The following is a 72,089-nucleotide window of genomic DNA, read 5'->3' on the forward strand; positions in this document are numbered from 1 at the left end:
TATTGGCTATCTTCTTGTCTGCAATTTAATTAAAATATAAAACTCCCTGATCACTTAGCATAGTGTCTGGCAGTTGGGTGGTACTATGTAAATATTTGCTGCATTAATATAGCTATAAAATAAAGTGTTTCCCATAAATGATAATAATACTAATTTTCAAGCTGTATGCTACGTCCTTACAGAAGCTCTGCTGGGGTGGGGAGTACCAGTGTGCTGAGCCAGTGTCCAGTCTCCATCAGGCCAGCCCTGGCTCCTGCTGCTGCTTCAGCCAAAGCAGCTCTGGATTGTAGAGTGCTGTCAAAATATTTAATTTGAAAATGATTTTGATTTTAAAATAATGTGTGATCCACTGCCCTAACTGAAATTCTCTTCAACTCTAAATTGTATTACCCTTCTAGAATAATCTGACTGCTTATTCTCCCTCATTTTGCAAGGGTAATACAAGTACATTCTAGCTACAAAATATGCCAAATACATTGTTTTAGCGGTTTTCACTTATTATGCTTCACAGATAAAGTGTATTTTTTTTTCACAAATTTTAAAACATGACTTGTGTCAAGCAATTTTATTGGCTTCATTTTTCTAACATGAGCTCACTACATGTCTCTGTGAAAACATTTTGGTAATTTCCTCAATATTTCAAACTTTTTCATTATTATGACATCTGTTCTGGTGATCTGTGATACACTGATCTTTATTGTTAGCCTGTGATCGTTTGGAGGGTACATTGAACCTCACCCATATGAGATGGTGAACTTCATCAATAAATGTGTGTGTTCTCCAAAAACAATGATTCAAAAGAACACCTGTACCCCTGTGTTTATTGCAGCACTATTTACAATAGGCAAAACCTGGAAACAACCCAAATGCCCAAAAATAGATAACTAGATACAGAAGATGTGGTACATATACACAACAGAATATTATTCAGCAATCAAAAAAGATAAACTCATGCCATTCTCAGCAACGTGGATAGAACTAGAAGGAATTATGCTCAGTGAAATAAGCCAGAAGGAAAAAGAAAAATATTGGATGATTTCACTTATAGCAGGAATATAGGGGAACCAAATAAGACATCAGTGTGAAAAATAATAACAGTACAAAACACAACAAAGTAAAAACAGACAATTATAAACCAGAGACATCCTGCAGGGGAGCAGACAAGAGAAGGATCAGAGTGGGGGAGGAGCCCAGGGGACTGAGGTGATGGTGCATGGGTGCACTGGGGAAGGAAACTCTATGGGGACTACACCTGAGGGGGTGGGGGAAGCAAATATTGTTTAAAAATGAACAATGATGTAAAAAATAAAAAACTGCAAAAAAAAAGTGTGTGTTCTCACTTATCATTGACTGGCCGTTCTTCCATGTCACCCCCTCTCCCTATCCTCCTGTTTCCTGAGATACACAATATTGAAATTAGGCCAAGATATAATCCTGTAATGACCTCTAGGTGTTCAAGGGAAAGGAGGATATGTACATATTTTTTCTTTTTTTGCATGTTTCTTGTTTTAAGTCAAAAGCTAGAAACGAATAAACTTAGTGTGCAAAGCAGGTCAAAAACCAAAGTAGGCCTAAAGCTAGGCTTTTTGAGCCAAACAGTCAAGTTATAAATGCAAAGGAAAAGTTCTTGAAGGAAATTAAAAGTGCTACTCGAATGAACACAAAAATGATAAGAAAGAGAAATAGCCTTATGACTGATAAGAAGAAAGTTTTGGTAGTCTGGATAGATTAACCAGCCAAAGCCTAATCAGAGCAAGGTCCTGACACTCTTCAAGTCTATGAAGGCTGAGAGGTAAGGCAGCCACAGAACAAACGTCTGAATCTAGCAATGGTTGGTTCATGAGGTTTAAGTAAAGAGGTCAGGGCCTCCCTTGTATTGTGGGGGTTAAAGACAGTGCTAGCAAGCAATTGCCAGCCACTGCAGCCTGCAGCATGAGTTAGATCCCTGGCCAGGGAGCAAGCCACATGGCACAGCAGACCTCTCCTGACGCCCGCAGCTCCCCTAGCAGTGTATTTCAGTCAGTCTCCCTGTTCTGTTCCCCACTTTCTCTGATGAATCCTCTCACCCTGTCGCACCTCTGATTTATACCCCAATTTGTGTATGCATAAATAAATAAATCTTAAAAAAAAAAAGAAGTAATCTCCACAGGAAAAAGAGTAAGTACTGATGTAGAAGCTACAGCAAATTACCCAGGAGATCTTACTAGGATAAAGGTGGTTACACTAAACAACAGATTTTGAATGTAGTTGAAACATTATTGGAAGGTAATGCCATGGAGGGCTTTTCATGGCTACAGAGAAGTCAGTGCCTGTCTTCAAGGCCAGGATTCACATCATCAGGATATCTTCATTGTTAGTGAAACCATAACAATAGGGTATTTTACATAACCTAGTTCACAGTGATTTATTGACACTAAACCCTTTAAACTATCTCATTCCTGGGTTAAATCATTTACACCAGAGTTGTTTGCTACAGTAAGATGAGCTAAGTATCATTAATGAACCGTTTTGTGTTTTTTAAATCCTTTTCTCAAACTAGAAACCTAATCATAGGTTGTCCTCCATTCAGAACGCTGCAAAAATTCTCAGTTTGCCACAATAGCAACTCTTCACTTCATCCTTAGATATCTCACGACTTGGCATTCTCTTCTTTCCATCTTAGTTCTCTCTTGGTTCTCCTAGTTTTAGCTAACATTTTAATACTCGTAGAATTTTAGAAATAGAAAGGACTTAAATACAATCTCATCAAACATGGTGTTTAATAGATGAAAAAGCTGAGTCCCGGTAAGGTTAACTGATGGACACATGGTAGACACGTAACCTTTTGCTCACTGAGAAAATTTTCCAAGATTATGCTCCTACATTGGAGGATCAATGAAAGCACTTATGAGTATGTATCCATTGTTCAAATTCAAATTCATACTAATAAATAACATCTATGGAGTAGTTACTATGTGCCAGGCATATATAGGAACAAATTTTATTCTCTCAGTGGTCTTATGGAAAAGGACACTATTATCACCATTTCATTGTTGATGAAACTGGGGCACAGATCACAGGTACACAATTAGTAAGAGGCAGCACAGGGATTTGAACCCTGGAGGTGTATGTGCAACTGTCCTGTAATTTTAGTTCTGTATAGTGAGCTGCAGCTCTCAGAGCAACTTCTTTTATTTTATTTTTTTTTTAGCTATTTTATTTATTTTCAAAATAATAAATTTTATTTTTATATTCCCCATACAATTGCAACCCCCCCCATTTTGACCCCAATCCCTCCCCTCCCACCCCCCACCCCAAAAAAGTGTCTCTGGTTCATAGTTTTTTGTTGATTTTGATTTTCACTTTCTTATAGTTATTCATTTTCCTGGTCCCTTATTTAAGTTTTTTAGATTCCTGCTATGAGTGAGACCATCTGGTATTTTTCTTTTTCTTTCTGGCTTATTTCGCTGAGCATGATCCCTTCCAGCGCCATCCATGTTGCTGCAAATTGCATGTTTATCTTTTTTGAATGCTGAGTAATATTCCATGGTGTATATAGACCACACCTTCTTGATCCAGTCATCTATTTTTGGGCATTTGGGCTGTTTCCAAAGCTTAGCTATTGTAAACAGTGCTGCTATAAACATAGGGATGCAGGTGTTCTTTGGAATTGATGTTTCTGTGTCCTTTGGGTAAATACCTAGGAGTGGAATTGCTGGATCATATGGAAGCTCTATGTTTAGTAGGTCCAGAAATCTCCACACAGCTCTCCATAGTGGTTGGACCAGTTTGCACTCCCACCAGCAGTACAGGAGAGTTCCTTTTTCTCCACACCCTCGCCAACATTTGTTGTTGCTAGTTTTTTAAATATGTGCCATTCTCACTGGTGTAAGATGGTATCTCATGGTAGTTTTGATTTGCATTTCCCTGATTACAAGTGATGTTGAACATTTTTTCATATGCCTGTTGGCCATTTGCATTTCCTCTTCAGAGAAGTTTCTTTTTAGCTCTTCTGCCCATTTTTTGACTGGATTATTTTCTTTGTTGTTGTTGAGTCTATCAGCTCTTTGCAGATTTTTGTGATCAGTCCTTTATCATTAGTGTTGTGTGCAAAAATGTTCTCCCAGTAGGTGGGGTTTCTCTTTGTTTTTGTTATTGTCTCTTTTGCTGTGCAGAAGCTCTTTCATTTGATGTAGTCCCAGCTGTTTATCTTTGCCTTCACTATCACTGCTTTGGGTGATGTGTCTGTAAAGATGTCTTTGATGTGAATATCACGTAGTGTTTCGCCTATATTTCCTTCTATGTATTTTATGGTTTCAGGTCTTATGTCTAGTTATTTAATCCATTTTGAGTTGATTTTTGTGTATGGTGTGAGGTAGTGGTCAAGCTTCATTCTTTTGCATGTAGCGACCCAGTTTTCCCAGCACCATTTATTGAACAAACTTTCTTTGCAGAGCAACTTCTTTTATATTGTGTCCTCCATTATGAATTTCCTTTGTTCAATTTAATGCCATATTTTTAAAAAAGATTTATTTATAAATCTTTATATATCATATATATATATATATATATATATATATGTATAAGATCCCCTTACCTGGGATCAAACTCAGGCCTTAGCTGTAATAGTGCTGAGATTTAACCCCTAGGCCATCAGGGAGGCCCCATAACTTCCATCTTCCACCACACACAACCATTACTTGTAGACCACCTTAATTACTACTCCTCCATGAAATTCCTTTAAATAAATCACAGAAATCTGTTATTGCCTATTGTTATCCTTGATAACACCTTGCGTGTCTCTGTGTTGTGACACTGCTATCTTCTCTCTTGATTTGCGATTAATTTTCACATTTGTCTAAAAGGAGATATCCTTTTATTTGATAATAAGAATCTAAATATGGCAGCAGAGAAAAAAATCACTTTTGTTAAGTTCAAGTCACGTTCACAAAGGCCCTGCTATGTGCCAGGCACTATGCTAGGAGGTCAGAATACAAGGATGATGACACATGGTCTCTGTTCCTGAGGAGTTATTAATCTCATAAATATAACTTTATGTTCCTTGCACTTCCCTACATTTATTTGTATTCAGTATGGATTGGTGGAGTTTTAATTGAAAATTGGCTTACGCAAAAGAAGAAAAAATAAAAAGGATGCAAATGAGAACAGATTGTTTTACAAAAAGATACCATCCTCTAAGGCAGGAGATATTTGTTCTTAGCTGGGGGGCTAGATTAGCAGTGCAGGAGAGGGAGCCATGGTGAGCTCAGGACACCCCTTGGCAAATGCACCTGCAGTCTGGGCACCTGCAGCTTGGGCATCACTGTCACACAAACAAAAACACAGAGGTCTCCTGCAAAATGAATGCATAATGGCTCTCTAATTGACAAACTTAAGTCAGAGGATTTATGCAGTGACCTGTGTGGACCAAAGACTCGTATTTCAGAGCATGAGGCTCCCATACCAAGACAGGCAGCAGGGGCTTGAGTGATGAATGTGTCTGATCATTTCACACTCTGAGACTTGGCCTTGCTCTTCACTGTCACCCCAGGATGAATGACTATGGAAACAGCCTTTTGAGATAATTATGAAAGACCAATTCTGTCATATCCACCCAGAAATCACCAATTTTTGATACCTGGTGTTGGATAGGATTGGGAAGTGGAGGAATGAAAAGGTTGCCTCTGTGGTTATGGTTTGACCTTGCCGGGTATTTTGTTTTAAAGCCTGGATGTTGTAAATCCTTAGTAGAATCTATGCCAGATAAGTCAGGGAGAATTTTATATTCCCAATTATTTGATTACAGTAGCAACATTTTACTAATGACTCCAACCTAGTCTAGGATCATTCCAAAACAGGCGAAGAATGCTCTTAAAATTGCTGAAAACCAAAAACATAGGGTAGGTTATGGCCAACTGTAGGGTAAATAAAAAGTATCAGGCTTTTCTGCCCTCCCACCATTAGGATGGATGATGGAGCCCCGCGGTCCTGAATGCTTGCCTGATGGCGGGCACCTGGAGTGTGGTGTGGGCATGCGTAAGTGGGTACACCTGGGCTGAGAGACTGAGCTTATAAGGGCAGTGTCATGGGGACGCCAGCAGAACCACAAGAGCAGAGAACAGAGCAAGCAGTAGAAGGAGAGCAGAGAAGCAGAGAGACTACCAGAGAACTCTGGAGAGCCCAGACTTGCTGGGGGCTGGGAGGCCTGCCAGCCTCCCGGCCCCCCCAGCACCCCTGCCTTCTGTGTATCTGGTAAATCCCAATAAAATCCTGAAAAGCCACTGAGGGCTCCAGGACTCCTTACCCCATCTGCTCGGATCATAAAAAACCTGCACTGTCCTTTCCTGCCGTCAAACCAACTTAGGTCCAAACCTTCTAGATGTTTGGACCTTGAAAGAATAATGGGAAGAAGATGGGGAAAGAAGTAGGGGAGGCAAAGTGGGGACAGGGGTAAAGACAGAAAGGTGGGGCTGATAATTCCCTTTTGTGAGTCTTCTTCCTACTAGAGGGCTCTCCCACATCTCAAAAACCATACAATAAAGATTATACCCTCTCTCTTTTGTATATGCAATTGCTCCTTCTTAATTAGATCCTTCCCACTGTCTTTTAAACATACTCCTTCACTAACTCATTTCCAGATCCATGTTGGGTAGTTGATGCAAAACTTTGGGAGAAACTCCAGAGAGGGAGGCGTGCTGACTGCCATGGAGAGAGAGGGGGTGGACAAGCAGGGTGGTGTAGGGAACATCTACTTGGTTCTGACAAGATTATTCATGTAATCACACCCTGCAGAGAATGTGGAATTTGGGTGATATATTTTAGAAGCACATTAACCATCACACACTCAAGGGGACGGGGAGGATCCAAACAGCAATCTTGAGATGAGCTAATCCAGTTGTGACTTCAGTTATCGCACCTGAAAGTTTTGTTTCAAAGCAACTAATAATTAGGAACTCACCAGGATTATTTGCTAAGAAAGATATAAGATGGAATAACTGTTGAACCCTTTTAAGGTTTATTGATGGTGTTTTTATGAAGAAATTGACAAAAGTGTTACTTTTCACACAATCCTAAGTCAGTTCCCTTCTTGTCACCTTTGGATGTGGGTCTGTGACCTCAGTCTAGTGCCATCAGGGTTTTCATAGACCACCATCCCAGGCTGAGTAGGTTCATTATTGGGTCTAGTGATTTGAAAGAGAATTTTGGAGCCCTTGGCATCATTCTCACAGGTTTTACTGGTAAGCAGGGGAAACAAGCCAGCAGGGAGACAGCAACTTGAGCCCCCTATGAATCTCTATACGCTCTTTCCTCTGGTATTCTCTTGTTCTCTTCCTGTCCTAGCTATCACTTGTCCTTGCAGCCATTCTGCCTTAGCTGTCTCTGAATAATGCTGCCCTTAGAGCCCTGACCTCTAGGCTCAGGTGTGCACACGTGCACATGCGCACACACCCACGCTCAGGTGTCCATAGTCAGGCACGTGTGCCCACACCCACATGCCTTCTGCATTAACAAGATCAAGGCCGCTGGTGATAGCCACAGAAGCCAATGGAGTAAAAGCCTGATCATCTGCATTTACCCTACAGCCTCTGAGCTGATTTGCTTTTCATTCACTCAAAATCCTGCATGTGTAGTTATCTGACCTGGAAAATTCCTGAGCTTCTCAGGACAACTAAGTCAACATGGCAGCTTTTTCATTAGCATCAGGCCCTCAGTTCACCCCTTGCTCCTCATGATTGGGTTCATCTCCTCTAGCCCATGTGCTTTCTAGCTTTTCTTCAGAGACCTGGCATCTCATAAAATCTTCACTTCTCTAGAGAGGTTGTTTTGCAGGTGCTCCACCCTGAATTTACTATGAACATGTACTCTGGTTACCTGCACACTGCAGTTATGTTTGCAGATGTTTTACATGCTGAAGGAATATGAGAAAGTATCTAGTCCCATAATTTTCAGAGTTTTAGCTCTGCTGCTGTAATAAAAGTCTGTAGATTGAGCAACTTAAATAGGAAACACATATTTTCACAATTCTAGAGACTGAGGAGTCTAAGACCAAGAGGTCTTGGTCTCAACAAGAGGTCTCAGCAGGCAAATGCAGAGTCTGCTGACATCTCTCTTTCTGGTTTGAAGATGGTATAAGGGAGAGGGCGAAACTGCATTCATATATTGGGGGAGGACCCTGGTAGGAACCTCTCCATTTGGGCCTATTTTTAATGACACTAATATCATTAGTATCACTCATCATCATGCATGGCTATTGTGTTTCTTATAGCAAAAATAAGAGGAAATGAAATAGTTATTATGTCTATTCTTTATCAAAAGTGAGAAAATGCAAGAGAGACTGAGAGCTGGGCCTCCCCGGTGGCGCAGCGGTTGAGCGCTGGGTTGCGAAGCTGCCCGCGGCCTCTGCGGCGCCGGTTCGATCCCTGGCTGCTCCCCGGCCACCGGAGGAGGGTCCCACATGGCGCGCAGACCTCTCCTGCCGCCCGCTGCTCCCCTCAGCAGTGTACTTCGGTCCTTCTGCCTGCTCTGCTCCCCGCTCTGGCTCTGGTGAATTCTCTCACCTCCCGCGCTTCTGACTGTACCCAGTGCTTGTATAAACAAACAAACAAATAAATAAATAAAAACATGCCTCTATTAAAAAAAAAAAAAAGAGAGAGAGAGAGAGAGAGACTGAGAGCTTCAAGTATTTCCAGCAAAATTGGATACAGTACATATTTTGTTGAAAGTAAAGAATATTCTCACATGTTTTTACACAAGCTGAAACTGACTTTTCAAAAAATAAAACTTAAGGCACAATTATGAAGCAAACCACCAAAAGAGCTTACACCCTCCTCAGCTTTACATAGTCAAAACAGCTGCTTAGTCCTGCTCACCTTTGTGTCTGCCATCCCTACCCCGTCTCTATTCTACCTCAACTCCTAGAATATCCACTTCCACTGATGTTGCATTTCCTTTCCTCACATACCAGGCATATATTCAAATAATGGGAGGAACCGGCTGATGCCATTTGACACTGACAAGCAAATCGTGAGCATGCAATAGTTTTTTTTTTTTCTGCTCCTAGAAATGCTTTGATTTTGTGGAAGGAATACTCACTCTTTGGGAAATGGATTACTAAGCTCTTATTTCTTATACTTTGCAAGAGCTTTAAAAAATCTGTTTGCTCAAAACCAAACAATTATAAGCCAGAGCCATCCTGCAGGGCAGGAGGAGGGAGAGGGATCAGAGGGAGGGAGGGAGGAGCACAGGGGACTGAGGTGATGGTGCACGGGTGCATTGGTGAAGGAAATTCTATGGGGACTTCGCCTTGGGGGAGAGGGAAACAATGAACAATGATGTAAAAAATATGTAAATAAAAATATAAAAAATGATCTGTTTGCTAGTGTATCTACTGTGGGATAAGTGATAGAGGAGAATCCCTTATAACCCTGGGGACTGAGGTTGAATTGGCTGAACTGGCCAACTGTTGTTCCAGCTCTTAAACTCAGAAGGAAGTCAGAATATTTGTGTTTGTTCATTTCCTTTCCCAAACATGAGCTGTTGCTTGCTGCAGTGCAACAGGCTATGAATCTAAAATAGGGTAAGACAGTTCCGTGGCTTACATTTCAGATGTTCAATTTTGACAGTGGCCGGGAGGATCTGAAGCCACAAAATGGAGAACAGCAGGCACATGGGGGAAAGCAAGTGCCCATAGAACTTCCAGACTTTCCTTACCTGATGGAATCAGAGATTCAGAAAATAACAATCTCTCTAGAGCAAATCAAATCTCTTTTCAAGGTAAATAATAGAGCTGTTTGTTATACTATATGCAAATGCTGTCAGTACCAGTTTCAAGTGAAAAGAATGTGGCATGTGGTGAACAACATATCATCTTTCTTTGTGGAAACTGATTTGTAGCGAAGGTGCAATTCCAACTTTAGTAAAACTGATCCCTTGTTCTGGGGGTGGGAGAGGAGAAAGCTTTCCTACTGCTGATGTCAGGGGCTTTTGTAACAGTCTCTGTGCCCTATCTCCTTTAGCTGAGAACAGTTGCCACAGGTATAAAGGGAAAAAACAACAGCCAGAGAAGAAATGTTTGTAGCTTGACTGACATTACCATGGAGTGATTTTTCTTACAGCATTTTTGAAGCCTGTGGGTAATAGGAGCATCATCTCAGAGCAAGATAATTATGCAACACTTATATATCCCTTAATGACTTACTGACTTACACACTTTTACCTCATTTAATCTTCCAACATGTTAATGTATACGGAAGCTTTAAGAGATAAACATTAACCCAAGAGCCTCGAGCTGTGACAGAGCTGAGACTCAGACCCCACCCTCTCTACTTTCCTTATTTCCCTCCCTCCTTCCTATTGCAGAACATTTAACATGAGATCTATCCTTACAAATTTTCAAGTATACAGTATAATACTGCTGACCATAGGTACAATGTTGTACAGCAGCTCTCATGGCTTATTCATTTTCTCATTCATTTCATCAGACTCAGTAACAGGTTGGTGATGTCTGTCTCAATCCAAAGCCTTTACCCTGACATAGTCTGCCTTTTAAATATTAACTTTAGAGAATCAAACTGCAGCAAAGTAATGTTTTACCCCCTATACAATCTAGTGTTGTAGAAATGAAAGCTAGTAGAGTCATTTGGGGTCAAAAGTCACCCATGGTGAAGCAACCCTAAAACATCAGACTAGAAAGACTCCCTTTAACAGAAAGCTTTGAGCCCATTTGTCAGGACTGGCCTATCATTTCCATGAAACAGATCAGTCTTACACATACAGCTGGACAATGTGTGTCTCTTTGTCCTAATTAGTTACTTGCCGATTACAAGAAAGAAGACAAGAAAAAGCAACATCATATCTGTGAATTTCATACAGGTTGCTAGTAGATTGTTTGGCATTACTTTGATTTCTTCAAAGCTGTCTTCATACTTTAATGGGTTGAAAATTGCATAGAAATTCAACATAATATTAAAAGTGGATGAAAACTTGTGACAGGAACCAAAGAGACAAAGTTCCTGTTAAGCTGCTGTTATAGGGCAGCCCCGATATTGAACGGGTTGCCTGGCTGTGGATCCTCACCCGCGAGCTTAAAAGGGACTTATGAATACTCCACTACAGGCACACACAAAAGGTTAATAAAAGGTTTATTTACAAGGGAAAAGGAAATAAGGAAAATGTACAACTCAGGGAGAAAATAGGGAAATAAAGTCTTTAATGCGTCCTACCCGATCCGCCAACCTAGAAACCCAAAGGCACTCTTAGAGCTGGCCGGATGGCTGTGAGCTGGCGGAGAGCCAAAATGGGGGAACCCCTCCAAAGCCCACATGTCTGGCTTTATACCAACCTGGCTGCTTAACCCCACCCTCAGGTCCCAGCCACCTTCCCTTTGGTGGGGATGAGATTTGGAGTTCCCAGTGTCTTTGGCTTTGGCCTGGGGTGGGGGTGGAGTCCACAAAGCCTGTATGGAATTAGCTTTAGGACATCCTTTTCCCCCTAACACTAACAGGAACCAAGAAGACATTTTCAAACTAATCATGTAGATCTTACATGGCTTCAAGCTCATTCTTCAGCAACAAGAAAATTTTTGAGACTTAGGGTAAAATAAGTTCTTTATTCATATGTTGCAATCTTAATACTACATATGCATATTTTTGCTTAAATAACTTTTATGTTCCCCTGCAAGAAGATCAAATTGAACCGTCCATACAGATAATACAAGCAAGTTATTTCCCAGAAGAAAATCTATCTGATGAAATACAAATAAGCTGACATTTTTTAAAGTAACAACTTCAGTAATCGTAAACTCTAGGTATGAAAACACTGCTGTGCATAAAATATCTGGATCCTTCTTATATACAGGGGTAGTGTGAAAATGGAAAAAAGAATAATCTTTCTTTTGTTAGGACACAGCAACATGCTTAAGGGATGACATGGTATGTGCATGCACCATGCAGAAAAGAAAGGAGACTTGCTTTTTGAGAAAATTCATTTCTGATTTTCTGGCAAGTCTTAAATTGAAATATTAACTCCACAGCCACACTATGTTTCAGACAACCTACCAAATGGCACACCCAAGTTTTGGATTTAAAAAAACCCCAGTTATCTATGACTTTTCTATCTTTATGGTGTCACAGATGGCAAGATTTTCATCTTGGAATGAAATATTAGCTGTGTAGTATTCCATTGTGTCTGTATACCACATTTTTTAAATTCACTCTACCTATATTGAACACTTAAGTTGTTTCTATAACTTGGCTATGTAAATAGTACCTCAATGAATATAGATGTGCGTGTCTCCCTTTGAATTAGTATTTTTATATTTTTCCAATAGATATTGAGGAGTGGAGTTGCTGGATCATATGAAGAGCTATCTTTAATATTTCTAGAAACCTTCATACTGATTTTCATAGGGGCTGAATTTGTTTATTATCTTAATGCTTAATATTTTCCTTAAAAATTGAGGCAGTCATAACATCTGAGAGAAAACATCATCTCTTTAGTAATACTCCCCAAAACTCTTATTTCTTTATGTATACAGTAATGATTAAAATACACTACATATTTTCTAGGATATTTATAGATAAATGAATAAACATATATGTAAAATCTAAAATATTATAAATGTGTATTCTTGTAGTCAATGACATTTATTTTTCTTACTTTGTCGGTCTTATATGAGAGAAATTACTTTCATATCTTTATGCTACAGCTTCCTAACAGGCTCATTATGGTTCATAAATGTATTTGAAATTAGATATCTATAAGGTCAAACCCTTTTTGCAAGTATTAGGGAAGAGGTTGACTTATATTATGTTTTTATTCCTGTCACATTCACCACAAGAAGAAAAACAATTGTTCCAGTATTTTCTTTCCCTGAAAGCTGCTTATTCCAGGTTTTGTCTCAGCTAAAAGGCAATTTCTACTGTAACGTCATACCAACACAGCATAAATAGGTGTCAGTATTAATCAAGGTGTTCAGTGCATTCAAAGACTGCCTTCATTCCCAAATTTGCTCTTTACAATGGTCCACGGCCCCCCAGTTTTAAAGAATGACACGGGTAATTGGAAATGATTGTTTCTATTATTTATTTTCCCACATCTTGGAATAATTGATGTGTACAGGAAGAATTTCTCTGAGATGATTGAAAACTAGCCAGAAAAGTGATGTCTTATGGGATTTTTTTTTTTTTTTTTTTTTGCCTATCATTTCATTTTAATGCCACCAGGTAGCCTCATTCTGCTTTGTTCTCTTAAAAAAGAACACTGCTTGAATCATAGTATCTTGCTGAAGAGCACATGGCATTTTAACATAACAGGAATGTCTATCTTTAAATCTCTAGAATTAATTCCATCCACCCTGAGGAAAGACATATGGAAAAGGTTGGACCCACACTCTGAAGCACACAGATAAGATTACAAAACTGTTCTCAGTCCCCAGTCACTGCTGGTTTTTTATGTGCAATTGCTTATTCATTCATTTTCAATCTGAGATCACATATTCCTATATACAATTCCTCTAAAACCTTGAAATCCTATTCTGGGGAGAAAATTAGAGCTATCAGATGTGTTTGATGAACAGAACAGCTTCTTTTTATTTCCTGTGTGGTTGATCATTTAGGAGGTGTGATTTGTCATTACCTGTGACTGGTCCACACATGCAGGTGGAATAATTTTTTTGAACAATTATTATGTGTCTAGCATCATGTTCTCACTTATTTTATCTCAGTTTTGATGACAAATTTACAAGATGAACATTTTTAGTCATTTTAAATTGACGCACTTGAGGTTTAGAAAGATTTGTCCAAACAAACGGTACTGAAGTTATTCATTTGTGCAAACAACTAAAAAGGGTCAGAATTTCAACCCAGATCTTTCAAATTTGTGGTGTCTGCCCTGTTGCCTTTCTTCTGTCTGATCCCTAAAATTGTGAATAATGGCAGGCATTATGAATGATATGTATAATAACGACGACGATGAATCTCAAAGGCATTGTGCTAATGCAAAAGAATCCAGACTCAAAAAAAAAAATACATACTGAATGAATCATGCACATGAAATTCAAATACAGGAAAACCAATCTATGTAATAGAATACACACAATGACTGACAGTTGAAGGAAGGCAAGCAGTGCAGTGTAGGGAATTAACTGGAAAGAAGAGGAGAGAATTTTCTCTGGGGGATGAAATGTTCTGCATCTGTTACCTAGATACACGAAATTGTCAAAATTCATTACACTGAACACAAATAAAACTTTTAATGTCAACAGCCTCTGTGAATACAAACTGCTGATGGCTACTATTTCAGATTCAGGAAAAATGTGAACTGCTAGGCATAATCCTCAAGGATTCATAGTTTCATCTAGTCTCTGTTTAAATAATAATTATAATAATGATAATAAAACTGTATTGAAGACTTTCTAAGCACCAGTGGACTTAAATGCTTCACTGCCTTTGCTCACAGCATCCACACAGCAACCTGATGAAACAGGGAGCATTCCAATCTTTACCCTCTGACAGATGAGCTCTCCAAGGCTTAGAGAAGTGAGGGCATCCTCCAACTAGGTATTATGGTGGAAACTAGATAAAGAGAATCTGACTCTTAATTCATATTCAGTGTACTACTTAATATTGTGTTGTATGACAGAATTAATGAGAAAAATATTGAAGGGGATAAACAAAACGGATGAATGGTCAGCATTGACTTTTGTTTCTACCCTTGGATTTTCCAGCGGCTCTGTGCTGAGTATGGATTACTTCCTAAGTCATAAAATGCATCTGAAAATGGAAGTTAATAGACTAAAAGTTGAGGATTGAAGCTCAAATTATTTTGGAAGTATAACAAATGAAATCTGGTTTAGGCAATGTGAATATTCTAGTTCAGTGTTAGGGAATTAAAAACTACATTTTAACTTCAGAAAGCTCAGTATAAAAACACATAGCTCAAAATTGTTATTTTCTGCCTTGAAGAAAAATAGCCAATGGCATCCCTATCTTGTAAAAATTAGAATTAGAGGATTAAGCCATAGTATGATGACTCTATTTCTTAAACCTTTTTCCTGGGATGATGGGGGAGGTGTCCTTTACTTGAAACCTCACTGAAGCTGTTTAACAGGTGTCATGACAGCACACAGTGTTCTAAGGATGACCCTACTTAACTGGGAAATTAATCTAAAATAAAAGGTTTTTAGTTTATTTTAATGGCTTTAGAATAAATGCTAAGAAGTTGCTTCCAAATTTTTCCAGGCTCAGAAATTAGGCAAGGGAGAAAGTCAAGGAGCAGATAAGACAGTTGCCCCTGACATGATGTTGTTAAAATAAGGTATTTTCTATAAGTAAAATTTGTAAATTACCAAATGTTATATATTTTAAGACAAAATGACAACCACTAGGCTTCTTGTTTTTCCCTTCTTTTCCACCCACTCACTGAACTGAAGCATCACTGTCAAGTCAATCCAATCCATTCAAGTTTAATAACCATGCATGTAGCACTACACAGGAAATACAGAGGGAGAATATACAGACCCCACATTTCTGATTCCCATCATTCTAGTTATTTTCAATTCTCATCCAATTTATTCTATGTTGTTCTTCCTCTGTGTCAAAGTTCGTTGAGAAAACCACAGATAGTCTTTGTTTACTTACCTTTACTACCTGTCTAGACCTCTGAGTCTTCTGGGCAGGTTCCCTTTTGCTGGAACACTTCCTCCAAACATGATTTCAAAGAGTCTTTGTGTTAATCCTCCTAAGGCTATTGTATGCTGTATCTTTATTTCCACATAAGCAAAAAATGAACTGGATGAAAATGTTCCAAGTTCAAATTTATTTTTTTCCTTCAACATATTGAAAATATTACCCTGGTCTCAGCTCATATCATTGCTGAAAATTCTAACCTCAATTTGAGTTTTTTGTTTCTTTGTGTTAGGAATCTTCTCATTGATTTTGATGGCTTTAATCTTACTATTAGTTTCACAATGTGTGGAGGTTTCTCCACTATTCTGTTGACACATCCTAAATAAAACCTTTCAAACTGTGATCTTCTTTCTTTATAGGAAATCCTCAATCATTATCTCTTCAAATATTTTACCCCTCCATTGTCTTCTATCCTTCCTGTTTCTTAACATTCTTTTTATACGTTGCCTCTTTTTTTTTTTTTTTTAAGATTTATTTATTTATTTATACAAGCACTGGGTACAGTCAGAAGCACAGGAGGGTGAGAGAATTCACCAGAGCCAGAGGAGAGAGCAGAGCAGGCAGACTGACGAAGTACACTGCTGAGGGGAGTAGAGGGCGGCAGGAGAGGTCTGTGCACCATGTGGGACCCTCCTCCGGTGGCCGGGGAGCAGCCAGGGATCGAACCGGCGCTGCAGAGGCTGCAGCTGCAGAGGCTGCGTGCAGCTTCGCAATCCAGCGCTCAACCGCTGCGCCACCGGGGAGGCCCTATACTTTGCCTCTTTTACACATACTTGATATTTTCTGATATTACACTTTTCTCCAGTTTGCTTGTTCATTCTTTGGCTATATCCATTCTGATATTCAATCCATCTACTGAGTTTCTTATTGAAGTGATAACTTGCAATTACCTCTTCATGATAACCTTTGTGGCTGCTTCGAATTACCAATCTCCTCCTGAAGAAAATTTCATTGATTTGTTTTAGATTAATTAATGGTGCTAAACCTGTATTGGTTCTTCGGCTAAATTTTGGACATTGGTTACATTTCTCTGTAAGCTCATACTATCAGAGTTGTCATCTCCCTTAGGTGGACACCAGGATCTGTTGCAATTCTACACCCCATGGACTCTGGCTTCACTTGGAAGTCACCCATCCTTGGCTCCAGCTCTGGGCTCTAATTCAGGTTTTCTCCAGGTGGGAATTGGACTGAATGGAGCACAGGTAAAGACTTTTCTCTTCCTCTCCATTGCCTATGCTTCCTGGTCCTCCTCCAGTCTGGCCTGTTCTTCCCACACACACCAAACCTGTTCAGATGTACCCAGCAGGTTCTGACAGTCTTTAAGTTAATTGTTAGGTCCATCGATTTCACTTTTTTTCTGGAACATTTTCAGATTGGGTTCTGGGAGGGAGCCACTAACTATATTTGCTTTCAATCTTATAAATCTCATCTTTTGTTTGCGTTTTACAATTTGAAATTGCAAAAGTTTTCATTTTATAAATTTTATTTATTTGAAGATTTTTTTTATGCATTCAAGAACTGGGGTACAGGCCAGAGGTGTGTGTGTTGCGGGGGGGAGGGGGTGAGAGGATTCACCACAGACAGATCAGGGAACAGAACAGGCAGATTGACTGAAATACACTGCTGAGAGGAGCAGCGAGCAAGTCAGGAGAGGTTGCTGCACCATGTGGGTTGCTCCCTGGCCACCTGGGGGATTGAACTCGTGCTGCAGTGGTGGTGGACAGCTTCATAGGTTGCATCTTAACCTCTCGAGCCACCAGGGAGGCCCCAATTTTATAAATTTTAAAGCTAAATCACAATCACCTGCTCATCTTACTCTTTCCTTCTTTTCCAGGAAATTTCTGCTATCCTGGAGTCAGTGGATCATTATCATGTAGGTACTTTTGTACTTTTTGTACTTTTGCTTCATATGTATACTTCAATTAACAGTGCTTGGTATTATTTTGTTTTTAAATTTTACATGAAAATTATCCTGTACAATTATGAAATAAACTATATTTTTTAACACAATGGATGATATTAATTTTGCTCCTCTCAAAAAGTAAAAGAACTCAAGGAATCTTTAAACCAAAGATACAGCACTTACCAGAAGAAAAAGTACAAAACCACAACCAAAGAAAAAGAAAAATGCAGATATAAGACCATAAGAGTTAGAATAGTTGAGATGTTGGAGAACGATGCATAGCTGAGGTGGCTAAAAGGTCAATAAGTCATTTTTAATTTTGGAAGACGATGAGCATCTGTGGGGGAATCACATTTCAATTGACAAACGATTGCTGGTGTGTTATCTGCTTGAATGCAAAGTAGATCAACCCACTTTCCATTGAGGCCTGTAGCCAGAAGACTTAGAAGCCCTGCAGTTTTGTGAGATCTGGGCTCTGGGAACTACAGCTTGCAAGGCCTGGAATAGGAACCAGAAACAAAACAAGACAGAACATATGTAGGTATGATCGTACGTGCTTTGTTTTGAGAATTAATTTAAGACACCCTGTGTCCTTATAGTAATATATCTGCAGCATAACTTTGCTGTCCACACACCGTGAAATGATTTTAAAATTTGTAGCCATGATTTTAAATAGGAAGAGACATTACGTTCTTGCTTATTGGGGAAAAAAACTGGAATCTAAGCTCACTAGAATTTTTAAGTGATTAATGAAACAACTGATAAAATTTCAGCCTTCTAGTAGATACTTGACACTTTTGCTTTTGGTTTTAAGAAAACAAAACATCTGGTTTAGAACAGTGTATAAATAATATTATCTTGTGACAAAACATTGATTTCTAATTTCATAGCTATGCTTTTTCTTTTCACTGAGAGAATTATATATATATTGTGGAAAGCTATATTTTCTTCAAGGCCCTTTACCTCATTGTATGTTCATATTAGGGGTAAATTCAAGTAGGCACCTTTGTTCATGCTTTACCCATCCTTCCACCAAGGAATTCTGAGACTGCTTATTCGGCCAGGCTTTGGGCCCAATTCTCATCAGGCTCCACCAAGCCTTGAAGACCTTGACCCTGGACTTTGCCCTTAGTGCATAAGAATCTGGCTAGGTAGATTTATAGGAAAATCCCTCACCCTCTGTATCTAATCAGATTTCTCCTCACCCCACTCCTCTTACCCTGCGATCTTGTCACCCTGGCCAGACATCAGCAAGAATCCCCCCAGCCCCAATATGTCTTCTTACTATTTTTCTACCCATTAATCCAGCCCTATTCCTTTGCTGTAAATTTCCATTTGTTCTTTTTTTTTTTTTTGATAACTGAAAATTGTTTTATTTTTTTTTAAATAATAAATTTTATTTTTATATTCCCCATACAATTGCAGCCCCCCCATTCTGACCCCAATCCCTCCCCTCCCGCCCCCGCCCCCCTAAAAGTGTCTTGGAAGATAAGCTCCATTGCTCCCCGCCTCAAAACCCAATTGCAGTAGTCCCCCTGAATATGGCCTGCCTTGCTGTCTGTAACAAGCGTCATGAACATAATTTTTCTTTAACAGGTGCTGGGAACACTTGGTAGAAGGAAAGAGTGAATCCTGGCATTTGTGTTCCTTATAGCCTAGACAATACATAACCACCTAATGCATCAACGACCATTTTGCCTAGTAACCTTAAGTAAAATCCCAGTGCTAAAAACAACAAACAAAAATCCCACAAAGGAGGATATCTAACTTAGGTAAGTGTGAGGAAGACCGTGTTTGAGGAAGAGCCATGCTTGCTGAGGTCACACAGTTGAGAAGGAATTATCTAGCAACTCAGGGGAAAAAATTAAACAAAACTTCAATATTACTTCTGGGTGCCAGACTGTGGTCCTTAGCCACCTCTCTGACCTTCTGGACACTCTGATTTTTTTTTTTTTTTTAATCTTTTTATTTATTTATTTTTTTTTATAGAGGCATGTTTTATTTATTTATTTATTTTGTTTGTTTGTTTGTTTTGTTTATACATGCACTGGGTACAGTCAGAAGCGCGGGAGGGTGAGAGAATTCACCAGAGCCAGAGCGGGGAGCAGAGCAGGCAGAAGGACCGAAGTACACTGCTGAGGGGAGCAGCGGGCGGCAGGAGAGGTCTGCGCGCCATGTGGGATCCTCTGCCGGTGGCCGGGAAGCAGCCGGGGATCGAACCGGCGCCGCAGAGGCCGTGGGCAGCTTCGCAACCCAGCGCTCAACCACTGCGCCACCGGGGAGGCCCTGGACACTCTGATTTTTAACTGCACTGGTCTCCAAGACCACCCCTGCCTCAAGGCCCTTGCATGTACAACCCCATCAGTAGAACACTTTCCCCTCACACATCCACATGGTGGCCTCTTACCTTCTTTGGATTTTTGCCCAAAAGTCTTCATTTTCAGTGAGGTCTCCCTAATCGTAAATGGCACACGCAACCTCCCTCTCTCATTTCTAGTTGCCCCACCCTCTTTCCAACTTTTTTTCTCACTGCAGCACCATTGCACATAATTTTTTTTTGTTTGTCTACTCACTCCAAAATACAAGCTCCATAAAAGTCTTTGATTTTAGTATTCTTTGTCTCCAGTTCTTAGAACAAAACTCCCACAAAATGAACCTTCATAAATACTTTCAGAGTAAATGAATAATCTTTCAAGGAACAGGGCACTGAGGTAGTAGCTTTAAAAAGCTTTAAAAAGCTTAAAATTTCAAGCTGGCTGGAAATAAGTAGTGCTATGCACGAGACTGCTGCACAGGATGGAAGGACATGCTCAGTATCCTTGAAAAGGAAAAACACAAATCACAGATTTGACAGCAATAGATACTAACCTGCTGATTACTGAAAGAAGATAGCATGAGGTCCTTAGAAGTGCTAAGCATTAGAACATTGAGTCAGATCTAAATGAAAGATGAGGCCATAAAAAATCTATTTCTTGAGTATTTCAATTATTGAAACCCACCAGAGGTGTACATCATTTAAAGGGGTGATGGTTTAAAATCATCTCTATTTACCATAGGAAAGTATTTTATACATACACATGCAGATGTGTGCATGGAAACACATCACAAGTGTATGAAAGTGACAAGGTACATCAGATTTACTTTGCAAATATGGTTTTGTTGGCATTGCTAGTAAAATGAATTGTTTTTTCTCCAACACAGCCCACTAATGATGTCTGCTGTATGTCTCAATGTGGTGAGATGTGTTGGATGATTGACAGTAAGCTGTGTCAGTCATGTTGAATATGGCCTCTCTCTGTTTCTTTATCTCCTCAGAGCCCCTTATTCCTAAGCTGGACATCTGAGGGGTGTAGAGAGGGGCCCTTCAAGGTAGATGTGCATGTCTTACTACTTTTTAGGCTCCTACCTCAGGTCTGGCCTCTTGCTATGAATTGGACTGAATAGCATGGAAGCATTAGCTCCTGTGACTCTTTTGGGTCAAGGAAGGTCTAGACAAATGTCCAACCAGCTCTTTCCTCTTTCCTCAGTCCCAATTAGTCTAGTTGGCCCTGTGCTCTTCCTCACCAAGGACAGTGATCATTGAGAACCTCAGGGAGCCTGTGAGAGGCACCTGCCAAGGCCAGCCCTTCAGACTTCCACCGTCTTGGTCTCACCAGACGGCTCAGAGAATAAAGGGAGGGCCAAAACAGAGGACATGCAGGGTTCCACATGAGCCATTCGCCTCCTCAGAGGAAAGAGCACACGGAGGACACAGCCAGGAGTTGGAAGAGATTTGTAATCTCCTTTGCCCTCCACCAACAGTTCTATGCACTGGTGCCTGAACCCTGTTGTATATTTTGAGGTTTCTTACCTGTCCTTGATTCATTTGAGCCTCCCCTCCTGACAACTGGAAGGAAGATTTTTATTTTTTTGTAACATAGTAATAGTTATTGTCTTTTAGGAATCTAATGAAAATCATGAACTCTGCCTTGCAAAAAATAGGATACAGAATTTTCATGCAGTTTGAGAGGCCTCACAGCTCCTCTGAAAATCACTCGTAGCATTCCATACGCACGTTGTGGTAACACGTCACATATGAGAGAATTGACACTGACATTGTCTCATTGGGCAAGTCATTTAAGCTCTCTTGATTTGATTTGGGGACCTGTCAAACATAGGGGATGTTTGTCACCCCCACGCAGGGGACATCTTTTCCACTGTAACGGCTGTGGTTGTATAATTATTTTGGTAGCAAAGAGATTACTGCTTTGAAAAAGGAAGCACAAACACATCTTTTTTATTATTATTACTTTGGAGCAAACAGGTTAAAACCAGTTTAAGCAGCCTGTGCGCTCAGCTAATGCTGGATAAGGATACATGCACAGATGGATAATTTTGGGTGGCAGCTGGGAGCAGAGAATTCCTGGTGGGCACGAGTGCTCTTACATCCCCTCCCTGGAAAATCAGGTGATGTTAGTCATAAAACCAAGGCTGAGTCTCTTGATTTTCAAAAATTTTTTTTTGCTATACTGCCAGGGAGATCAAGCTATTCACATCATTTTAATTATCAAAGGACTCCAGGGAAAAAGGTTGGTCTCAGTGACTGCTCAGCATGAAGGCGTAATGACCAATGCCTCCTCAGCGGTTGGCTGTGTTCCACATTGACTAGGTAATAATCTGCTGCACGCAGCTGGCTGGACTAGATTAGAATGGTGAGTGCGACACTGACTAATCAACAAGAGAAAGCTACACACACCACCCTCTCAGAGCCTCCTTCAAGGCTGCCCGGAGTCACATCTGTCATCCTGAAATCCTGTTGTGTCTAGGGAATGTGTTATTTGCAAGCAAGTTTGAATTTTCAGATGTGTCATTTAACACAGCTAGAGACCTTATCCCACAACTACAGGCTTGTTTTTCTTCATAAAGGACCTGACTCATTTAGGTGTTTTAGGAGCTGGGATTTTGTGGTCTGTTCCCTCGTTTTGCCCCAGAAGAGAGATATAAGTGAATCTCCTGATTCCTCCTGCCTGGAGTTTATCTGACATGAATAGGGTGCACTAACCCTCTCAAAGGAGATACTTGTACAGAGACTTCTGTTCATGTTTTAAAAATGAGAATTCTAGTAGTATTCAGGGATGCTATGTCAACGAAGACTATGGAGAAACTAAATTGACTATTCAGCTAGACCTATATAAAAAAAGATTAAGAAAGGACAAAAATTTGGAAAGCAGGATATAAGTAATAACTCACAGACGTGCAAGCCCAAAAGACAGAAACACCACTATGAAGCTGTTGAAAGCCACTAGTGGTCACAGAAATGCAATCTGAAAGAATAATAAGATATCACTTTAAATTCATCAGACTTGCATCAATAATGTCAAAAAGGGCTCAAATATTTATCACTTTTGGAAATCTGGGCAACAGGGTGTTCTTTCCTAATGCCACTGGAAGCGCAGTGTTACAATCTTTTTGGAAAGCAATCTGGCTGCCTCCTATTGCAAGTATGATTACACATATCCTTTGACCCAGCAATCATGCTTTATGTGCAGCCTCTCACAGAAGAAAATATACATGAGAATGCTTTGTATCTCATTGCTGTACCATATTGTATTTATTCTAATATTGCATTCTAATGATGGAAAAATGGAAACAAGGTAAATCTATCAGTAAGAAAATAACTAAAACACATATGTAGAAGCCATCAGATGTGCAGTTTTGAAAAGAATTGTTTAGAATTATACCAGTTTGAGATATTCCCAGTTATCAATAAGAAAGAAAAGCACATTCAGGAAAGATTGTATAACACAATCCCATTTTTTTGTGAAAAAATTATGACAAAGGTCCTACACATGTTTGTGTGTGTGGCACTATATGCATGCAAAAAAATTAACTATGGAAATATTAAAATACACACAAAAACCTACTTGGTATAATCACATTGGTGGGTATAATCACAAGGTATATATATGTAGTAAATGAAATAAAAGTTTTCAAGGAGAACCAGGGAGATGAAGAACATGTCAGTGGCAAATGTCTAGTGAAAAGAAACATATCTAACCTAAGAGGAGAAAGCACACATTGTACAAAAATGAAGAATGATGTAAAATATATATAAAATCAAAAAAAAAATTAAAAAAAGAAACACATGTAAATAAGGAAGTACTCCTTATCTGTTCAGTCTTCTATAAAAAATTACCACAGACTGGGTGGCTTAATAAACATAGAAATTTATTTTTCACCGTTCTGGAGACTGAGAAGTCAGAGATAAATTTCCCAGGGACACTTGATCTGGTAAGAACACACTTCTCACTGTGCCCTCCAAGACAGTTGTTTGGATTCCAAATTAGGTGAGGTGAGGTGGAAAAGCCACTATATCCTGACATCTTAGTGGTTTAACATGATGGAAACTTCTTACTGCTTCGTGTACAGTTAATGTGTACATTAATGAGAGGACTGTGGTCCGTAAAACGATTGTTAGGCAAGCAGAGAGCTGGCTGTAAATGCAGAGCCGTTATTGGTTCCTTTTTTTTCAACATGACAAACTGTTTGGTTTTGTGGTGATCATCATGGTGCTTAGAAAGATAAGCACTCAGCTTTGTGCCTGGTTTTTAATCCAGGTCATTAGAAGTTTCTCCAGATCTGAGAGAGGCCCTTCTTGAATTTTGGTTACTCTCATCGCTCTCAAGAAAGCAGGTGCTTTAACAGTCTCTGTTCTTGTTCTTCAAGATTTTAGCTGTGGTGGAACAGAACATACCTGACTGACCAGCAGTAACCATCACTGGTTTTCCACTTCTGTAGTTCTTAAGAAGAACTACAGGTCATCATTTGATGTGGCCTTTCACTGGCAGCCTTAGTAGAAGGTTTTGAACCTCTATGGGCCATGATGAAACAAAACCACAAGAGATTAAATCAAGGGAAATTATGCCAACAGCAGAAATTTTAAACTCAACATGTCTGAGGCTGCAATTGGTGTGAAATGCTACAACGTCACAATGTCCACAATGCCACTAGTTAATAGGAATTTGGGGGACACCAATTCACATGTGGTCCATAGTTGACCAAAATGTCTTTCTGTGACACATGACTGTAATAGTCCAAGATAGTTGTTAAGATTTGTGGATCATTGCTACTGCGGTTATTCAGGCTGATAGAGATTTCCTCTTTCACACTCCATCTCTCGGCAACACCATCCTTGTTCGGTTCAGTTACAGAAAGTATGGAGCAGGGAGTGCAGGAATTCTCATGGGCAAACCAGGACGTGAGCCGCGTCACCTATGCGGACTCCTTTCCCATAGAACTTTGTCCCATCACCACTCAGGGACGGTCACATGACCCCCCCCCCAAAAAAAAAAGACTGCATGTTGCTTACCAAAATGCCCAGCATGTATGTGGAACAAGTGCTTGTAAGATAATGTCATTTTTGATCTCTTTTAAGTACCTGTTCTTTTTCCCTGTCAGAACAGGCAGTTGTTTTGCTTAGAGATAAATGCTATTGAACAAAAGAAATACGAAATATCCAATGCTATTAATCTTGATCTTTGTGACTGAGGGAACAACTATTATTGATGTTCTTATTTCTTCTTCACCTTCACATCAAAGTCAGGGACTTTGAGTTCCCAGCTTTATGGATGAAGGGTTTCTTGTTGAACCAGGCCCTGAAGCAGGCCCTGGGCAGTCCATTGCACTATGTTCATGAAAACCAAATCTCAAGGTTATCTTGTTAAGAAAACTCCTTGGAATCAAAGTTGAATATGTCTTCTCTGTGTAGGACAGGAGTTCAGGCCAAATATGTACCCATAGACGGTACCTAGACAGACACACTGCTTTTTTTTTCTCTCTCTTCACTCAGAGTAAAAGATCCTTTGTGGCATTCAGCTTTCTCTTGCTAAATATGCAAATTAACTTTCCCTAGTCCTCACTGAGAAAGTCAACATGTAACAAGGTGATCCCCAGGGAAAGGGGATTTTCCAGGTTCCCTGCCCCACCCTAAGGAAGGGTTGAGCTGAGCAAGGAGGAGAAGCTAGAAAAGATGGAGAGAAGGAAGGTGATCAAGAAAAAGACCTGGAGGTACATGATCAGAGAGACATGTGAAGAAGCCGTGCTTGCTTTTTGAACTTGGATTTGTACCAAGGACTTGGAGGACATTGAAAGAGAAGGAGATGTGGGTGAGAGACCTGTAGGGAGCTGACTATGGCAGCCTTTACCTTGACTTGTATTTTAATTTTGCTCTTTTCATCCCAGACTTGCCTCTTCCCTTCTGTCCCTTTCCTATGGGTCCCCACTAGAATGTACCATGACCTGTGGCAACTTTTAGGGTCTTAGTGGTCCTGCTTTGGGCCAACCCTGTTTGAATGGGCATTTACCCATGAGTAATTTTGGAAGCTTCATGGGGAAACAATTTTAACTATATTTTTTCTCTTCTCTCTAGCTCACACTAATTGTATTAAAGTTCTTTTCCATTAAAGGTCTTATGCACTAGAGTATGTTTTGGCTTGATGGGGTGGAGGGCAAAACCCACTTAGAGCAGGCAGGTTTGGGGGTCCTGGGGTAACCCTCTCTCTGCCCTGTAAAAAACATACCACTAAGATTCTTCATATTTGGGGGCGATTATTTCCTGTTCCCCAAATATTTTTTGCAACAGCACAAAAGATTAAACCATGTTTTCTATATTTATATGCTTCTATAAGTCCAGTATTTCTCCCACTGAGTAAAATTCCCTGTAAATCTGTATTTACCGTTTCAAAAAAATTACTGAATATCTTTTCTTCTCTATGCATTATTCTAAATAATTTTTGAGGTAAGTGTGAAAGACTGGCTAATTCACTGCATTAGAATACTGAATATTCTACAAAGTTCTGTAATAACATAAACATGAACCTCTCCTAATTGGCATTCTGAGATACTGCATTTTTTTCAGAGACCAGCTCTGTTTGATTTTTGGGGTTTTTTTTTTTTTTTTTTGGCTTTCCTAATTAACCTAAATCTTGATTGCTTAGGAGATGCTGAAACAATTAACAATTGAGTCAGTCTTCCAAATGCCAAGTGAGACTATTTGCATTTAGGGAAAACAAAAAAATAAACAAACCAAAAATGCCAAGTCAGAGGCATGAAACCCCATGGAACAGACGGGCTATTGCTCATCATTGTGTGACAGGTTTCAGAATCAAAACAAAAGATACTCAGAAATTGACTGGGGACTGCAATCTTCATTGACATCATCAAAACACAAAGTCAGGGGATCATGAAAATCAGAATTGAACTCTTGAATTTATTTGGGTGCAGTTTTTATTAGCTTGAAAATTATTGCAGGATGTGAATTTTTTAAAACTTATGTGTCTGGGAAATTATTTTGACAGGTAAATATGTCATTCCTTATACTTACACAGTCTGAAAGAGAACTTTTAACTAATGTATTTCAAATGGTGTCCAGAACTGATCCATGGATGACTGGCTAACTCCCGAGATAAGAACCGGTACAACTCATTAATTCAAGTATTTAAGAAACATTTATCAAGCAATTAATATGTGCCAGACATTGAGCTAGATGCTGGTGCTACCAAAGGAAACATAGAAGATATAGGCATTGAAGGGTGATAGACACATGGGCATTGAAGCAAAGTCTTTACTGTATAAGGGAGAATGAACAGGACACCCTTGGAAACCATGAGTTGAATGGCATGGGGTGTGCGGGGTAGAGAAGAAATGGCATGAAACTCAAAGGAACAGGAGTTTGGAATAGACTCCAACTAAACAAGAGGGTGCTGACTCCACTGTCAACCCTAAGGTACCTGTGTAGACCTGTGTTCACCTCGAGTGACAGGTGACCTAAGGATGCCAAGGATGACCTTTATGAATAAAACCATCAACTTGAGAGGCTTTCAAAGACATATTTTGGCTAAGCCATGGAGGGGAAAGAAGTATTCAGTGTGTCCTAAGATATTTGACAGATAGCTTTTGAACCTCAGATTGTAGGTGAGCAGTTCTTTTAGGCATTAACACTACAGTGAAGAACTCTTTGATCTCATGGGGCTTACATGTTAGTGTGCTAAATAGAGAATAACTTAGTAAATGAAGGAGGACTTTCTCATCTCATTGTAGAGGCTGGAGAAGACAGCTTCCCTTTCATACCCACTGCTTTCCATGAGATAAAGAATTCCCTCCACAGTGTGGGGATATATTAATGTGTTATGTTGAGAAGAGAATGAATGACTGAGCAGGTAATTTAAGGCACAGTTTCCATAAGGTGGTCCAAATTAGTCTAAGATAGCAAACTTCATGACACTGTCATATATATTCATTGTCCTGCTCCTCGTTCTCCAAAACTGTCACATAAGAATAGCCAGATAAACAAAAATATGTTATCAGAACTCACGCTTATTATTTTTAGGGAACTGAGAGACATTTGTCCTGGTCAGTGTTTTCCCTGTATTTATTCTTTTCTTTTTTAAGATTTATTTATTTATTTATACAAGCACTGGGTACAGTCAGAAGTGCGGGAGGGTGAGAGAATTCACCAGAGCCAGAGTGGGGAGCAGAGCAGGCAGAAGGACTGAAGTACACTGCTGAGGGGAGCAGCGGGTGGCAGGAGAGGTCTGTGTGCCACCCTGTATTTATTCTTTCTTGATGTTTTGCTTTTCCCCCACTCATTTTATTTATTCCAATTGTCATTTAGTAGAAAGAATAGAAAATAGACAGGAAGAAGTGACCATAACAAGTAGTTTTACAAGATGTAACAAGATTCATCTATTAAAATTTGGCTTTAAATTTCTGCAGAATACTTACCACAAAAAAGGGTGACATGAAAAAACTTTTAGAGGGGATGGCTGTTTCTCACTTTGATTATGTTGCTAGCCCACAGGTATATGCCTATGTCCAAACTCGTCAAATCTTGTACATGAAATCCGTACAGTTTTTGTCTATCAATAAAACTATTTTTAAAAAAGAACCATAGAAGAAATTGAAAATGAGCTCACATTTTAAACTGTTGATTGTTTTGTTAAACAATGTCCCATTAAGGGACCCCAGGGCCTGGGCACTATGTAGATGTTGGTGCAACGATAGGTATCAAGGCAGACGCTGGCTCTGACCCTGCACGTCCATCAGGATACAGAAGACGCAACAAGCAGTCACAACAATGGGCTGTGATGAGGAAGTTCAGCACCATGGAAACATGAAGCTGGGCAATCCTGGTCTGGGGGTGGGGAGGGTCAAGACTGTAATTCACGAGTCACACACTGACTCATACAGCTATCAGTGACAGGCAGGCTGACCTCTACAGACTTCAGCTGGAGGGGAAAAAAATCAATTTTCTTTTATATGACCATTTTGCTCACACATCAGCATCCCTCATTCCTCTCCACTTATTCCTGAAAGCAGCCCCTTTTTAGAGGCTCCAAACATGGTAATTAAACAAAGGGGATTCTAGAAGGGCGGACAAAGCATTAAGGATGGTTTCATTTTACATAAATACCAAATTTTCTGCCTCAGTAAGGTTGCAGCTGTGACAGGAATTAGGCTATTTTCTAGGTCATATATTTCTAAAGCATCATATAAAGAAAATATTAATACATCAAGAAAAATGAAACAAGTAGACAATTATTTTAAAACCTTGTGAGGAGACAATTTTATAATAAAATGGACAATGTAGCATATTGAATAAACCAAGGAAATTATATTGCTCATATAAAGTGAGATGTATTCTTCAGTTAAATCTTTGAACATATGAAGAATCAAGTCCTAAATTTAGTGTCCTGTTCTACACAGGATTCTGAATAGAAGTCAAAATAATTGGGATATGATGAATCTAGCACCATTTTCTATATAATAATCCTCTATAGATTCAGGAAAATTTATAAATTGTCTTTCTATGAATAACAGTTTTTAAAAATTAACAGATGCTTTGTATTTGGGGCACAGGAGTTGAGAGACTGGGCACACGGCTGAAGCATGAATATTAGCCGGCAATGAAATTATTTGATTCAGATCAGAATTAATCAACATGGGGTGAATAATGTTTAGTCACAGACTAGACACAGATCAGTAAATTAGCACCAGGTTGGTAATTAGCAGAGCTTCCTGGGAATGAATGACACCTCTAAATGCAGCGCAAAACAGCTCCTTTTATATTCTGCTCCATGCCTTCTTTCATCCTCTGTTTAGACTTTAGTCACAGAGGGATTGATGTATACTGCAAAGAGCCTGGAGTCAGAAGATCTACATTCTGGTCTCAGGGCTGCTAGAAGTTAACTGTCTGACCTTAGGAAAAAAAAAAAAATAAGTTCTACCTTTCTTAGATACTTTAGAAAGCAAGGTTGTGAGAGGAGCAAAATAAGATCAGGAATGTAGAAAATTAATTGTCACAAATATAAAATACTATGCATACATACAATTATACATCATGATAGTAATTAAAAGAAATAAAAATGATCACTTAAGGGACATCAAAAATAGTCTGTTGGCAGAATTCTCATTTCTTTTTTTTTTTTTTTTTTTTTAATAAATTTTATTGTTATATTCCCCATACAATTGCAGCCCCCCCATTCTGACCCCAATCCCTCCCCTCCCACCCCCGCCCCCCTAAAAGTGTCTCTGGTTCATAGTTTTTTGTTGATTTTGATTTTCACTTTCTTATAGTTATTCATTTTCCTGGTCCCTTATTTAAGTTTTCTAGATTCCTGCTATGAGTGAGACCATCCGGTATTTTTCTTTTTCTTTTTGGCTTATTTCGCTGAGCATGATCCCTTCCAGCGCCATCCATGTTGCTGCAAATTGCATGTGTTTATCTTTTTTGAATGCTGAGTAATATTCCATGGTATATATGTACCACATCTTCTTGATCCAGTCATCTACTTTTGGGCATTTGGGTTGTTTCCAAAGCTTAGCTATTGTAAACAGTGCTGCTATAAACATAGGGGTGCAGGTGTTCTTTGGAATTGATGTTTCTGTGTCCTTTGGGTAAATACCTAGGAGTGGAATTGCTGGATCATATGGAAGCTCTATGTTTAGTAGGTCCAGAAATCTCCACACAGCTTTCCACAGTGGTTGGACCAGTTTGCACTCCCACCAACAGTGCAGAAGAGTTCCTTTTTCTCCACACCCTCGCCAACATTTGTTGTTGCTAGTTTTTTAATATGTGCCATTCTCACTGGTGTAAGATGGTATCTCATGGTAGTTTTGATTTGCATTTCCCTGATGACAAGTGATGTTGAACATTTTTCATATGCCTGTTGGCCATTTGCATTTCCTCTTCAGAGAAGTTTCTTTTAAGCTCTTCTGCCCATTTTTTGACTGGATTATTTTCTTTGTTGTTGTTGAGTCTCATCAGCTCTTTGCAGATTTTTGTGATCAGTCCTTTATCATTAGTGTTGGGTGCAAAAATGTTCTCCCAGTTGGTGGGGTTTCTCTTTGTTTTTGTTATTGTCTCTTTTGCTGTGCAAAAGCTCTTTAATTTGATGTAGTCCCAGCTGTTTATCTTTGCCTTCACTATCACTGCTTTGGGTGATGTGTCTGTAAAGATGTCTTTGATGTGCAAATCACGTAGTGTTTCGCCTATATTTCCTTCTATATATTTTATGGTTTCAGGTCTTATGTCTAGTTCTTTAATCCATTTTGAGTTGATTTTTGTGTATGGTGTGAGGTGGTGGTCAAGCTTCATTCTTTTGCATGTAGCGACCCAGTTTTCCCAGCACCATTTATTGAACAAACTTTCTTTGCTCCAATGCATATTCTTTGCTCCTTTGTCAAAGATTAGTTGACCATAAATCTGTGGGTTTATTTCTGGATTTTCTATTCGATTCCATTGGTCTGTATGTCTGTTCTTGTTCCAATACCATGCAGTTTTGATGATTATGGCTTTGTAGTATAGTTTGAAGTCTGGGAGTCTGATGCCTCCATTCCCTTCTTTTTTTTCAGGAGAGCTTTGGCTATTCGGGTTTTTGTGATTCCATATGAATTTCATCAATAATTGTTCTATTTCTTTGAAGAATGACATTGAATTTTGATTGGAATAGCATTGAATCTGTATATTGCTTTTGGTAGGATGGCCATTTTAATAATGTTTATTCTTCCAATCCATGAGCAGGGGATGTCTCTCCATTTCTTTGTGTCTTCTTCTATTTCTTTTAACAGTGTTTTATAGTTTTCTTTGTATAGGTCCTTTACCTCTTTTGTTAGATTTATTCCCAAATATTTGATTTTTTTTGTTTCAATAACAAAAGGGATGGTCTTTTTGATTTCTTCTTCTTCAGATTTATTGTTTGTGTATAGGAAGGCTACTGACTTTTGCGTGTTGATTTTGTATCCTGCCACTTTACTGAACTGATTGATGAGTTGAATTAGCTTTTCTGTGGAGTTTTTGGGGTTCTCTATGTATAATATCATATCGTCTGCAAATAGTGATAGTTTGACTTCTTCTTTTCCTATTTGGATTCCTTGGATGTCTTTCTCTTGTCTTATTGCCCTGGCTAGGACTTCCAGTATTATATTGAAAAGCAATGGTGAGAGTGGACATCCTTGTCTTGTTCCAGATCTTAATGGAATTGCTTTCAGCTTTTCACCATTGAGAATGATACTGGCTGTTGGCTTGTCATAGATGGCCTTTATGATGTTGAGGTATGTTCCTTGTATCCCCAGAATTTCAAGGGCTTTTATCATGAATGGGTGTTGCACTTTGTCGAAAGCTTTCTCAGCATCTATTGATATTATCATATGGTTTTATATTTCTTTTTGTTGATGTGTTGGATAACGTTGATTGATTTTCGGATGTTAAACCATCCTTGTGTCCCTGGAATGAATCCTACTTGGTCGTGGTGAATTATCTTATGGATACATTGTTGGATTCTGATAGCTAAAATTTTATTGAGGATTTTTGCATCAGTGTTCATTAGGGAGATTGGCCTGTAGTTTTCCTTTTTTGTGTTGTCCTTGTTCGGTTTTGGTATTAGTGTAATGTTGGCTTCATAAACGTGTTTGGTATTGTCCCTTCCTTCTCAATTTTTTGGAAGAGTTTGTGAAGGATAGGCACTAATTCGTCTCTGAATGTTTGGTAGAATTCATTTGTAAATCCATCAGGTCCTGGGCTTTTGTTTTTGGGAGGTTTTTGATTACCATTTCAATTTCGCTAATTGTAATTGGTCTGTTTAGGTGTTCTATTTCTTCTTTATCTAGCTTTGGGTGATTGTAGAGTTGTAGGAATTTGTCCATCTCCTCTAGATTGTTAAACTTGTTTCCATATAACTGTTCATAGTAGTTACTGATTATTCTTTTGATTTCTGCTGTGTCCGTTGTGATTTCTCCTCTTCATTGATGATCCTGTTATTTGTGCTTTCTCCCTTTTTTCCTTTGTGAGCCTGGCTAGGGGTTTGTCTATTTTATTGATTTTTCAAAGAACCAGCTCTGGTTTCATTGATCTTTTGATTGTTTTTTTAGTTCAATTCATTTATTTCTGCTTGGTTTTTATATTTCTTTTCTTCTACTGGTTTTGGGTTTTTTTTTGTTCTTTTTCTAGATCTTTGAGCTTCGAGATGAGGTTGTTTCTTTGCGTTCTTTCTTGTTTCTTGATGTGAGCTTCTATTGCTATATTTTCCTCTTATTACTGCTTTTGCTGCATCCCATACATTTAGGATATTAGTGTCCTCCTTGTCGTTCAATTCAAAAAATTTTTTAATTTCTTCTTTGATCTCCTCATTAGTCCAATGGTTTCCAGTAGGTGGTTTAATCTCCATGAGGTAGGAAAGTTCCTGCTTCTTTTTATGGTTTATTTCTAGTTTGATGCCTTCATGGTCAGAAAAGATGGTTGATATGATTTCAATCTTGGTGTATCTGTTGATGTTTGTCTTGTGCCCCAGTATGTGATCGATCCTGGAGAATGATCCGTGTTGCGCTTGAGAAAAATGTGTACTCCGTTTTTGGGGTTTAGTGTTCTATAGATGCTGTTAAGCCTAATTGCTCTAGGTCCTTATTAGAGCTTTGGTTTCTTTACTTATTTTTGTCTTGTTGATCTATCCATGTTGATAGTGGTTGTTGAAGTCTCCCACTACGTATGTGTTTTCTCTGATGTCTGTTTTCAGAGAGGACAACAGTTGTCTGATATATTTTGGTGCTCCTTCGTTTGGTGAGTATATGTTAATGAGTGTTATTTCTTCTTGAAGTATTGTCCCCTTGATCATAATGTAGTGACCATTGGGGTCTCTTTTTATCTTTTTGAGTTTGAAATCTGTTTTATCTGATATAAGTATAGCTGTTCCTGCTTTCTTTTTGGTCCATTTGCTTGTAGGATTGTTTCATCCTTTAACTTTGAGCCTATTTTTATCTTTGTAGCTAAATTGTTTCCTGGAGACAGCAAAGGTTGGTTTTGTTTCTTAATCCAGGCTGCCACTCTTGTCTTTTTATTGAAGAGTTTAGTCCATTTACATTTAGAGTTAATATTGATATGTTAACATCTGTATTTGCCATTGTGTTTGTCTTTCCTTTGATTTTATTTATTTATTCTTTTAATAACTTTTTTTTTTTTTTGGCCTTCTTTCATGTTATTCGTCCTCTGAGGTTCTGGCTTTAGGACTCCTTGTAGTATTTTTTGGAGTGGGGTTTTAGTTGCAATGAAATTCCGGAGTTTCTGTTTGTCTGGGAAGGTCCATATTCTTTCTTCAAAGAGGAAGGAGAGCTTTGCGGGATAGAGTATTCTTGGTTGGCATCTGTTTTCTTGGAGTCTGTTGACTATGTCCCTCCACTCTCTCCTTGCCCGTAGTGTTTCTTCGGAGAAGTCTGATGTCAGCCTGATTGGTTTTCTTTGAATGTTATCTGTTTTTCCCTCTTCAGCTTCATTTTTTTCCTTGTCCTGGATTCTTGGGGCTTTACTATATGTGTCTTGCTGTATTTTTCCTTTCGTCGTGGAAGTTTGGTGTTCTTCTTGCTTCTTGTATATCAATTTTCAGCTCCTTCTTCACATTTGGGAAGTTCTCTTCAATTATCTCTTTGAATATTTTCTCTGTTCCTACATCTCTCTCCTCTCCTTCTGGTATTCCTATAACTCTTATATTTCCTTTCCTCATGGAGTCAGATAGTTCCCGAAGTCTTTCTTCGTTCTTTTTCCTTCGTACTTCTCTTTCCTTTTCTGTTTTGGTTCTTTTTATTTCTGTGTCTTCAAGATTACTTATTCGTTCTTCCATTCACTCTTCTGCTTTCATTGCTTTTCCCAGAATTCTTTAGTTCTTCCCATTAATTCTTTGATCTCCTGCATTTCTTTACTTCCCTCTTTAGGGACTCAATTTCTTTCTTCTGACCATTGTTTTCCCTCTCTAGGGACTCAATTGCATTCTTCTGATCGTTGATTATTTTCCCTTATCATTGTTTTCCTTTATGACTTTGTCAGTTTTTTAATCACGGCAATTTTAATTCTCTTTCTGGAAGGCTCAGAAGTTCTTCCAAGTTACTGTCGTTGCCATCTGGGGGCTGGTTTTCTTTTTGTGGTGTGCTTTTTCTCTGGAGAGTTGCTAGGTTGCGTGTGGTTCTTCTCCTCCCTACTGTCTGTTTTCTAATTTGCCGTATGCGTTGGGACACTGTGTTGTTGGGACTGGCCGCATCTTGGGTGGGTTCTCTGTTCCCTCTGGTTCTTCCAGGAGTCATCTGTCAGTTTCAAGCAGCCTTTAATGGAGAAAGGTCCCTGTTCTAAAATGCCGATGTGGGGACACACTCCCCTGTGCGCCTGGTCTGCCCCGGCGGTGGGTTCCTGCTCCCCTCTGGGCTTGGACTGCAGGCCAGAGGGGGTCTGGCATGGGCGAACTTCCCCCGCTCACCTCTGGCTCCTGAGGAAGCCTTCTGCAGGTAGTCTTTACTGAAGAAATGTCCCTGTTCTAAAATGGTGATGTGGGACACACTCCCTGCGCGTCTGGTCTCAGGCACACTCTTCTGCGCGCCTGGTCTGCCCTGGCTGTGGGTGCTCGCTCTCCCTGTGGGCTCAGACTACTTGTTCGGAAGGAGCCAGGTGTGGGCTAACTCCCCAGCTGGCCACTAGCTCCTTCAGTAGCCTGTGCTGGGGTCAAGTCGCTAGGTGGCGCCAGAGATCTCTCCTAGAGCCCTTGGGGAGCTGATTTTCCACCCCGTGGGACAGGGAGCAGAGCGGGGATGGTAGGGTACACCTCAACGGCTTTGGGGTGCTGTGTCTGCCTTGTGCCCCACCGTCGTGGGGAACCCACGCCCCTAATTTCGTGCCCCGGGTCTCAGTTCCAAAGCCCTCAGTTCCAGGACGCGGGCTGTAGCCCAGATCAGTGGCGCGGGAATGGCGCCTTTTGAATCCCGCTCCCCTGCCTGGGCGCCTTGTTCCTGCTCACTCAGGGAGGGCCTCCGCCGTCTCCCCGCAAGCCTAGGTCGCAGGCGCAGGGACCTGGGCAGCTGCGATCCGGTCTGGATCCGCGCCACTTTCAGCGCAGGCTTACCGGGCAGCCGGGGCTGTGTGCTGGGGCTGGTCTCCTCCTGGGCGGGGCTCTCTTTAATGGCGCCTGGAGCTCACCTCCGCAGCGGATCCTGCAGGGTTCGCCTCAGCTCCCGTTCACGGGGTGTGGTGGCTGCAATAGTTCCTTTCCACTCACAGTCCCGCTTGCTGTGTCCGTTTTTCTTGTTGGCCATTTTGGTTTGTTGTTTCCTCCTCTCTGCCGGTCGGAGAGTGCCGACTTTGTGGGCGGGGGAGGGGAGCAGGGTTCTGCGCTTCCCTCCCTTCTCGTCCTCTTTTATGGCAACTTTCTTCTTCGGGCAGTTTGCTGGAGTCGTCTGTTTATCTTCCGTGTCCCAGTTCTCACTGGGACCTGCCGCTTTTCCTCCCTATTAACTTTTTTTAATGGGAGATCTTACTCGCAGCGTCTCCTCGCCGCCATGTTGCTCCGCCCCTCTCATTTCTTATATATGCATTGTGTATGTAGGTTTTAAGAGACAATTGCTAGGTATAAGAAATGATACATAAGTTACTGAATGATATATGTCCTGTATACATATAGTATACAAAACCATGCAAAGAAGGGGATGATTGGTAATTTATTTTGATCGTTAGGATATGCTGCATCACTTATTCCAAATAAAAAATCAATACAGAAGGCTGATAAATGGGCTCCTCAGATGGGAGCTGAAGACAGAGACAGATGGAGATACTTTGTTTCTGAAACCCCTAGCCTGGAATAAATTACAGTCATGAGCCAAATTCATTCACAATTAATTCTAGTTGTAAATTCTACTTGAGAGGGCTGAGGAAGCCTGATACAGCATGCATCACTGGCTTGAATATTTTTAGCAAGTATGTGTGATTTTAATAATGAAGTCCTTTAGTTTAAAACCTTGTAAAAATTCAGAAAATTCTTTTAAAAATATTGTTTTTAGGGGGCACACATATACACAGGAGTGGAATTGCTGGGTCATATGGAAGACCCATTTTTAGTCCTTTGAGAAACCTCCACACTGCTTTCCATGGGGGCTGAACCAGCCTACATTGCCACCAACAGTGTAAGAGGGTGCCTTTTCCTTCAAACCCTTATACTAGCATACAATCCAGCAATCATACTTCCTGGGATGTATATGAGTGAGTTGAAAACTATGTCCCCATAAAAACCTGTACACAAATGTTAATAGCTTTTATTCATAATTGGGAAAACTTAAAAGGAACCGATATGTCCTGCAGTAGGGGAATGAATAAATGAATAATGGTGTGTTTGTACAGTGTGATATTGTCCAGCACTAAAAAGAAATGATCAAGTTGCAGAAAGATATGGTGGAGATAAATGCATATTTCTTAGTGAAGAAAGCCAGTCTCATTCCAACCAAATTACATCCTAGAAAACTGAAATGACAGGGAAAGTAAAATGATCAGGATTGCCAGAGACAAATAATCTTATTTCTAATCTAAGAGTTTGCCATTTAAAATGACAAGAGACCAATTGTCCTTTTTTCAACATTGGCAAAAAATGGTAGCATTTCCAGAGTTACTATCTTTTAGTTCATACCCAGTTCCTCTGCTTCCAACTAGATATTCCAAAGATTGTGGATGTTTGCAACACTGGTGCTCAAATCACCATTCATTTATAAATTCTGCCCACCTTTTGCAATGCACAGAGGAGAAGTAGAGCAGCAGTATTTTAAGCCACTATCTAAAACCACTGACCTGCGTGTCAAACATGTTTCAGATTCTTACAAGTCTTATTCCCTTCTCTGTCGGTAGCTGAAGATGCATTCTAGCTCTAAAGAATTCATATACTTAATGGGCTTTTATTTGGAATTTTCATTCATCTCTGGGGTCACTATCATATGGGAGGAACTTCTCTACTTTTCCCTACCTATCACACTCACTCAAAGCATGAAAAATTTAAGATTATGTAGCTCACTAAAATCCTCCCATTCAGTCAAATTGTGAAGAATCTTTTTTTAATTTTATGTATTTTTTACATCATTTTTCATTTTGCACAATGCATGCTTTTTCATCTTGGTTATAGTCCCCATACAATTCCCACCTCCTTCATTTTACTGTAATCCCTCCTACCCAGTGCCCCCCCCAAGTCCCTGTAGTGTGTCTCTGGCTTATAGTTGCTTGTTGATTTTGATTTTTACTTTATTATAATTAGTCTTTCTCCTGGTCCCTCATTTAGGTTTTCTAAATTCCTGCTATGAGTGAGACCATCCAGTATTTTTCTTTTTTCTTTCTGGCTTATTTCACTGAGCATGATCCCTTCCAGCTCCATCCATGTTGCTGCAAATTGCATGTGTTTATCTTTTTTGATTGCTGAGTAATATTCCATTGTGTATATGTACCACATCTTCTTGGTCCAGTCATCTATTTTTGGGCATTTGGGTTGTTTCCATAGCTTAGCTATTGTAAATAGTGCTGCTATAGAAATAGGGTGAAGGTGCCCTTTTGAATTAATGATTTGGTGTCCTTTGGGTAAATGCCTAGGAATGGAATTGCTGGGTCATATGGAAGCTCCATCTTTAGCAGGTTGAGAAATCTCCACACAGCTTTCCATAGTGGTTGGACCAGTTTGCACTCCCACCAGCAGTGCAGGAGAGAGTTCCTTTTTCTCCGCATCCTCGCCAACATTTGTTGTTGCTAGTTTTTTTTTTTTATATGTGCCATTCTCAAATTGTGAAGAATCTTAAGGCTCTAATATCTGTCACAATGTATGGCCTCAATATTTAGCTGACTCCTTACTCTTTACATTTGGTCATTGATCTGGGTATTCACAGACAGGAGTTTAGCATTAATTCATCTCCAATTTTCAGGCCCAGACCTGACATTTCCAAAGGAAAAAAAAACTAGAGAAATTCACACACTGATGCAATATAGAGAAAAGCTAACATTATTAGATGTTTGGGCTATGATATTTTCTTGATGAGTGAGATTTTTCAGTCTAGAGTATACTGTCAAAATGAGAAAGCTTACGGAAAAGAAACTTAGGATAAAAAGAAACATTATTATTGTTAAAAAATAATTGAATTCATTGTCTTGCTGATTTTTTGGCAAAAAGCAAAAGTGTAAAAGATTTGTTATCAATATATTACAAAGCCCATGGACTTGACCTCAATATAGATTCCAGTTGAGGTGTTATTGTTTGTGGAAGTGCTTTTGTGAACTTCTCTGTTAAATAAGAACATTACAGGGCCTCCCTGGTGGCACAAGGAGTTAAGCACAGCACTATGAAGCTATTGCAGCCTCTGCAGCACAAGTTTGATCCCCGGCCAGCCAAGGAGATACCCACATAGCGTGGCAGACCTATCCTGAATCGTCCACTGCTCCCCTTAGCAGTGTTTTCACTCAGTCTGCCTGTTCTGCTCCCCACCCTGTCTCTGGTGAATCCTCTCATCCTCCACACCTCTGACCTGAACCCTGGTTCTAGTATGCATAAATAAATAAATCTTAAAAAAAAAATAAGAACATTACATTACTTCATTATTTCATAGGATTAAGATCTCAATAGAATCACCTTCTTAGTCTCATCCTCACCCCGGCCTGGATTCAGTGCTTCTTTTTTTTTAAAAGATTTATTTATTAATGCATACAAGAGCTGGGGTACAGGTCAGAGATTCAGGGGACTAAGAGGATTCACCAGAGACAGAGCAGGGAACAGAACAGGTAGACTGACTGAAGTACACTGCTGAGGGGAGCAGCGGGCGAGCCAGGAGAGGTCTGCTTCGCCATGTGGGTTTCTCCCTGGCTGGCTGGGGATTGAACTCGTGCTGCAGAGGGTGCGGATTGCTTCATAGCGCAGTGCTTAACCCCTTGTGCCACCAGGGAGGCCCTCAGTGCTTCTTTAGTTCTCACACCTCACCATACATATCTTTCATTTAATGCACTGTATTTTAATTATCTATTTGTGTGAATGTCTCCAATGTCTAGTGAGAAGTCCAGTAGGTCACAGATACTCAGACTGTGTTAGTAGATTTAAAATAACTGGATAATATAAGTCAAAGTTCACTGTAAATTGCAAGCTCCCTGGATTTATTTTCCTCCTTTCACTGAAATTACAGTAGCAGTGCATTCCAAATGCAGCAGCCTTGTGATTTATATTGCAGATGGCTTATCTTTGAAGACATAAATTTTTTTTAAATCTTTTAATGGAAATTACAACCCACATTTCAGAGCAATTCACATTCCATTTTTCAGTGCTGGGAAGAAGCTATATGTGTAAAGTCAGTTTTAAGATATACAATAATATGAATTTAGAGTAATGTATGAATCTGTATTTCAAAGAATAATTACTGCATGAAAACTTTTATCAAACCGGATTCAGAACGAGGTACAAAACACCATAATTTAGAACTAAAACCAATGTTATCTCCAGGAAGTAAGTCCTTCTATTGATGAGACTGGGAATGATCACCAAAGAACTCCTAATCCTAGGTACCAATGAACAGAAGATGCTATTTTTTGAGCTAGTCCATCTCTAAACTGTGCTAAGCCTGAGTTTAGTCGGCACTTTCCAAGGCCAGAATGGGGAGCAGGTCGCTGTGGTTTTAGAAAGTTTGGAGCCTGTTCTTAACAGGACCTATTTTTCAAGGTCTAGAATTCTACTCCCTGTAGATTTTGGGTAGTGTCCAGGACTGATTCCAGGGCACATAATTGATAAAACTTTCCAGTCTCTCAGTTCTTTCAGAGTCCTCTCAGTTGCCATAGGAACTAAGGGGTTCTGGGGAACAGGATTGAGAGGGCACTGCCAGGCCCCGCTCCAGCTTCCAAGCCCGGTCAGAACACAGGCAGCTCACTGGCCACGGTCTCAGTGGTCATATTTGCTCTACCTGGTTTTCGCATCTTCCTCATTGGCCCAGGTTCTCTGGGGAGGTGAATGACACAAGTCACAAGTCTGAGCCACAGCCACCCGAACATTGGTTCATTCCCATGTCCTGCTGGTGACTTGATGACAAGTATTTGGCAGGGTCAGACCCCCCTTCAGCCAAGCGGACTCCAACTCAGCTTTTGAGTTGTTGCTATTTCAGGGTTTTCCACAGAAATTTTCCTTGCTATTGACTATGCAGAGCAAAGGGGAGAGATGCAGAATGAGATGGGGGAGAAATAGTAAATCTAACAATTTGGAAGGAGAATTTCAGGAAAGAAACCCACTGCTAATGCTACTGGGTCATTCTGGAAGCACAGGACTGCGACCGGAAAGGAACGGAGAGAGCTCATGTCCACTGCGTTTTAGGCATCAGAGATGCTGGTATGTTGTACAACACTCAGCCTATTAGCAGCAGTGTTGAGATGGGAGCTTGAGCTCCATTCTCTCTAAATCGTAGGTATGCTCGCATCTGTTTGACTCTATAAACAATTTTTTTAATGCATCTTTTCCGCAAATCATATTGTTTGCCTAGATATTGTTCATGACTCAGTCGTTTTCACACAGCATACCTTTCAAATGTCCAAGAATTGAAAAGCAGGTGGGAAATCACTAATTCATTCAGGGTATCCACCCAGTGCTTTTAGGAAACACCCATTACATAGATATAGATATAATATATACTTCTATACCACATATTCTTTTTTAAACTTAAAAAATTAAATAATTAAAAATATGTAAAATTTTAAAAATGTAATTAAAAATTTTTAAGTATTAAAAATCTAAAATATATATATTTACTATATATAGTTTTATAGGTAATTTATAAACATAATGTATAGATATACCATATATAATAAATAACTCATACATGCTGTATATGGAAAATTTATGTTATATATAGTAAATATTATATGTGGTAAATATATAGTAAAAACACATAATACATTTTATCATATTTTATATGTTATAATATTTATAATGAATAAAAGAAGGGTTTCCTTCCTGAAATGATATGAAATATACATGTATTATAATAAGATATATGTAACATACTTATAATATATAAATAATATTCAAATAAATTCAGTAAAATTGATACAAACAGAGCTATTATCTATAAGTAATGCAGCATTCTTTTGCATGTTCATCATCCCAGTACTCTTAAATAGTTTATTCTTAGATAGAATGTCTGGTAAATTTCAAATATAAAGGATGGAAAACAGAAGTCTCATGTGAAAATGCATATAAATAATCTCTGGTTCTTGTTGCTTTCTATCTTTTCTCTTAAAGAAAGCCAGATATTTATTATGACTCACAAAGGCAGTCATTCCTAGTCCTTAAATGATTTAATGGAATCAAGAATTTGACATCTTGCTCATATGAAGATTCAGAAATACCAAAGGAGTCTCAATACTGCCAGGGGCTAAATGCATCAAAAACTAACTCCTACTCAAGAAATGTCCAATAACATAGCAATTTTAGGTCAGACATAAAATGCACGCACGCTAAAAATAAAAACAACAACAACAACAACACAGAGATCAATTCTATAATTATCCTAAGGGGAAAAAAAGAAAATTATCAAATATCATACATACACCCCCAATAAAAGATGAAGATGAGCCCAGGAGATCAGACTATGGCTTAACTGTGTAGTTTTTAGAACAAAAGGGAAGGAATTTGAAGCCCTTCTGAAAATGATGACAGTTCACAGAAAAAATATTGCAAAACTCTCATTTATTTGGGTGACCCAAATGGCTCTGGGCCTCACCAGTCTGAGTACAATTGAGGACATGCTGACATTACTGTCTCACTGAAATGAACCTTCACCCATAAAGTCAAGACCTCATGCCCTGGCACCTCCCAGGGGATGCCTCGCTGGTGCTCACAAATTATTTTATCGGCTTCACTTTGTGCCCAAAACTTGGCCTGCTCTGTTTCTGCTCTGACCCGCATCTTTTACTTAGAGATGCCTTTGAAAACCTCTATGCTGTGCTATTTGGAATATCCATTCGAGAAGATCTGATAATCATGTCTAAGGATATCACCTCCCTGCACCATTCCCACCTTCTCAAAGGATCACTCTGCTCTTTCCTCTGCGCCAGTGATGATTTGATGGATAGCTAATGATGCAGACGCTATGATAGCTCTGTCTTGACTAGGCTTCTTCTCTAACACCTAGTGTCTATTAGGTGTCTGAAAACACCTAACATTATAAATGAATTATTTTCCTAGAGACACGTCCCTATGTTTTTACTGCTACACACTCTCTTCTAACAACTATGAGTAAGTGGTTCTTTCCATGTGCTGGCACTTCTAGTGCTTTACATAGCTTCACTTATTTGTTCCCATCAAACAAACCCCTGTGAATGAGTATTTGCATTTTCTCCACTTTTCAGGTAAGGAAACAGGAATAAAGAGGTTAAGAAGCTTGTCCATGGTCATCTAAATAGTGAGCAAAAAAACTGGGATTCTGAACATCAACATCATCAACATGGAGTCCGATTTGGAGTTGGAGCCCTAAATCACCCATTGAATCACTTCCCTCAAAAAACTCCAAGAGGGGGTCTCCTTGGTGGCACATGGGTTAAAGACAGCACCATGAGCAATCGCCAGCCACTGCAGCACAGTTTGATCCTGGCCAGGGAGCAACCCACATGGCGCAGCAGACTTCTCCTGCCTTGCCTGCTGCTCCCCTCAATAGTGTATTTCAGTCAATCGACCTGTTCTGTTCCCCACTCTGTCTCTGGTGAATCCTCTCACCCTTCCCCCCACACCTCTGGCTTACACCCCAGTTCTTGTATGCATAAATAAATAAATCTTTAAAAAATAATCAAGAGGTCAAATGGAGGAGTCCACCCCCCTCTTCTCTATCCTCTCTCTGCTTCAGCTAACTTCACTAGAAAACAAACTATGGAAAACTAATAATAATAATAATCCCTTCCTTCTTTTTTCCTTCCTTCTCCATCCATCATTCCATCCTGTTTCATGGAGCACTAATTCCCACCATTTCAGGCCCTTGAAAAATACCAGAAATATAAAACTGACTAAAGCCTAGACCCTGCTGCAGAATCACAGTCTAATAGAGGAGCTGAGGGAGCAACAGCATTAACAATTTAACCTAAATAAACAAGGATCAATAGAAGCATCTGGTAAACCTCAATGCAGATAACGCTGGCAGACAAAAAGCCAGAGGCTTTCCCCAGGAGGAAACTGAGTTGATGAACAAATTAGGGGGAAAAAATATCTGGTCTAAGTCAAGACTGGCGCCTGACTCAAGAGGCTGCAGCTAAGAAGCATGGACTATGCTGCTCACAGGTAGGGGATGAATAGTTGCCAGATGTTCCTAAGGAATAAGAAAAAACAAAGTCACAAAATTGCTAGGTTTCAAGAAAATCTCATTAGGCTTTACAGAGAGAGGACCTGAATAGAGAAGAATGGATCACATAAGCAAATAACTAAAGGGGAGGGAATTTAACATTACACTAACAGTGCAATTTATCATTCTTCTGGAGGAATTTTTTTTAGGGCAAAATTAAAGATTCTATCTTGGTCTGGTATTTCTTTAGTGGCATTTGTTTTGTGTGTGGGTTTATGTTTCAAGAAAGCCATATGAAACATGGGAGTCCATTAGTGAAATGGAGAAAACTGAAAATGCACTATCCCAAGCAGAGGTCACCCCAAGTCCTGGGAAACATGAGTTGGGTGGAAAATGCAAGACCCCGTTTCCTCGCTACATCACATTAAAGGGAAGCAATGTGATATTCTAGAACATAGTCCTTGGAATCACCAAGTCTTTTAGGACTGGCTCCATGATTTCCTAACTGTTGTGACCTTGGGTCTGTTATAGAACCTTCTGAAACTTTAGCTTTTCTCATCTATAAAATGGCAATGACAACATTATCTCTTTTGCAGGGCTCTGAACTGGTTAAATGAAATATTGCCTGCAAATAGTCTCCAGTGCTGAATCCAGGATAACGCCGCTACCTTGGTTATGGTGGTGATGGAGTGATAGAGGTTGGATCATGTGGAAGGGGAAGTGGGAGGTGATTCTTTATTTTTATTTCAACTGAAGTTGTCTTCATCTCTATTTAAATAACAATTCACTCCAACTTAAGCAATAATTAATAATCTGGGGCCCTTTAGATATAAGGGCCTTCCTAAATGCTCCTTTATGTCAAAACATCAACCCATACATCTGTCTTTGCTAAGACTTGTGGGAGTTACTTCCTGTAATATTGATTTAAAAACTTTGGTGACATGGTGCAAACATCTCCAATCTCTTTTTGATAAGGTTAGGCACTGTATTTAAACACTCCTTGAGTCTGCTGATATTTTCTGCTTGTCAAATCAAGGCATCCTCAATGTTTTCCGCCTGTAAGAAAATATGAAAAGTTGCTTTTCAGCTCTGGGACTGTTAATCCAGGAACTTGAAGCACCATGTCTTGGTTTTTGGATGAATTTCAATCAAAAGGATTGTGAAGGAAGGGAGAGACGCCCTTGCTGCCAGGTGCTAGTGTGAGGCATGTACCGCCTGAGGCCTTGCACTGGTGGTCTTGCCTCATTTATCTCCAAGTCACCTTCACAAAGAACTACTGTGTCCACCTCCTTGGGGTCTGAAATACCAGTCAGGAAGCTGTGGCAGGGCAGCAACTGCAGCATCTAATCCCAACTGTAACACTCTCCCTGAAAAATCACTTGAACCAAGACCGGAGAAATCCATGAACAATCCAGTTTTGAGCAAAGAAACTAGACAGGGGAAAATGGTCAACATTTTGGAGAATTCAATATCATGGCTTCCTGCACAAGGATGTAGCAAATTTCTTCACGAGCAAACGCTATTAACATTCTCTTTAAATTTGACGCTTAACTCAAGGCGACACAGAGCGTTTGGCATGGACTGCACTTGCTGTCACAATTTATTTTGGAGTCAGAAAATGCTTCTGACTAAAAAACTAACTGAAAGCCTATTTCTCCACTGTCATAAATCAAATCACCCTCCCTCCCCAATCTCAGTATGATTTGGGCCCTATCCAAGAGCTGTGTACAGCACAGAGAGGGATGGATTGCTTTTGAAGGGAAAGAGGATCTCCTGCAAGAGGAACAAGTGAGGGCATAGATTTTTCCAAAGGATTTGAGGTCCATTCCCTGATACTAGAGATGGGCTTTGAGTTACCTAATAGCCTCTCTCTTCCCATACCAACCTCCTTTAAGAGTCTGATAGGTATGTCAGCAATGCCAGTGGGATAAAATAAAGCAATTTGATTGTTTCTCTAAGTGCCAAAGCTCTTCTTTTTAAAAAAGATTTATTTTATTTATTTATGCATACAAGAACTGGGGTGCACACAAGGCCAGAGGTGTGGGGAGGTGAGAGGATTCACCAGAGACAGAGTGAGGAGCAAAACAGGCAGACTGACTGAAATACACTGCTGAGGGGAGCAGCAGGCGAGAGAGGAGAGGTCTGCTGAGCCATGTGGGTTGCTCCCTGGCCTGGGATCGAACTCACTTATGCTGCAGTGGCTGCCAATAGCATTATAGTGCTGAGACTTAACTCCTTGTGCCACCAGGGCGGCCCCCAAAATTCTCCTTGTGGATTATTAACATTTGAAGCCATGTGAGGGCAGGGAGCACACTTAGACTTCTTTTTTTATTATGAACACAATGCCCCCTATTTATTAAATAGGCACCATCTCTCAAGTATCTTGCTAATCCTGTGCCCAGTCCTCATTTGGTTCAATCTTCCTAACAACCCACAATCTTCCTAACAGCCACATCCTCCCTTTAAAAGGGAGAGGGGTAACTAAAGTTCAGAGTGAAATAATTTGTGCCAGGACATAAAACCCATAAGTTTGATTTTTTTTTTTTTTTTTTAAATAGAGGCATGTTTTTTATTTATTTATTTATTTGTTTGTTTGTTTATACATGCACTGGGTACAGTCAGAAGCATGGGAGGGTGAGAGAATTCACCAGAGCAGGGAGCAGAGCAGGCAGAAGGACCGAAGTACACTGCTGAGGGGAGCAGAGGGCGTCAGGAAAGCTCTGCACGCCATGTGGGACCCTCCTACCCTCCTCCGGTGGCTGGGGAGCAGCCGGGGATCGAACCGTCGCGGCAGAGGCCGCGGGCAGCCTCGCAACCCAGCGCTCAACCGCTGCGCCACCGGGGAAGCCCAAACCCATAAGTTTGAAATGAGGATTTAGACTGATATTTTGGCAATTCCAAAGCCCTTACTCTTAAATTTTAAATCATATTCTTTATATATCTAGTCTTAACTCTGATTGGTGGCTTGATGCAGCTGGTATTGAGATCTCTCTAGTAAATGGTCTCAGGAATGAAATACACTTTGAACTCAGGTAGGAAGGAAATGGGATCATGTTTCCTGCCTGTTCTTGTTTAATTTCTGCTTGTGTTCCTGCAGCAGACTCCTCTCCTTTCTCCTCATTACCTTTGTATTCTAGTTGCATCATGTTTTCTTCATTAATGGAGTCCCCATTATCACGGGCAGAATGATCATTTTTTTTTTTTTTTTTTTATTTGTTTGTTTGTTTTGTTTTTGTTTATACATGCACTGGGTACAGTCAGAAGCGCGGGAGGGTGAGAGAATTCACTAGAGCCAGAGCAGGGAGCAGAGCAGGCAGAAGGACCGAAGTACACTGCTGAGGGGAGCAGCGGGCGGCAGGAGAGGTCTGCGTGCCATGTGGGACCCTCCTCCGGTGGCTGGGGAGCAGCCGGGGATCGAACCGGCGCCGCAGAGGCCGCGGGCAGCTTCGCAACCCAGCGCTCAACCGCTGCGCCACTGGGGAGGCCCCAGAATGATCATTTTTCTAGTTAACTTTCATAATTTTTCCTAGAAAAAAAGTTTTGCATATATTGTCAATAAATCCTCAAAAATTCTGTGCAATGTGGGCTATTATCCCATTTTATAGATGAGGAAGCCGGACTGTAGAGTAGGTGACATTTCTATTGTAAAACTGTACACATACGCTGATTAGACTGTTTAAAATAAATAACGTTAGGGAATAAATGATAACACGTGAGCTCGTAGCAAGATATAAGGATTGGAAGAAATCTTAAGGACATTTCAGCTCCACTCACCTCTCTGATGTGGCAGAGATCATATCTGAGGAGCTTCCCATTTCTTTAGCAGCAAACCCCCTGTTTTGGAGCCAAAGCATAGGTGGTTTGGCTCTTCAGGAGTTTTAAATAGTTTAATGGATTAAATTCAACCTTAAAAACTCCTTAAAACTTAGTCAGACTTTTTGATACCATATTCTCACATCAAGAATGGTCACCAACTGGGCCTCCCCTGGTGGCACAGCTGTTGAGCGCAAGCTGCCCGCAGCCTCTGCAGTACCAGTTTGATCCCCGGCCACCGGCGAGGGTCCCACATGGTGCGGAGACTACTCCTGCCACATCCACTGCTCCCCTCAGCAGTGTATTTCATCAGTCTGCCTGTTCTATTCCCCGATCTGGCTCTGGTGAATTCTCTCACCCTCCTGCGCTTCTGACTGTACCCAGTGCTTGTATAAATAAATAAATCCTTAAAAAAAAAAAAAAAAAGAATGGTCGCCAACTGCTTGTGAGCCAATTCCCTGTGGGCCAGCCCTCTTGCAGGATTCCTCCAGCTTTCTATTTCTAGAATGTTCCCAGAACACCTGCAGAACACAGGATCTATGTGGTCTCCAGGTTTGGATTATCCCTTCATTTGGCTCCCTTACTTCCTACCTAGGCTTTTTTGGATGGCATCACAGATCCCAAATAATCGTTGGCCACAACCTTCTTGAGTCACAGCCCTGAGGAGAGTTTCTGTAACAACAGAGATCCTCAGTCAGTACATATGGATTGACTGTGTCCCATGTGTTGTTGCTAAATCTTATTTAAATATGTTTCTTCCATAAAATACATAGAAGGAAATATAGGCGAAACACTACGGGATTTGCACATCAAAGACATCTTTACAGACACATCACCCAAAGCAGTGATAGTGAAGGCAAAGATAAACAGCTGGGACTACATCAAATTAAAGAGCTTCTGCACAGCAAAAGAGACAATAACAAAAACAAAGAGAAACCCCACCAACTGGGAGAACATTTTTGCACCCAACACTAATGATAAAGGACTGATCACAAAAATCTGCAAAGAGCTGATGAGACTCAGCAACAACAAAGAAAATAACCCAGTCAAAAAATGGGCAGAAGAGCTAAAACGAAACTTCTCTGAAGAGGAAATGCAAATGGCCAACAGACATGAAAAAATGTTCAACATCACTTGTAATCAGGGAAATGCAAATCAAAACTACCATGAGATACCATCTCACACCAGTGAGAATGGCACATATTAAAAAAACTAGCAACAACAAATGTTGGCGAGGGTGTGGAGAAAAAGGAACTCTTCTGCACTGTTGGTGGGAGTGCAAACTGGTCCAACCACTATGGAGAGCTGTGTGGAGATTTCTGGACCTACTAAACATAGAGCTTCCATATGATCCAGCAATTCCACTCCTAGGTATTTACCCAAAGGACACAGAAACATCAATTCCAAAGAACACCTGCACCCCTATGTTTATAGCAGCACTGTTTACAATAGCTAAGCTTTGGAAACAACCCAAATGCCCAAAAATAGATGACTGGATCAAGAAGATGTGGTACATATATACCATGGAATATTACTCAGCATTCAAAAAAGATAAACACATGCAATTTGCAGCAACATGGATGGCGCTGGAAGGGATCATGCTCAGCGAAATAAGCCAAAAAGAAAAAGAAAAATACCGGATGGTCTCACTCATAGCAGGAATCTAGAAAACTTAAATAAGGGACCAGGAAAATGAATATAAGAAAGTGAAAATCAAAATCAACAAAAAACTATGAACCAGAGACACTTTTTGGGGGGTGGGGGGCGGGAGGGGAAGGATTGGGGTCAGAATGGGGCGTTTGCAATTGTATGGGGGAATATAAAAATAAAATTTATTATTAAAAAAAAAAAAGAAATGACAAAAGATAATGATGTAATCAGTGATTAATCAATGTAATCATTGATTAAAAATAAAAACAGTTCATTTTCCTGTTTAAAAAAAATAAATTTAAAATAAAATATTCAAATTAAAATGTAAAAAAAAAAACCCTATACCCCTAAAATAAATAAATAAATAAATAAATAAATAAATAAATATGTTTCTTATTTATTTATCATCTTTAATTACTATTGAGACATATCTGCAAAGACCATAAAATTTTCCTCAACTTTATTATTTCATAGCCAATTTTTCCATGAAGCAGCTAATACCACTCCTGTGTTTTTATACTAGTCATCACACTGCACTTTGTGGAACTTTGCTTATCTCTATAACAGGGTGGTCCCCAGGAAAAGGGGAGGTGCTAGGTTCCCTGCCCATCCTAAGGAAGGGTGGAGCTGAGCAAGGAGGAGGAGAAGCTGGAGAGGAGACTGGAGAGAAGGAAAGAAGGATGGAGAGCAAGAAGGAGACCTGGAGGAGGCACAAGGAGCAGAGAGACAAGTGAAGAAGCTGTGCTTGCTTCTTGGCCTTGGACTGGCACCAGGGACTCAGGGGACATGGAAGGAGACACTTGGGTGAGAGGCCCATGGGGAGGTTGACAATGGCAGCCTTTATCTTGATTTTGATTTTGCTCTTTTCCTTCCAGACCTTCCTGGCACCCTCCACCCCTTTCCTATGGGTCCACACCAGAAGGTACCTTAGGCTTGTGGCAAGATTTTGGGCCTCAGTGGCCCTGTTTGGGCCAACCGTTTAGCTGGGCCTTTACCCATGTGGGAATGGGTAACTTTGGCTGTTTCATGTGAAAACTGTTATTCTTTCCCTTCTTCTCTTTATTTCACACTAATTGTATTAAAATTCCTTTCCATTAAAGGTCTTACGCACTAGAGCATGTTTTGTCTTGATGCAGCGGATGGCAGAACCCATTTAGAGTGGGCAGAAGGGGGTCGCAGGGTACCCCTCCTCCTGCCCTATAACAACTCTATTACCTTGAGATGCAGAAGAGGGACTTAGTCTTGGTTATCTTTAGCACCCAGCTCCTAGGCATTTTGGGAGTGTTCAATAAATAGTACATAAACAAAGCCCTCAAAGTAAGGCTTTGTGTTTTGACACTTTAAACTGACATCTATCAATTCTAAGACTCTTGAAAAAGTTTTTTTTTTCATCATGAGTCAGAGCTGGATCGTGCCTTTTGCCTGAGGTAAACAACATCTTAATGCTTATCTTCACTTTCTATTATGTTCTGTTCGCCTTCCTGCTAATTTTCCTGTCAGAGGTCCAGGGGGAGAGCGAAACACTTTAATTATGTCTTTTTTGCAAACATTTAAAACACAAACCAGATTTTTAAAGCACACTTTTTTCTTCAGGTATTTTTTCTCTTTCTATGTTTCTTCCTTTTCTCCTTTCCTCCCTCTTGCTTTTCTTCCTCTCTTTTTTTTTGAGTGATTGGTATTTTCTCTTGATAAGTTAAGTTACAGCATTTGCATATGATGCAAAAGAGCATAAGATCTTCCTTCAACATTCTGCAAATACATGTTCAGTTATTCTTTTTGCAGGACACCATTCCAGGAGTGAAAGATACACAAAGGTGGAAAGATACACAAAATGATGACTTTCATTGAGCTTAAATCCTAGTGAATGGGGAGAGGAGCAATAAACAGGGAAATGTCAGAAAATGATAAATGTTCTAAAGAAAATATAATAAGGGTATAAGAGACTGCATTAGTGACTAAGAACTGAAGGAATCACAGGAGGCCTCCAGGCAGAGGGCCTGGCAGGAGAGTTCAAGGTGGGAACACCTTGACGAGTCCATCTTCTGCCTCTCAGGGAGTCTGATGACATGCAGGCTCCTGCTAGGAAACTGCCAGAGACTGAATAGTTGTGTCCTTCCCCACTCCCCCCAGTTCATAGGTTGAAATGCTAACACCCAGTGTGAGGCAATTAGGAGGTGGGCCTTTGGGGATGTGATTAGTTCATGAGGGTGGAGCCCTCATAAATGGGGTTGGTGAATAGGTTTATAAAGAAGCCCCAGAGAAATTTTTTTTCAGTTCTTCTGCCCATTTCTTGACTGGATTGTTTATTTTGTTTTTGTTGAGTCGTGTGAGTTCTTTGTATATCTTTGTGATCAGTCCCTTATCAGTTGACTGAAGTGCAAAGATTTTTTCCCAATCAGTGGGGTGTCTCTCTGTTTTGGTTAATATCTCTTTTGCTATACAGAAGCTTCTCAGTTTGAGGTAATACCAGGTGTTTATCTTTTCCTTGACTGTATTTGCTTTGGGTGATGAGTCTTTAAAGACGTTATTGCGATGTATGTCTTGTAGTGTTTTACCTATATTTTCTTCTATATATTTTATGGTTTCAGGTCTTATGTCCAGTTCTCTTATGAATTTTGAGTTGATTTTTGTGCACGGTGAGAGGTAGTGGTCTAGTTTCATTTTTTTGCCTGTGGTGGTCCAGTTTAATGCAAATGGCCAACAGGCATATGAAAAAAATGTTCAGCATCCCTTATCATCAGGGAAATGCAAATTAAAACCACACTGAGATACCACCTTACACCAGTAAGAATGGCACATATCAAAAAAAAAAAAAGCAACAACAAATGTTGGTGAGAATGTGGTGAAAAAGTGACTCTCCTACATTGCTGGTCCAACCACTATGGAAAGCTGTGTGGAGGTTCCTCAGTCTACTAAAAATGGAGCTACCGTATGACCCAGCAATTCCACTACTAGGGATCTACCCAAAGGACACAAAAACATTGATTCAAAAGAAAACCTGTACCCCTATGTTTATTGCAGCACTAGTTACAATAGGCAAAACCTGGAAAAAACCCAAATGCCCACAAATAGATGACTGGATCAAGAAGATGTGGCATATATACACAATGGAATATTATTCAGCAGTCAAAAAAGATAAAATCATGCCATTTGCAACAATGTGGATGGAGCTAGAAGGAATTATGCTCAGTGAAATAAGCCAGAAGGAAAAAGAAAAATATCGGATGGTTTCACTTATAGCAGGAATATAGGGGAACCAAACAAGACATCAGTGTAAAAAACATAATAACAGTACAAAACACAGCAAAGCAAAACCAGACAATTATAAATCAGAGACATCCTGCAGGGGAGGAGGAAGGAGAGGGATCAGAGGGAGGGAGGGAGGAGCACAGGGGACTGAGGTGATGGTGCACGGGTGCATTGGGGAAGGAAACTCTATGGGGACTACACCTGAGGGGGTGGGGGAAGCAAATATTGTTTAAAAATGAACAATGATGTAAAAAAATTTAAAAATTAATAATAATTTTAAAAAGAAGCCCCAGAGAGATTCCTTGACCCTCTGTTACAGGGTGGTCCCCAGGAAAGGGGGAGGTTCCAGGTTTCCTGCCCCACCCAAGGGAGGGTGGAGCTGAGGAGGGAGAGAAGCTGCAGAGGGACGGAGGAAGGAAGGAAGCAGGATGGAGAACCAGAAGGAGACCTGGAGGAGGCACACAGAGCTGAGAGACACGTGAAGAAACTGCATTTGGTCATGGACTGAGTGACACAGATGTGGGTGAGAGACCCGTGGGGAGGTGATAATGGCAACTTTTATCTTGATTTTGATTTTGCTCTTTTCCTTCCAGACTTGTCTGGTTGTTTCTGATCCTTTTCTGTGGGTCCCCACCAAAAGGTGCTTTAGGCTTGTGGCAGGCTTGGGGGTCTTGTTCTGTGCCAGTCCTGCTTGGGTGGGCTTTTACCCACAAGGGGATGGGTAACTTTGGGTGCTTGATGTAGAAGTTATATTCTTTGTCTTTCCTGTATTATTTATTGATTGTATTTAAAGTTCCTTGCCACTAAAGTCTTGTGTGTTTTGTGTTGATGCAGCAGATGGCAGAACGTATTTAGAGCAGGCAGGTTAGCAGGGTCTGGGGTAACCCCTCCCTGTCCTGTAACACCTCTACCATATGAGGACGCAATGAGAAGTTTGTGTCCGTGAATCTGGAAGACTCTATATCCCACCAGAGACCTCATCTGTTAGTAACTTCATCTTGAGCTTCCCAGTCTCCATAACTGTGAGGAGTAAATTTCTGTTGTTTATAAGCCACTCAGTCTGTGGTAATTTTATAGCAGTGCCCTTGAACTAAGACAGGAACCCTTTAGGAGCTTGTAGGGTAAGTGAAAAAGCAGCAGGCTTTTCTGCCCTCCCACCATTAGGATTGATAATGGATCCCTGCGGTCCTGAATGCATGTCTGATGGCGGGCACCTGGAGTAGTGTGTGGGCATGCGTAAGTGGGTACACCTGAGCTAAGACTGGTCTTATAAGGGTGGTGTCACGGGGACGCCAGCAGAAGAACGAGTGGAGAAGCAGAAGCAGAACCACAACCACAACCACAACCACGAGAAGAGCAGAAAGCAGAGAGGCAGAGGACTACCAGAGAGTGCCAGAGAGCCCAGAAAGAGTGAAGACTTGCTGAGGACTGGGAGGCTGGCAGGCCCTTGCCAGCTGTGTAAATCCCAATAAAGGCCTGCAAAAGTCACTGAGGGCTCCAGGACTCACTCCTTTACCCCGTCCGCTTGGATCATAGAGATCCTGCTCCATGCCCTGTCCTCCTTCCCCTACAGAGCTGAATTCCAGGTCTGCATCACTAGGTTTAGCCCTTTCCATGTTTGACAGAAATTTGGCTCCACCAAACATGCTGTGACAAATTCACTTAGCAAAGTATCGAGCATCTGTGGTTTTGGTGGGCACTGGACATAAACGAAATTTATTACTCCCCTAAGATCATCAATGACCTTTACAATCTATTCTGTTCCTAGTGTCGCATATAATGGACTTACCATCTACCGTATTTTTTTGGATACACACACACACACACACACACAGAGCACAGGTTTAAAAGGGAATTTTTTTTTTTAGAAATCTGACTGCATTCCTATTAAATTGTTTACCTATGGCTTGTAATTCATACAGTAGAAAGACAAAGTGGTCCAAGAATGCCATGCTGGGCCTCCCTTCTGTGCGCATGCGTGTTTCACATGTTAACACTCAGTTAAGCCCTTTACATCCAATACATTCAACCAGGATTTTTTCTCCTAAGTGGATTTCTCTGGAAGCAGTGGTGGCTCTGTTGCCTTAGAGGCCAGCAGAGAAGGCTCACACATCCTGTGCCACCTCTCAGAAAATACGTGACCACCAAGGCTGCTATGACCATTGTCATTTTGGAGAGGTGCTGGGTTCAGAGAATGGGGTCCTTGGGTTGCCTTTGAGGACGATTTCAGCAAAGTCTCCCTTTCAGTGGCACAAGGCAAGTTTACCCAAGAAATAAAGACGTTTGCACAGACACAGGCAGGTGAAGGTTGCATTTTATTTTATTTAAGGTTTTAACATTTTTTTTTTAGATTTATTTTTATTATTTTTTTTAAAGATTTATTTATTTATTCATACAAGCACTGGGTACAGTCAGAAGCGCAGGAGGGTGAGAGAATTCACCAGAGCCAGAGCAGGGAGCAGAGCTGGCAGAAGGACCGAAGTACACTGCTGAGGGGAGCAGCGGGCGGCAGGAGAGGTCTGTGCGCCATGTGGGACCCTTCTCCGGTGGCCGGGGAGCAGCCGGGGATCGAACCGGTGCTGCAGAGGCTTCAGGCAGCTTCGCAGCCCAGCGCTCAACCGCTGCGCCACCGGGGAGGCCCGAAGTTTGCATTTTAAAAGGATAGGTTTATTAGGAAAAGAAGAAAGAAAAAGAGACACCCGTATAGTCATAGGCAGGCAGTGGAGCTGCATTTTCCAATGCAGAAATTGTACTGCTCTAGTGTTCTTTTTGGGAAGATTCATTTCTTTGTGGAATTGTTATCTACTGTTAATTACTTTTTTTTCTTTTATTTTTTTTGTGGGACCCTCGCTGGTGGCTGGGGTTCAAGCTGGCGCTGCAGAGGCTGTGGGCAGCCTCTGCAGCCCAGCGCTCAACCGCTGCCCCGCCCAGGGAGGCCCTACTGTTAATTACTTTTAAGGTGTGACTGTGTTGATTTGTTAGCACCAGTGCCCCACCTCTGCTCTGGTCTGGGCCTGGGGATACTTTCTATAGCTTCTGATGCTTACTACAACAACTGGTGCCTAAAGGTTTTTCCTTTCTATATCTGATTTCACAACTATGTTCATTACTTCTACCCCCACCTCCAGTTTCTGGCCTTGATGCCTCCATCCTAAATTTTCTACTCTTAGCTTCCATCATTACTAAGCAGGTCAAGTTTTTGCTTCCAACCCCTAAACCTCCCCAACAAAAGTTTATGGAGGGTTTTTGCCCTAAAATTGTGTTTTAAATAGAGTTTACTGATACTTATAAAATGCAAAAACTATTGTAGCACTTTTGCCCATTTAATCTTTGCAGCAATCCTGTGAGTTTGGTGTTACTCTCATTGTAGATGAGGAAACTGCAGCTCAGAGGGTCTGCAAAACCCACTGTGGTCAAGGAGATGATTGCTTTGAGGCGAGATCTGAAATGTGGTCACTTGTCAAGTCAAATTCTTTTTGCTTCAGCGTGCGGCCTAACCTCCCTGAAAGCCCTTCTAGGTTCATGTGTGCCCAGCATTGCCCTACCCCTTCCTGCCCCTCCCCCCCCCCACAAGGTACAGCTTGATTACTGGGTTTGTTGGTGGAATTTTGCTTGTTATGAAATTGCTGTAAACTAATTCCTAATACTTTTTTTTAAAAAAATTAAGGTAATACTGGTTTACCACACAGTAGCTTTCAGCTGTGTGGACTCTCACCTCAGCAACTGTATACAGCACACCATGTCCACCAAACGTGGATATTTCCTGATGCAATGAAATACAGAAAGGTGGGGAGAGAGTGAAGGGGTGGGGAGGAACAGGGACAAGGAAGAAGAAAAGGAAAACTCACATTTATGGGGCTCCTGCTATATCCCAGAAACTGCTCTGGTCTCTCTAATGTAATCAGGAGTCTTACATGTTTTCACCTCTGAGCATTACCTCCAGGTGTTACTTGGTTTCCCAGCAATCTAAGACCTGCTGGTTGGTGAAAAGTCCCAGATACTAGCTTGAAACAAAGAGCAGCCGGATGGCTGTTTTAATGCTGGAGTCTTGGGCGCCCCTGGGGAGGGCGGCCTGCCTGCTCTTGGGCACCTCTGTGTGGCTGTCAGCAAACAAACACCCAGGAACCAAGAAAACCTCTGCTTTTCTTGTTCATCTTGCTGCACATTAACAATGTAAATAAATAATAAAAATGTGATTCTTAAAAATTCGTGACTGACTTTTGCATGCTTTTCAACAGAAAGACACTGTCCGAGCCTTGTGACTCGCAAGGGGTCTGACTGGAAAGCAGCTCTTGGGCTTGCTGAGCAGATTGCATCTCAGGTGCTTCATCTATAAATTGGGACCTACAATCCCCACCACCTGGGGATGTGGTGGTGCCTCGATGAGACACTGCACGAGAGGGAGCACCCACTCACCACAGCCAATGAATGTCAGCTCCCTCCTTTCTCTCTCCTCTGCAACACACACAGAATCATTTCCACAGAGGAGTCTGCCATTAAACACTCAGAACAAGATCAAAGTAGCTTTGTTCCTACACCCTCCCCCAAGTCTAAGGGAACAGCATTTTTCTGAAAACCAAGGGACATCAGGAAGTCTGTGAGAACAGGTTAGCTGTGGGGTCCCTTCCGAGAAAGATGATCTCAGTTGTGCAAGAGCTACGGCAAAGTGTGTTTCTGGCGGCCTTTTCCCACGGGCCTTCAGCTGGGGACCTGCCTAGAGGCTCTCACCAGAGCTGCCCTGGCCTTCCCTAAGGTCCTTGGGAGGAAGCAGTCTCCCTTGCTGAGTGCAGCTGTATTTGAGCTTTCATTGCACTCCCCAAAGCAGGAAAGAGATTTCCCTTCAGAGTCAAGAGCAAACGGTGAGGCCATTATTCTCTATTTGTATTTATTGTGTTGACTGCGGCAGCAAAACTCTTAAGTGTGGCTTACCTTTCACAGCAGATGTCTTTTCTGCCTTTGCTTGCAGGGGTGTTTCCAAAGCAGATGCAAGCTGTACAGTGGTACCAAAAGAATGTATTTGCAAAGCTGTAAAGGCAATAGGAGAAAACCCCAGACTTTTGAGAAGCTGCCCAGGGAGGAGAACTAGTACTGCCACAACCTCCAGAATTCTCTCTCTTCGTCACCCTGTTTTATTTTCTCAATAGAACTTATTTCCATTTGACATACAATATATTTATTTGTTCATTTGTTGTTTATTTGTTCCACCAGTTAGAATATAAAACGGTCTACGATGGAATACTTAATTTTTATCCTCTTTTTATTATTTTCTTTGTCTTTATCCTTCTATACTGTTTTTAGTGTCCCATATATCTCTTTTTATTTATTAATTCTTATCTCAGCTATAACTAAATGTTTAAATCAGTTAATGAGTATTGCATTCATGTACTGTATTTTTTTCATTTCTGGAATTTCCTTTGGTTATTTTTCAAATCATTTAGTTATTATTGCATAATGTATTGGTATTTACATGTTTTTTATAACTTATGTATTTATTAACTTTAAAAATGCTTGGGTTTTTTTTTTATAATTCTATTATTTCAAGTTCTTTAGAGGTTAATCCCCAAAGAGTATTGCTGTCTCCACTTTTATTCATGGTGGATTAATTTTTATTATGACTTCATATAAAGTTAGTTCTTTGTTGTGGTAAGCTTATTCAAATAGTGAAGATGCTGTGTCTCTATTGAATTTTGTATCTGCTACTTAAAGGTAATAATACCAAAAAAAGTAACACCAAAACTAATTCCAGCAGGAATATATATTATATATACATATATAATAAATATAACTTATTTTTGCTAGGTTAATACTAAATTTTTTTTACTAATACTAAATTCATATGGAGAAAAAAGCAAGCAAGAACACCCAGGAAATTTGTGGAAACAAAGAAAGAATGAAAGAAGAGTAATTCTACCAAGTATTTAACTATATTAGAAAGCTAAAGCTAAATATGTTAGAAAGATGAATGGTACCAATCAATAAATTGAAGAGGAGTTTACAAATTTCTTCTGTAACCATCTGATAAATACTTTTGGCCTTGTGGACGATATAGTCTTTGCTATAATTAGTCAATTATAATTAGTTATTCCAATGCAATAGCAGTTGCAGACGTATATAATCAAGTGGGCACAGTTCTAGTCCAATAAAATTTTATTTACAGGCAGGAAGACATCTGGGTTTAGTCCATTGGCTATGGGACCATGGATTAAAAAATTTTTAAAGATTCAAAATACAAATATAAACATATATGAATAATTAGTATATTATAAGAAGAACTCTTCATATTAATGGAGAAAAGATTGCTCAATGTTTTTTTCAGAAAAATTGTTATCCATTTGAGAAGAGAAATAAAGTTGGATCTTTTTCTCATGCCTTAATAATTCCAAATGTATCAACAATTAAGCCATAACAGCTAAAACCATTAAAGTTCTAGAAGAAAATGTGGGATTATTTATGTAAACTAAGAACAAAAAATGTTCTAAGCATGGACTCAAATACAGAAACCATAAATGAAAAGACCAAAGAATCAGACTTCACAAAAACGAGGATTTCTGCATGGCACAGCCTATCAATATAACATGGGGAGGGTATGAGCTCATATAACAGATACTACAGCTAGTGACGGAAATGCTTCTGTTAATCTTGTAATCTGGTTTCTCATGCTATAATATTTTTGTTATGGTGATACTATTGTCTGATTTTTTAAAAAAATTGAATCCATTTGTATCTTGGAATAAAGATCCAAGATTCAAGTTCTCAGTTTCTATAACACAAAGCAATTTGTACACTTTAGTCTGGATAGGTGCAAACCCAAGCAAATCTCAATAAATAGACTTAACTCCTTTTGCATATTTACTGGTGAAATGATTGGCATGGTGCCCCAGCAGGAACTGTGTAAGAAATGACAGGTTAAGTAGCCTTCCTCTCAGAGTTGCTACTATGCAATCTTTGATGAAAACACTTACTGACAACACTATTCTATAAAGAGACTAGATACTTTGTTAAAATTATGAATTGAACAAAGGCACACTCTGTACCTGTAGAAAGCATTCTTCTATACCACTGTAATTCTCAAGAAGAGGAAGATAATGACAATAAACAAAGGGAAGCTTTTATTGCAAGAAAAATTCTTGCTTTAGCTCAGTCTTTTTAAACCAGTGAAACAATAAATACAACAATATTAGCATTTATGCAGGTAATAGTAATCATAATTTCCAATTACAATGATGAAACAAAGATTACACACAAAAAACTTCCTTTAAAACAAAAGCAACAGCTTGCTTTCAATACAATGATTGTAATTCCTGCAAAGTACACATAATAGATTAAAACTTTCTCACCAAGCAAAGAGGATGCTTTGGAGATGGAGTCCAAGAAAAATATTGAAATTGGCTTATGCTTCTCTCCATACTATTCCTCAGACCACTAGAGAATCAGGAAGAGACATAAGAACAGACTTTGGTCAAAATTTACCTCATGGGACTGTTGTGGGTTAAATCGTGTCTCTTCTACACTCAAAAATACATCTGAAAATCCTGCCCCCTGTTGTGAATGTGACTGTATTTGGAAATAGGGATTTTTGGTTATAATTAAATTCAGATGAAGTCATACTCACGTAGGGTGGGTGCTCATCCGACATGACTGGTGTCCTTATATGAAGAAGAGTCAGAAACACAGACATAGAGTGAAAACATCACATCACAACAAAAGCAGTTTGGAGTGTTTCTCTATAAGCCAAGAAACACCAAGATTGACAACAACCCTGGAATCTAGGAAGAGGCAAGGGAGGATTCTTGCCAAAACCTTTACAGGAAGCCTGGCCCTGTTCAGATCATTTTTGGACTTCCAGCTTCCAGCACTGGGAAAAACCAGATTTCTGTTGCTTTAAGCCACCCAGTTTGTTAGGACAGCCCTAGGAAGTACCATAGGAGCCTAATTCCCCTGCATGTCTGGATGATGGCCCCTGGGTCTGTTGAGGGGAAAAGTCCTGAATGAAGCCACCTGCTGATGTTTCATGGACTCCACCCCCTCTCCATGCCAAAGAGTTCCCAGGCAGGGAGGACTGAAAATCCATCAATGCCAAGATCTGCCCTTGACTTGGCTTCCCAAAGGGGTGATAGCCGGGAACTAAGGTGGCATTAAGCAGCCATGCTTGATACAAAATCAAACATATGTGGGCCTGCGCTCTCTCTCATTTTGCCCTCTTTCAGCTCGCTCTCAGCTTGCTCTCAGGGTCCCGATCAGGCAGTGTTACTGTTGGGACGTGTTCACCAGTGAATCTCTCTCTTTCTCCCTGGGTTCCCCCTTTTTTCACTTCCCCTTTATAAATAAACCTTTTATTAACTTTGTGCACCTACATTTGGGTCTTGTTCTAAGTCATGTCTTAGTGCTCAGTTCAGGACTCACACTCTGGCCACCCTTTCTCCTTTTGGGGTTGTCCTGTAACAAGTATATGCAGTCACTGTGGGAACCAGATTATAGGTGTATGGGGGGTGGAGACAGTGATGGAAGGAGCCAGTGTCCCTGTGAGTCTCATCAGGTTGAGCTCATTCTGAGGTGATGGAATGATGGTGGCATGGCAGACCTGCTCTGGGATGGGCTGAGGACTCTGGCAAGTGGGAGAGATTGGGGCCTCCCTGATGGCGCAAGGGGTTAAGCACCGCACTATGAAGCAATCCTCAGCCTCTGCAGCATGGGTTCGATCCCCAGCTGGCCAGGGAGCAACCCACATGGTGCAGCAGACCTCTCCTGACTCCCCCGCTGCTCCCCTCAGCAGTGTACTTTGGTCAATCTGCCTGTTCTGTTCCCTACTCTGTCTCTGGTAAATCCTCTCACCCCACCACCGCCAGTGCCCCAGCTCTTGTATGCATAAATAAATAAATCTTTAAAAGTGGGAAAGATTGAGTGTGCTTGAAGCTATGGTAGTAGCAGTGGCAGCTGGATTCCCCATGAACAAAGTGACCAAGTGCCCAAAAGAAAAAGGAGGCTGAGGGGCCAGAGCTGGTCACCCCATTATACCCATGACCCATGAAGGGGTCAGCATGTGACCACTATTTTGGGTTCAGCTTCCTTTCAATTGCTCTAGATTTCACTTCTGTTTATCTCATCTTTGCATTATTTTTTTCTCTCCCTGCTGCTGCATTTTTTTGTTGTTGTTACATATAGAAATTTCTTTTATTTAGCAAACATTTATATTTTAATCCTTGCTAAATACCAGACAGTCTAGTAAGCTCCTTTAATTTTTACATCATGCAGCTTTGTGAATATAGTAAAAGTCATATCATACACCTTATGGGTAAACTGTATAGTTTGTGAACTAGTCTCAATAAAGTTGTTTACAAAAAAGGACCAGATAAAAAATAGCAAAAGATGTTCTTGATAATATCACACACACAAAAAAAATAATAATAATTTTTACATCAGTTTTAAGTTCAAAGCACAATTCATCAGAAGGTCCAGGGTTCCTATATATCCCCTGCCCCCACACATGCACAGCCTCCTTTACTATCAACATCTGTACCAGAGTGGCATATTTATTAAAATTGTGGTTGTGTTATTTTCAAACGAAGTCCATAGTTTACATTAAGTTTTTTCAATGGACATTCTTTGTACTCTGACAAAGGTATAATCACATGTACCCATCATTATAATATACAGAATAGTTTTACTGTCCTCAAAACCCTCCGTGGTCTTGGATTGATTAACCCCATCCTTGGAAACAATTGATCTTTTCACTTTCCACTAGTTTTGCCCCTGCTAGGATGTCATGTAACTGGAATCACACAGCGTGTAGGTTCTTTCACTTTGTAACATGCATTGAAGATACTGTCATGCCTTCTCCTGGCGGGATAGTTCTTTTGGGGCGGGGGGATAGCTCATTCTCGTAGCTCCCACTAATACTCCATTGTTTGGATCTATCATAGTTATTTGCCGTGTTGCCTTTTAGAGACATGTTCTATCTGTTCACCATAGTTGGTGTCTTTTCAGATGACTTTCACCCCAGCCACTAGGTGCCCTGTTTTGTACACAGACCAGGGAGTCCCAGTTTTTAATTTGAATTCTCTGCTCAGGCCTGGATAGTTTCTCTGTATTTTAATGTGCCAATCTCCAAAGTGGAGGAATGCATTATACTTTCTTATAAGGCCTTGGTATACATGAAATAATACGTGTAGTGTTTGACACAGGGCCCAACTCAGCACATGTCAGATGAGTCACTGTTGGCCTGCATTTAGGAGGCTAAATTTTTTTTTGATTGATTATTTTCTGAACCCCAGATGAGACGATTTTTAAAAGCATGCTCTTCTAGGATTTCTGGAAGTCATATGTGTCTACCATGTCCACATAAACAGAACATTTATAAAAATATAAATTGTTGTCTAACAATATGACAGTCTTGGAGAATAGGACAAAGAAACTGGTTTATTAATAAAACTGCTAAATTCTGCATGAATAAAGATGAAAATTCAATGCCAAGGCAACACTAAAAATAAAAATTAATTCTTCAACAAAGAAAGAGTTAATGAGCTATATAGATGCAATAATTTGTCAGGCTTGTGCTGAACTTCAGAAAGCAATTATAACCTATTTCTGCATCTTATAGACATGGACCAGGTGTTCACATCAAATCAATAATGAGAAAATGTCATTTAGGTCCATCAATGTCTCTCCCAAAGGAGCTTTGATAGCACCAACTTCAAGGAAACTAGCAGACTACAATCTTTGAAGCTGAAATTTCTTCTCAAGATATGCCTGAGTGGTTGCATTCAGTGGCATCTCTAGCAAATAAATGGCTAAAAAAAGTTCTGTGAATGGCATGCCACTTCAAGACCAGGGATTAACCCAATTAAAACATCAGCTGCAAAACATTTGCTATGCACCTTGATAGGAAATGAAGAACTGAATAATAATGACCAAATTTGTTGGGTACAGTTACTTAAAAAAAAACAACAACACTCTCTAGAGCATCAGGATTCTGAAGAGCTGATGGATATCACTGTTGAGCAAACATTTTACAGAGCTCTGGTGTGATTTAAACAGCAAGTTCTATTGTAAATATTGCTGCTATAAACTTAGGCGTGCAGGTGCCCTTTGGAATTAGTTTCTGTGTCTGCCTGGCATGATTTTAAGAACTTTATTCCAAAAATGCTCAAATACAGTGTACAGCCTGACATCTTCCTTGATTTTTCTACCAACTAGAGATTCATTACATGATCTCATGATCTACCTACATGATCTCTTTTCAAACATTTATGAGCATGGATCAACTGCCTACAGGTCCTGTATGACTTCAAGGGAATAAGTTCATTTATATTTAATACTGGCTAGTATCCAGCTTAGATAAAGTAAGCTAGGTAACAGAGAGTTTTATGAGCATGCAATGTGGGACAGGAGATAATTTGGGATCATGGGGTAATTTCTTAAAAGGGCCAGTCGTGGTTGACTTCCAAAATGGGGATGTTAATCCAACAGATAAGATCAGGAGGTGACATGACACCTTGTAGAGATAAGTGGAGAAAAACCTGAGAATGATAAAGAGGAATATGGCATTGAAATAGATGGGTGGGTGTCAAAAATGAATGACAACTACTAACAATTTCCTATGGTCAGTTACACAAATATCAAGCATTCAAACCAGGTAGGGAAGGATGACAATATTTTAGGCCGTCTCCTCCCTTCTCTTATCCTTAACCCTACAGGGAAGTGTTAACTTAGGTGACTGATGCAAAATGTCCCAGCTAATCAAGGGCGGACTCTAAATGGAGTGCAAGTCTCTTGATTTCTGGGTCTCTCTCCCTAAACACTGCATTGTCCATAAAAGTTAATTTCTTCATTCCTCTAACCCCACTAGCATTTTACATGACCCATTTTTCTAATTTTCGTTCTTGCATGCATGATTCTCTGCCAAGCCACTGTGATCATTTGGGAAAATAATATCCAAATTATAAAGTCGGTATCTATAGAACCTGCAGGGATGGAAATTCCGCAACGCTCTCAAGCTTTCTCTCACCCACTGGGGACATTTTTAGTTTTCTTTGCTCTGCAGTCTGCCAAGTAACCACAGCATCTAACCACAAATGCAAAAGACAGTCCACTCCAATCGGATCTCAACCTAACCCACATTCCCAGGCAGCCTTGGAGCCATCTCAACGCTCTTCAAGTTCAGGGTCATGCCTTTTGGAAAACAGCACGTAGCTGTTCCAAGCAGCTCAAAACTCTTACGTCTTTTCAGTTTATATTGTGCTCAAAGCCTCAGAAAAAGTCATAGCAAAGCCTGGCAACAAAAGAACTGCTTTTCCTTTTAATCAGAAACAGATTATTTAGTCCTTCAAACATCAACCATTATTTGTCTAAAGATGAGAGTTTCTATTTGTTTGAAAGTTCCCCATCTATTTGGAAATCCTATGGCTGTGCCTCTCTGATTTCCCTCTTCACTTCCTACTCTTTTAGCATTAATTCTGCAAGCATTTACTCAGAACATATTAAGTGGCAATTCAAAGATAAATTGAATGTTCTCTGCCTGTGGGAGTTCACTGTCTATAAAGGAAAGTCCACATGGAAGTAGGGAATTAAACATGACAAATGCTAGAGTGATAAAAAGTTCAAGGTAGGAACAGGTATCAGCTGCCCTGAAAGAATCAGAGATGCTGAAACCAAGTAGTGCTGCCTGAGGTCTAGGAGGAATCTGGTTCTCTTGGAGATGCTTGTTTCATCTGCTCCCTCCAGTCTCTCCCACATGGATAGTGGGTACATCTTGGGTGTGTGCTGGCTCCAGGCTTCCTCCCTTCTGAAAGAACCTGCCCCATGCAGGTTCCCTGGGCCGAATAGATAAGAGACAAAGAGACAATAAAGAGGGGGCAGCAAGGTCACTGGAGCTTCACCAGGTTGGGGACAGTCTTGAAAAGAAGACACTGAGCTAGTCTAAGAGAAGAAAATGCAACAGAATCTTGAGAGGGATCAGAGGGAGTGAGAGAGGAGCACAAGGGACTGAGGTGATGGTGCACAGGTGCATTGGTGAAGGAAATTCTACGGGGACTACACCTGAGGGTGTAGTCTATATTTCTTTTTGAAACATTCTACACTGAGCATGCATTTGTACTAAGAAAATAACAATTTAAAAAATAGAAACAATCTACTGGCTCCTTTAAAAAATATGTCTCAGAGAACACTTCATTTTTTTAATGAGCTAAAGTAATAGAATACAAAATGATATAATGCTGCTTATTTGTCTAAGGGTAATAACAAGAAAGGGGCAGGGCTGAGGTTCAAGCCTGAGTCTTCTAACTTGGAAGCTGAGTCTTGTCTCCTCACTGGCATGCTGTAGGGTAAGTAAAAGCATCAGGCTTTTCTGCCCTCCCACCTCAAGAGTGTTGATGGATTTGTGGTTCTGAATGTATGCCTGATGGCGGACACCTGGAGTAAGGTGTGGGCATGCGTAGGTGGGTACACCTGGGCCAAGAGACCGCATATAAGGCCAGGGCAGCAGGGGATGGTGTGGTGTGGGGCGGCGTGGTGTGGAGTACAGAGCAGTGTGGTGGCATGCAGCGGCGTGCAGTGACGAACAGCGGAGAACATGAAACACCAACGGGTCTGCTTGAACCGGTGATGAACCTACCAGGTATGGGATGGTTGCGTTCGTTACACATGCCCTTTACAAAACACCCATCTTGATAACCCAGTTTCCCAACAATGTTCCTCACTGGAGTTGAAAGAAGGAAACCAAAAATAATCACATGGAAAATACCTCGAAGGGTACCTTGTCTGATGCTGGGTTAGTGTTTTTATCTCTACTATCAGACATGATGGGTCAGATGCAGATGGGGGGGTGCACCCCTTAATGAGGGAAATATCCACTCCACGCGGTTGTTGTGAGAATTAAATGAAAAATGGCGGTAAGCCTGAATGGTGTGGATTGCTTGAGTGTTGTAAATTTTCCTACCTGTTGTAAATGGCTCCAACCTATGTTGGTCTAACTGCTGAGGTGATGCCTCTGAGCCTTAATGATGGTGTGTTAGTCAGTGTTCTCCAGAGAAACAGATCTAATACAAGTGACAGATATAGGTGTAGATAATGTAGATCCAAACATAAAGACACAGACACATATACATGTATAGATACAGATATGTAAAGAATTTATATTTGTTATAAATTACAAAATGTATTGGCTCACACAGCTATGGAGGCTAAGAAGTGCCATGATCTGTGGTCCAAAAGTTGGAGGGTGTCGCTGGTGGCTCAGGGGTTAAAATGCAACCTATGAAGCTATTTGCAGCCACTGCAGCACAAGTTCAATCCACCAGCCGGCCAGGGAGGTACCCATATGGAGCAGCAGACCTCTCCTGGCTCACCCGCTGCTCCCCTCAGCAGTGTATTTCATCATTCTGCCTGTCCTGTTCCCTGCTCCATCTCTGGTGAATCCTCTCACACACATACACACCCAACTCTGGCCTGTACCCCAGTTCTTGTATGCATAAATAAATAAATCTTTTAAAAAAAATATTCTCAAAAGTTGGAGACCCAAGGGAAGACCATACTAATGCCAAAATTCCAGTCCAATCCTGAAAGTAGGAAAGCCAGGAAACCAATGGTATAAGGTCCAGTCTGAGGGCAGGAGAAGACCGATACACAAGCTCAATCAGTTGGGCAGAGAGAATGAATTATCTTTACCGGATCTTTTTTGTTCCATGGAGGCCCTCGGTCCCCTGGACATTTCCCAACACCTGCTTTATGTAACCTCTGTTACTAATTCTAATCTCTTCCAAAATGCCCTCACAGATATACCCTCAATAATGATTAACCAAATATGTGGGACCCCATACCCCAGATAGTTTTATGACCCATAAAATTAATCTCTAATGGAATTAGCAATGAAAAATCCAGTTCCTAAGTACAGATCTGAGTTTCAGGTCACTTATGTCAACCCAGGAGAAAAATCCCCAGAGGTAACAATAATGACAGCAAACACTGAGGAAAAACAGCATGAAAATAGTTTACTTGTACTAAGTAGTTAGTATAGGCCTGAGATCATGTTCTGAACTGCATGTCTACTCGGTTTTTCCCCACAGTTTTAGAAGTAGGTATGTTATGCATTTTGTACATGAGGATGCTGAGGCTTGGAGTAGTTACTAAGTGTGGAGGTGGGATTCAAATCCATGGCACCAACATTATTTACTTCTGAAGAAACTGGTCATCAATATTTGTAGGTGGGAAAGTGAGAAAGAAATTAGATGCCTCAGGAAAGTCAATGTTTCCTGCCTTTAAACAGAACTGACTTAATCTAGGGAGAACGACTAATAGGAAGTGGCTCTTCTCAAACTGCGATCTTGTCACGATTCTGGACACAAAATGACAGTCCCGCCTTTGGGGGCAGGAAGGACACAGGGCAGGTTTTCTAGGATCCAGCAGACCAGGTAAAGGAGGAGTCAGAGTCCTCAGTGGTTTTTGCAGGTCTTTTATTGGGATTTACCTGGTACACAGCAGGCAAGGGTGCTGGGGGGCCAGCCTCCCAGCCCCCCAGCAAGTCTTCACTCTATCTGGGCTCTCCGGTGTTCTCTGCTTCTTTCTTGGCTTCTGCTGCTGCTGGCATCCCCGTGACACCACCCTCAAAAGCCCAGTCTTAGCCCAGGTGAATCCCATCTACACATGCCCACACCCTACTCCAGGTGCCCGCCATCAGGCATGCATTCAGGACCGCAAGGATCCATCATCTATCCTGATGGCGGGAGGGCAGAAAAGCCTGACATTTTTTCCTTACCCTACACCACCTCATGTCCGTAAGCCCCCAAATGCACCTTCAAAGATGCAGGCAAGCTGTCCTATCCCCTCTGTGCTTTCTCAGGACTGAAATTGCGGGCAGCACATTGTGTTAACCAAACACTTCCAAACAGTTCAACATTTTAGGACCAGCAAAATCCAAACTCTCTCTGGCTGAAAACTCCATAGTTGACCTTGAAATTAACACGTTTTCATGAGGAAATGTGCCCCATATGCTTCTGGCTCCTTGCAGGGGGTTTATCAGCTGCAGGTTTTAGGTGGCGTCAATGCAGAGGCAAAGCACTGATCGCTGAGGGATTATTTTAAAGGCGTTCTCTGGAAAATAAGGACTCAGGATGACCCAGGCAAAAATAATCACTTCAAGATTCCACCTCACTTATGACCAACTCAAGACCAACTGTGTTCTTTTCTGGATCTTTCTTACCCAAGCTTTATTCTACTCCAGCTATCCTAGGACTGATTTGTTTGGCCTTTTTCTTCTTATATTGGAAAGAGCTCCCACTTACAAAGCAACAATTATGTGCCAGGAACATTTTAAAAAAAATAGCTTGATTGTTGTGATGTTATAAGGCCACACAGGGTAACTGATGGGGAAAAAAAAAACTTAAAGAATAAAAACAAGTCCTGCCACCCAGAGATAAACATTAAATACTTGCTTACAAAATTCTCTCTACACAGCACTGATTTTTTTTTTTAAAGAACGTAGTTTTATTCCATATTCTCCAGATATCGACTTTGCCTTATCAAATTTGGGGCAAATTATTCAATTCCTTCAAATTGATTTGCTAGATGGGAACACAGGCTAGATCAGCACAGGTGTTTTGGAACAGACAATCAAGTGGTTCATTTTACTTGCAGAGACTCTTTTTTTAATGTGTCTTGCTGTTAATGATGAGCAACAACTGTGTGGCAGGAAAGGTTTTCATCACCACACCCCAGCTCATGAAAACATTCTATTAACCCTTTGCACTCCGCTGTCCCCTCTCAGGGGACATCGGAATTCTAGCATATCACTCGGATGTCCCCTCTCAGGGGACATTGCAATTTATTAGTGATTACGGGGAATTGAGGTTATTTCAACACAATTTTTTGAGACATGCATGTTTCCCTGAAGTTTTATCTTGAAATGGCACAAGAAATTAAATCAAAATATCGTAAAATGGTTCGGAGTGCAAAGGGTTAAAACATTTTTATATGCATATGCATATAAAAATCACACTGAAGAACTGGAATACCCCTTTGTGCAATTTTGACATCAACTTCTTTGCTGCAAGAGCTTGCTGTCAACAGCACAGCAAATTGATTTATAAGTGAAAAGCCACCTTTGTAAACTTCCCCAGCAATTATATCTTTACCATCAAAAATAGCACTTGCATAGCTTCTCATAAAACATTACATTTACTAAAAGAATTTAATCTTGAAAATACTTTGTTTTCAGAATATCCTTCTTTAATAACTCAAAAGAAATATTTCTTCATGTATTTCATTAAACAGAATCTAGAAAGTTCCATAGTTTATGATGATGTAACATAGCAAATTTCCCAAAATGTGTAATTTATTTTAATACTGTTTCTTCACATATTTGGCAATATTCCTTCCTGTGTTTTACATCAGTGCCCTCTGTCAGATAAATGCATTTCAGTTTGCTACTTATTTTCCAATTAATATTTTAGTGATAGAAAACACAATGGCATATGACTTTTTGTCTTTACTTATTATCCTTGAGAAAGCCTCTAAAAATGTCCTCACTTTGTCAGCACGTAAACTAAAACTAGAAAGATAGATTAACATGTCCCTACACAAGGATGACATACAAATTCGTGAAACATTGCATATGTAAAATAAAATGAACCTCTAAAAAGGACGCGCAATATTTCTGACCATATTTAGTAAAGTTTTGTGATGTCCCAGACTGAACATTACATGGCTTTAAAAATCACTGAGAAAATTGTAAACATCTGTTGTCATACCCAGGATTAACACAAAGTTTTTAAATGTAATGACGATATAATAAACCAATAGGAAGAAGTTCATCCTCAAAAATGGTTCAGATAATCAGATAATCATGGACAAAGTTTATCATTAATATTTCAAATATTATTCTTAAAGGTCACTGTTTTTACTAATGTGACTTTTAAAGAAAAAGGACCCAACCAGAAATAAGAGAGTTAGTGTTGTCATTTTGTTACTCACTCATGCTAATGCTACTAATATTATATGTAATCAGTATTTTTCTTTACAAGAATAAGCACTTTTATCTTTTAGGGAAGATTGGCTTACATAAAATCAAAGGGAGTATTCACACATCCATGTATGAACGACAACATACCACCTAATGCTGGGAATAAATGACCTGGTGAAGGTACCTCTGTCAACCCTCTTTGATATATATATAGAATTATTATTCCTCATTTATAGGAGGTGATAATGACCATCTACTATATAGCTCCAATTAGGACACAAGAGTCAGTCTACATTAAATATTAATAAATCTAATTTTTTATGTTCAAATACTTTAATAGATTTTTTTATCTTTAGGACAGCTTTATCTTTATAAACTATGAATACAGAGAACATAATATAAAGAATATAGAATACAGAATATAATAAATACAGAGAAGATAATATAGAAAATTCTGAAAATTCTCATATACTTCATATCTAGTTTCTCCCATTATTAACATTGTATATTGCTATCACATGTTTGTTATGGCTATAAGACCAATATTGATACATCATTAACTAGATTAATTTTTTTTTAAAAAATTTAAACAGAAGTTAAACAGAGATAAAAATTCTAATATTTCCTGCTTGTGCCCTAATGGATTTTCTTGCACACTGCTAATATGACAATGAAAACCACAATTCCCAGAATGCCTTGCTACGAAGACCCTCTCCCACTCTTGCTGAGCCTGTGGTGTGTACATCATCCCCAGTCTTTCTTGCCTCCCTCATTGTCTCTTTCCTCCTCCTCCATTCCTCTTCACTGGTTTCTTGGATTTTTCCATCCCTGCCTAGATGTAGAAAGAGTGGATTGGGGATCAGTGGAGAAAGAAAAGCTAGTTAAACTGCCAGAGAAGCACACACGGATAGAGGACACCTCTGTGTTTTGGTTGGTCTGAGCTGGGCTTGGTGAGCCAGAGAACATTTGCTAGGGAGATACAAATCATCTCCATCTCTGTTTTTGCAGATGTTGTATAATTTGTGAGCCAACCCTGCGTGTGCCATAAATGAAAGCATGTGGGTTATTCTCAGTCCTGCTACATATGCATTATAATTAGTGTCTTTTCTTCCATGATTTGGGAATTGAGTTGCTAGTCTCGATTTGTAGCTGGCTTTTCTGTGACATTCTGGGCTCTCAGGGAGGAGTCGCAAAAGGATATATGGAGGCTGCTATCCAGGCACCATTTAGAACCAGAAATCTCTTTGGCTCACTATAG

Source organism: Talpa occidentalis, unplaced genomic scaffold, assembly GCF_014898055.3.
Source record: "Talpa occidentalis isolate TD23 unplaced genomic scaffold, MPIMG_talOcc4v2.1 talOcc4.8, whole genome shotgun sequence".
In the NCBI taxonomy this organism is placed as follows: Eukaryota; Metazoa; Chordata; class Mammalia; order Eulipotyphla; family Talpidae; genus Talpa; species Talpa occidentalis.